Source organism: Haliotis rubra, unplaced genomic scaffold (genome assembly GCF_003918875.1).
Source record: "Haliotis rubra isolate DU_JTF1 unplaced genomic scaffold, ASM391887v1 Scf465, whole genome shotgun sequence".
Classification (NCBI taxonomy): Eukaryota; Metazoa; Mollusca; class Gastropoda; order Lepetellida; family Haliotidae; genus Haliotis; species Haliotis rubra.
Window position 1 is genome coordinate 489,785 of NW_025767152.1, and position 60,948 is coordinate 550,732.

At 40.4% G+C, this 60,948-nt stretch overlaps 1 protein-coding gene across 1 annotated transcript; it reads right to left on the reverse strand.

Moving 5' to 3' along the window:
• Positions 1 to 35,284: 35,284 nt before the first annotated feature.
• LOC124290427 (cyclic nucleotide-binding domain-containing protein 2-like) lies at positions 35,285 to 60,235 on the reverse strand. The gene is made up of 13 exons (XM_046727127.1): positions 59,866 to 60,235; positions 59,257 to 59,648; positions 58,639 to 58,824; positions 57,539 to 57,708; positions 56,029 to 56,188; positions 55,081 to 55,229; positions 54,373 to 54,451; positions 52,850 to 52,915; positions 47,984 to 48,122; positions 47,030 to 47,130; positions 44,357 to 44,524; positions 40,470 to 40,630; positions 35,285 to 35,780 (listed from the first exon to the last, which is right to left on the reverse strand). The coding sequence occupies exons 1-13, from the start codon at positions 60,233 to 60,235 to the stop codon at positions 35,285 to 35,287; spliced, it is 2,637 nt and encodes an 878-aa protein (XP_046583083.1).
• Between the last annotated feature and the right edge of the window lie 713 nt (positions 60,236 to 60,948).

The window sequence follows — 60,948 nt, forward strand, 5'->3', positions numbered from 1 at the left end:
GATTAGTCCATAACAATTCGTCATAGTTGGCGAAGGTTACTCCCTAAAACAGTACACGTTTTATTCTGATTTCAGACATGACCTAAGAACACGTCATCGTGTACAATCATCGTATTTTGTGGAAATGATTAGTATATTTCCACGGGCAATTCTGTGATCTCTGCAAAGCCCTGGGGGCAGTGGGGTAGCCTGGTGGTTAAAGCGTTCGCTCGTCACGCCGAAGACCCAAGTTCGAGTCCCCACATGGGTACAATCTGTGAAGCCCATTTGTAGTGTTCGGCGTAAAACTAAACTTCCTCACTGTTAAGCTCTGAATGTTTCCGTTATGCTATATACCCAAAAGATTTGAAAGTGCGCTTTTAGCTTCCCCGTTGATTTAAGTAACATTAGACTGACTGCAAAATCAACACAGCTGATTTCGTTATGATCTGGACTGCACTTGAAATAAAAGAGACCAGCGAGACCTACTTATCTCTTTCATATTTAGATCGATGCAGTGTGACAGACGCTCTCCACTTTGTATGACACTAGGGAGGACTTCACCTTTCCAGAAGTCAACCTTCCCTTTATGTAGATCAATCTTTAAGCAGTTCCAGCCTTTGCTGTCGACATTTTAAACCTTTGATGCAATTGATCATGCTCTTTCAACGACGATTTCAAAGAGCGTCATACGAGTCTTGCTCAAGGCTGTTTCAGTAAAGCTTTCAACACGTTTTGTTGTAAACATGCAGTGGGCATTTCCAACTTTTGACACATCAGTAACCAAAACAAAACGATGTTCGAAGAAGTTCCCCATTTGTGTCTCATGTACCCATGTTGTTTTTCAGCTGTATATGTGACCTTTTAGTGATTCATGAACACCTTCATTGTATCGTCGAACAATGGAATCTGTTTTAGCAGATCTTTCTTATAGTTAGCGAAAGGTTCTCCGCTCAGATTATGTACCACATTAGACGCCGCTACTTTCATACGTATACATATAGTCCTTATGTACAATGTAAACGTTATTATTTACTAATAACTACAGCGTACCCAGGTTATAATGCCACCCTGGATATTATGCCGTGTTTTTGCCAGAACGGATTTCCTGCCTTTATAATTGCCTTGGTTATAATGCCAAACTGGATATAATGCCTCGGATAAAGCAAAGAGGTTCGAGTAATGCTGGCACACACATGCTTGTTAGTATCATGATCAGATCGGGGCCACACCCCCAATCCCACCCCAACCCCAATTCCAAGCAGCACGGCCAGTGAATGTGACGTCGTTCTACGGGTTTTGTCCAGCGAATTGTATTGTTTCCCATGACACCCGTATTCTTGGTGCCTGTATTTGCCATGATTCTTCTGAATATTGTGTGACGTTAAACTTTAACTCACTCACTCACTGAATATTGTAAACCACATTTGTGTCAAACGGGACTGAAAATTCAGTAATATAAGGATTCCATTGGATTTATCGAACAGGACGCCCTCTACTTCCTCTGGGTCGTTACCATGGATACACCTCATCGTCAAAAGCACAAGCATGGCGAAGAGAGTAAGGATTGAGCCACGCCTTCGGGTCATTTAATAACATGTGTTTGTGTTACTGACAGGGTCATGGAAAGTCTCATTAAAGTCACAGGGTAATCTACTTTTTACTTTTGAATTACATTTTGATCTAAATTCAAACTGACGGTTTCGAGTGGCTAAATACTGCTTTATTTTTGGCATCCTGACTCCTCAAAATTGCTCAAGATCAAGAATCTATGTTTGATTATATCTAGAAGGGTTGTGGTCAAGAACGGGTTTTCAGTGATCAGATACATAAACGAGATTCAGGGTGCAAGTTTGTTGTACATGAATATGTGTAAAAAACAGTCTCCTGTCTATCAGATCCACGTGTTTGTTATGATGTACTATGTACAAATGCCACTGTCACCACCATGCTGAGATATATAGCTCGTTCCACATAAACTTGGTTGGTTGGTCAGGTGAACTGGCAGTGGTTGGTTGTTGTTTACCACCTCATTCAGCAGTATTCCAGCAATAGTCCAGCAATATTCCAGCTATATGGCGGCAGTTGCTGGAATGGCCTATTGGCTAAAGCGTCTGTTCGTCGCAATGATGACCCGGGCTCGATTTCCCGCATGGGTACAATGTGTGAAGCCCATTTCTGGTGTCCCAAGCCGTGATGTTGCTGGAATATTACTAAAAGCGGCGTTAAATGATACTCACTCACCCATTCTTTATGTGCACATGCTGGAATTGTCAGTAAAAGGTTACGTCGCTTATAGCTGCAAGTCTGTTGAGGGTGTAAAGTATCGCCACTCACTCACTCGTTGAAAAGTTTATACTGCATAACAGGGACAACAATATTTTGCTTGCTGCACTCCAGCTATATGGTGGCGGTCTGTAAATAATCGAGTCTGGACCAGACAATCCAGTGAGCAACAGCATGAGCAGTTCTACGCAATTGGGATACGATGACATGTGTCATCCAAGTCAGCAGCCTGACTAGCGAGCCTTTTACGACAAGCATGGGTTGCTGAAGACCAGCTCTTACCCAGATCTTTACAGGTTGCTCGACATAAAACATATTATGTTGCCATTACAGTAACATTACAAACATAGAACAATAACATAAAAGCGATAATAATAAAAATAAGAAAGTGACATGTACTGCATTACAACTTCAGTTGAAGGTATGGTGTACACTGAAACATCGTCCTATTAATGCAATCCTTTCCTTAAATATGGAGTACCTCTTGAATGTTCTGTTATGTATTTAGAACTTAACGTAACACAGTGTTATGGTTTCAGCATTGAAACATCGTCCTATTAATGCAATCCTTTCCTTAAATATGGAGTACCTCTTGAATGTTCTGTTATGTATTTAAAACTTAACGTAACACAGTGTTATGGTTTCAGCATTGGAGACAGCTTCTGTTATGTATATCAAACTTAGAGGAGAGAGAACAGAAGGCTACAACCGGAAGCAAGGGCGTCTCCCTGATTATCGCACTCCCCGACAAATAGCCTCTGGGCTTGTGTTTGATCTCATCTCAACACGTGTTAACCTGCATCTTGGAATAAAAATATAGTTGCCATAATTTCATCCTGATTATAGTCTTTGCTTTCGATTTTGGATGTGAATGTACATCAAACTGTCACTTAAAGTGACATTGTTCACAGTGAAGCGTGTTTTCACGTGTCAAGAATCGTTTCAATACGCAAGCCGTGGTGACGCTTCTAACCCCCCTGTCGATAGCTGTCGGCGGTAGTAATTGACATGGTGATGTAGGGGAAGACTTCAAATGTCATCAAGATCAACATTTTGGAGACAAAGAAAACTGTGACCCGAGAAATCCCGGTATATACGGCATTATCTCGTAATACCAGTCTTTATTGTAAAAACGTATTGTTGAAACGCCTTGTCCTCAATCTCCGTGAAACGTCACTGTTATTAAGGCTTCAGGGTCTCTAACCCTACGTGTTTCAAATCAGCCACTGTTAGCTGAATGGCTTGGGAGCATTCTCATCGTTAACACACCTGTGCCTCAAGGTGAACTATTGAGCGATTACGCAAATGTGCCGTTAAAATAACAGGTACATAGAGAAGAACCGTTTACATGGCTAAGAACGTAATCTCATATAAAATATATTTTAATTCAACTAGTCTTCAACTCGTTTGTTGACTTCTGTCTGGTAAAAAGCGTATTGAATTTCTTTTAAATTCATTACTATTTCATAGCCCGAATATTTTGTTTCACTGTAGCCTAAACAGGGATTTCATCGTCCGAAACTGTTTTGGTTTGTATTGGGCGAAACCTTTTAACAATTGACGAACCTAACAGAAATGTGTCTGCGCATGACGAAGTTTTCTGGCACAGATCTGACGATTTCCGGTCGCTGGTCCTGACTCCACACCCTCTCCTCGGCTGAAGTTTCCTTCTGCTCAGCAAACAGTTTCCTTCTGATCAAACTTTATTCTTTTCTGGAAGCTCTTCAGCTCAATGACTCTGTTGTCAACTAGGAACGTCCAGGTCACTAATTTTGCCGCCTTTGGTAAAAGTGCCTTCTGTCAGGAAGCATCACGTGTGTTCTCATAACGACGCGACTCTTAATAGCTTCCCAATGTGGGGAATCGAACTCTGCTCTTTGTGTGACCCAATGAGTACATCGTCGGTGAGGTATATACTAGCCAAAGTGTTTTGGTTTTACGGCTTTTAGCAATATTCCAGCAACATCGGCAGGGGACACCAGAAATGAACGCATTGTTCGAACCAGGGTCTTCGGCGTGACAAGCGAACGCTTTAACCACTAGGCTACCCCACCGCCCCATACTAGTTAGGAAATGTAAATATATTGGGAATAATAAACACATGCCAGAAAGAATCTGTCTGTATTACAGCGGACTGGAATGATAAACCAGTGGATGATATGAAGGCAGGGTATGATGACACCAAGCTATGATGGCTGACCAACGGATTTATCATGCATTCCAAATGGCATTTTCAGCTTCCGCAGTGGACGTACAGGTACATGTATTGTGAGTATCTACTCGTCTGTGCTCCGTTTCACTCCTTCCTTAAACACACACAAAACACAATGCACACACAGCAATAACACAAGCTAAACCATATAGAGCACACACGAAACTTTCAACACACGCGCGCACTCGCACACGCATGTACACAAACAACGCCCGTAGAGGCCCTTTACGTTATGTTAGTTGCCAGCCGTTGTTAGGGAAAACCCTATTTCGTGGCGACCTCGTGTTTCCGGTGGTTCCTCTCCCCGGCGATTGTTGTGTTGACGAGCACAGATTAAAGTGTGTTCACCTACGCTAGATTTCGGTCGTTGTCACTTACAGGGACAAAGCAAAAACAATTGAAACTTTGACGGCCACCTGTATGTTTTTTTACAATTGCCGAAATGAACAGATGTTATCAATCATTGTCAAACTGATCCAGTCACACCCAGGGGTTGTTGTGTCACATGTACTTACTTTAATAGCAGCGACAAAACCCTTTCCACATTCATAAGAAATATCTTGCAAAAGCCAAGTCGATTGTACACTTGTGACTATATGAAGATCAGATATTTACAGTATTACAGCTGTATGGTGTTGCTTGTAAACAAATTGGGTCTGAATCAGACAATCCAGTGATTGTTACCATGCGATACGATAACAGAGCTGAAGCACACTCATTTCGTTCCTAATTCTGTCTACCTTCTCTCACAGAAAGACTCTCACTTGGACTGGCACTATTCAACAACAAGTGCGAGCGTTGCAGCAACAATTAAATTATTGATGTTTCCATTTTCCCATCGTTCACTGTTCCCAAACCAAATCGAGGCATTTGTAATATGAGGATATCAGTGGCTAGACCGTAACAGCTAGGGTATGTGCATTGAAATGAAATTCTAAACATCTAGACCATTATTCTCACAAAAACACAACATCTTTGCCAGAGTTAAATAAACCTTATTGCTACAATTACTAAAAGCCTAATGCCACATGACATTCATTCGACCTGCACAACAGATTTTCCCAGGAACTCGATAGCTGTAGATGGCGAAAAACTGAATGACATAGTTTTTCTGCAGAACCCGACATTATTCGAACCCAGACATTTTAGGACGTATTAGTTGGAGCCTTTATTAATGAAGCCTTTCAACAGACTCTTTTCACGTATTCCCTCTGATAAAAAGTCATTGCTTTCATATTGATTCCATCGAGCTTCTTTGCTGGTCGTTCGCATTTACACGCATACGGAAATTTTGAATGAACTAAACGTGACATATGCTGGAAAGACGATAATGAACAAGCCCTTCAATATTCACGGTTGTCTAAGGTCGTCGATTGAAAGGTAGTTGTTTTCTTCTTGACTGTGACGGAAGAAACCCTAGTACAACCTAGCTGGCCTCAGCAGTTGGATTCAAATTATAATATCAAAATTAAACGTTAAACGTTTTCAGTTAGTCGTCTCAAACTGGACTTCGCGTGTTTGACGGCTGGCACTAGTACAGCAGGTTACATACATCTTTTCACGAACTCCTAGCATCACCACGAGTTGATGGTGGTTTATAAACGCTGTCAAGCGAAAACGTCGTCATAATCGATCCTTTACAAAAAATAAGCACTCAAACGGTTAAAAGGGTAGCATCCAAATTGATGCAGGTCTACAGGAGACCATGTGAAAACAGTCTCCATTCTACTCTAGGAGGAGAGAGGTAGGATTGTGTAACATGCCCAAATGATCGTGAAACATCTCGGTTCTCCTTCAGAGATCATTGCAATCTAAAGGGAACCTATCTGGAACACACTGACCGGATACTAACAGCTACTGTATGTAAAGAGTTGTGTATTAGAAGCGAGTGAGTTAATATTTAACGTCACATCGGCAAAGTTTCAGCCATATCGTGACGAGAGTAATTCTGACGTTTAAAGAATATGGATATATTAGGAAACCTGTCGTCAAAGGACAGTAAAAGAACTAGTCTATCACAGTTCGAATTAAAACTAGCATGTGACGTTAAAACTAATAGCACTATTTTGACAGTACATTCTATAAAACAGGCTATAGATGCGCAGCAACTAGATGCCCATACTAAGGACAAAACTGAATGGTAGATCACTATTCTAAGGACATAATTTAAGGGGACAAATTTATAGTGAGCTAAATCATCCTCGATAATCTCCAGGGTATACGTTACAATAAATCCACCGGACCCTGGATGCTTGGATAATTATTTACCTCACCATCCCCTCACAGCCGCTAGCGATGGCTTGCCAGGAAATTTTAGGCATAATTTAAAATAACAAATCGATAAATAGCATGGTTGAGCTAAATTGACTTTGAAAGTTTTGGGACTTACGTACCATTATGAAATGTAAGTTTATGAGACAAAGTATGGAATCCACAGCAAATATTACAAAGTGTATTACCTTAACAATGCACTGGATTTGCACAGACGCACTGGCTTTCCGTATTGCAACACTATTTATCGACGCTGATCAATTCAACTAGATTAATTTTGACCAAAATGCCTGACATTTCCTTTGTTTATTAGGTCGTTTCTATCGAACGCAAATTCATTTGCAAAACGTCTCAGTTTTATTAAATTTGCTGTTAATAATGGGGATAATATCTTTTGACCAAAATGCCTGACATTTCCATTGTTTATTAGGTCGTTTCTATCGAACGCAAATTCATTTGCAAAACGTTTCAGTTTTATCAAATTTGGAGGGATCATATCTATTGCAAAATAGAATAAATTCAAACAAATTCAGCCTAACAAGGATAAATATACTGATGTTCAAAACAAATATACAAAACTATCGTAACAGAAGGTAGCATGATGTATCGAGTCATATTTCGAGATTTCATTCGCTAAACGTATCACGTATTTTCTTCGCTGTGAATAATAGAAGCATCATGAGTATGTGACATTCAAACATTTCAACTTAGTTACGATAACTGCCAACATTATTTCAGAAAAAAACACCTTTCCGCGACATTGAGTAATTGAAATCATTACCCTAAACTTACCTTGTTGATGTTAGAATGAAAGTAAGCAGTTCATGTTTTAATAAACCCAGCAAAGACCTGGATCTCTAATTGAGGTGAACAGTTCTGCTGTATTAGCCTCAAATTCCAATGAGCTGGTTATTCTAGCACTCTTGGGCGCATTGGGTAACTGCCATGTCACGCTCTCATCGGCTGCGTTGCCAAAGATGCAACTCGTATCGTTATACTTAAAAGCATCCTGTCAAATATAATGATGTTTATCGTTGGCGCCATCAGCAGCAAACACATACAGATGCAACCTCTTTAAAACACGTGTATGGCTTAGTTTATGTAAAGGCTGGGCAGGTGTTGTAGTTATAGGAGGAAGAGATAACATACAGATAAAAGCATCCTCGAAAATCTCCAGGGTATACGTTCCGATAAATCTCCACTATACCCTGGATGCATCTACGGCTCGAGCCGATGATTTAATTACCTCCCTTGGTTGGCTGTTCATCCCATCAGGTGTCTACGCTGGGAAGTTGAGCGTACCAATCACAACTCACTTTCGCTTTTTAAATTATCTAACCGATTAAACTTGGCAACATAATAATATATTGTTGCAGAGGTACTCTGAAAGAGGTAGAAGGAGTTCTTGCATATATGTTTTTTAAGATTTCAGACCTGTCATATTTGTCTGTATGTTTCCCAAAAAAATCTGAGTCGCACTGCCAACCAACTTTCGCGGCTGCGACCGCTATCTTTGTTGACACTGGCAAGCTCGGTTGTAACAGCGGCTTATCTGATTGGCTACTGATAGAATGTGGAGCCAACAATGGGAGGTAACAAAATCATCGGCTCGAGCCGCAGATGCATCCAGGGTATAGTGGAGATTTATCGGAACGTATACCCTGGAGATTATCCAGGATGAGATAGGGACTTTACTGTTGCCATGCAGTTCAAGGATTCTCCTGTATCGATTCTCCAAATATCTGTAACGCGAGTGCCCAGTGCTGATGTCTCCCGTCCAATATTGCAGGAATATCGCTAACTGAGGCGTAAAACGATACTCAATCAATCAGTAACTCAATCACAAATAACGATATCTAGAAGAGATGACATACAGATAACTGGGCTTTTCTGTTGTCGTGTAGTTGCCTGTATTGATTCTCCAATTGCTGGTTTCCCCAGTCCAATATTGCTGTAACATTGTGTCAGCTGAACTTTCTCATTAGCGATGGACATCTTTATTTTATTTGTTTTATTTTCATTTTGGGGTTGTTGTTTTTTGTTTTTGTTGTTGTTTATTTGTTAATTAGTTTTTAAATAATGTTTGGTAAAACATGTTGAATATGAAGCCGATTCTGATAGCGAAAAAAAATGATATCAAACTGGATAATAAAAGACCCCTGTCTTCACATCATCAGGTTAGTCAATCTGATCAACGAAAACATCATTTGGTAAAAGATCTTGACTGCATATGACCTATTCTAATTTATTCAGTTGTTTCTTCTGCAAGGAGACCCGTGAAGATCCGGGGTAGAATAGGTCTTCAGCAACCCATGTGCTTGCCATAAAAGGCGACTATGCTTGTCGTAAGAGGCGACTATCGGGATCGGGTGGTCAGTTTCGCTGACTTGGTTGACACATGTCATCGGTTCCCAATTGCGCGGATCGATGCTCATGCTGTTGATCAATGGATTGTCTTGTCCAGACTCGATTATTTACAGACCGCCGCCATATAGCTGGGATATTGCTGAGTGCGGCGTAAAACTAAACTCACTCACTCACTCACTTCTGCAAGGAAGGTTGGTTCATATTTGCTGGAATGAGACACTTTACAGTCTCGTCAACTTGGTATACAGCCTCCCTAGTCCATTGAATTTCACGACATGTTTCCATTTTTGCACAGTATTGTTTTGACATTTTCACCACATACGATCGCTATATAATGATGGGGATGTAGGATTCATCCTTTCAGTCAAAGATGCAAGTCACGGACAAACCCCATTAGACATAAAAGGCCAAATAGTGGTGACAATTAATTGAATGGATCACCCAAAACAAGCGATGATACCATAGGCGCGCGACAGGGGCACACGTAACCCGCTTTGTGATCCTTCAGCAGTTTATCTCAATCAAATTAACGGGTACTGGACGTCCATATGCATTTTTCGGTTTACTTAAATTACATTCCATTTCACTTAAAGTGAGTTACGGTTTAAACAAACTAAATTCATCACAACACCACGCAAACACGAACTAACTGGTATCGATCTCGTACAAACAATTCTGCAACACACCTATTTGATTCTCCGATGGCAAGATCGTGTTTCCATTAGCCTGACATATTTTCATGGAATCCATTTTCGGAGAATCAGATTATACGCTTGCAATGTCTGGGAAAAGAACGCGTGCTCTTTATGAATCAAGATTAAAAGAGAGCTTTGCTGAAACATTTAGCCCAAAGCGACAATGTGCTTGTAATCCTGTCGGTAGTGTGCGGTGCCTCTATTTACCAGTCAGCGGTTTCGGGGATTACTGTGTATGACAGTGTCTGCGAGCACTGATTTTTAAAAAATCTCGATTCATGTAATATGATAACGTTCGCGTCTAATGGAACTGACGATTAATATCTATCGATTTAAACGATCAATGAGTGAGTTTAGCTTGACGCCGCACTCAGCAGTATTCCAGCTATATTTTCGGGAGTCTGTAAAAAATCGAGTCTGGACCAGACAATCCAGTGATCAAGAGCTTGAGCATCGATCTACGCAACTGGAATACGATGACATATGTCAACGAGCCTGACCACCCGATCCCGGTAGTCGCCTCTTACGACAAGCATGGGTTACTGAAGATCAATTCTAAGCCGGATCTTCACGGGTCACAGTTATGTCCTTAAATACGGTGCTCCGTAACTTGTAACAGATTAACCGCCTTCACAGCGGTGATCCCGGATGTCCGAGGTGAATGTCCGCGAAGCTGACAATTATTCTGTTACACTGCGAGGCGAAAATTATCAACGAATTAGATTGATGGGAAACAGCGTTGATGAAACTTCACAAGATCAAGTAGTTGATTCAGTGTAATGCTATTGTAAACAGAATTCATTCAACTTTGTCTCTGCTAACATGTGAACACCTGCTCTGAAGCCAGTGCGTCACGTAATTCAGTTGTGAGATTATCTGGGATTATCTGTTCCCCCACAAACAATACTGGCTGCCTCGCAAAACGTTGTGAAATTCTGATCTCGTAACATCTCATAATAATGAATGTCTTTTTAAAATGATAGAATCGTATGACGATGCCCGAAGAAAAACGAGCAAACTGGGTCAAATCTAACGGACGCTGGGACATGGAACAACATCACATTTTGGCCATTTGTCGCCTTGTCGCACTGTCGCGCTTTTTATATTATGTTTACTTTAATCAAAGGGCGACAATACCAAAGGCAACATTCTTCAAGTAAACATTGCGTCACTCTGTCCACATGTCACCTCGTATAAAATGTGTAGCAAAGGGAGTGAAAGATGTAAGAGTTCGAAAATGTCCCTTCTATGACTCCATACGTTCTGATTCTAATTGATTAATCTCCCAATATTCTGATATGTTATTTCATAGAAGGCAACACCTCGTCACGAGTAGAGCTCCACGCCTATGGCCTTTGATATTTGAATAACACGAAAAAACCATAGGGAGATAGTCGCTCCTTGCTTCACACCCAATTAACTACATGTCTGCAACAGGATGATATTTGGCCTCAGAGAATTTGTCTATAAATACTTGCAGATTGTGTAAACATTATCGTGCATATTTCCTGGTGTGGATAACCTTGGGGACATATCAGGTTGGACAGGGACGAACTATATTTGTACTGTCGCGTCTAAAGCGCATGTGCTCAGAGGCTATATTTATGTGTGAACGTGAGGTGTCCAAATTTTCATATTTCACAAAATTATGTATTCCAAGGAGGGTCTAAAAATATATAAGTTAACCTGTCTTTCTCAAACGCGTATTCAGTTTTGTGGTTTTCCTTCCAGATGTATTGCGTCCATGTGTAACACAGTCTGTTGGGAGGAATAGATTGGGGAACTGCCTCTGTGGGTGGTCAATATTTTACGAAGAATGTTTGGGTTATGGGGAGCTAGTCGTTAAAGTTCTCATTAATGTTGTATCGTCGACATAGCAAAGCAGTCAGATAATCTTCAAAGCCATCATTACATCATGATCAACAATTATTTCATTCACCATTGAACACATTTTTCCAACACGGTAAAATAGTGATGATGATGATGATGATGATGATGATGATGGTGGTGGTGAATAATGACGTCAGTTTCTAAAGGAGCACGAAAAGGTTCAGTTACCATCGCATCCAAACGCATAGCTATTCACTACTGGGTAAGAGTATGGAAACTAACCGATGCAGTGATAAAGCTTAGCAGCGAGGCGAAATGGAAAGGGTGACCATGTTCGGTGAACTGGTTGACAACTTGTCATCATAGCCCGACGACGTCAATTGCCAACTTGGAATACTTTAAGAAAATGTAGGAAAAAAACGATTGAATGCCTAAGTGACGCGAGACCGTCAGAATATAATTTTCAGAACATACCAATATTTCGTTACCACTGATTTCATTATGATAAGTCATATCAAAACGATGTAGTCAGCACAGAGTAATGCATTAATACGGTCCAGAATGAACTAAATCAAAACGACATGACATGTATGTGATTGCTTCATATCGGAATCTTTAAGTTCATGAGGAAGGGAGAACATTGAATTATTTCTGATCATTGTGGTCACGCTACAGAGTGCGAGAACGTCAGCTCGACTGGTACACATATATTTCTTTTGATTCAGTTAATATGATTATCGGAAGGGCTGCATCCAACAAAGCAGACTAGTGAGTGAGTGAGGTTTTACGACGCTTTAAGCAATATTCCAGCAATATCACGGCGGGGGGACACCATAAATGGGCTTCACACATTGTGTCCATGTGGGGAATCGAACCCGGGTCTTCGGCGTGACGAGTGGACGCTTTAACCACTGTGCTACCCCACTGCCCAACAAAGCAGACTATGCATTACGACTTTAATACGTGTAATTGAGATGCTACAAGTAGTATCTACTCTATTGTAACACTATTTTACCTATACCACAAACTGTTATAATTGTAAGCCATCGAACAAAAGACAATAGTGGATGCGATATATGATATATAACAGGTTAAATCATCAGGCCCCGATTTCTCGAAACAAACTTAAGACTGAGTATTCACTTGAGTTACAGTTTTAACTCAAATTTTGGGAAACGCAGGAAAATGCATTTCCCAGAAAAAACTGAAATCGATATTAAACTCAAACATAGAAATTTTAAGTTTGGTAGACAGGTTAATTGAGTTGTTTAGTCTTTTTGGTTTTAGAAATGCGACTGAGTTAGAAACCCAGCTGTTTCTAATTGTAAAACTATGACATTTGAGTAAAAACTTAAGTCTGTTTCGAGAAATCGGGGCCAGAGCATTTAAAATAGACCATATGATCAACATCTAACCGATAGGCTTTGTGAGATAAAGCGACATGGCCCAAAACACTAAGTGAAGTGAATCACTAGACTCTACATCTAGAGGATACACTAGACAACTTTTCACAGTCCCTTTGTGTAGCCTCTCACATGCTTCGATTAGACTTTTGTAACACTATTTTCTCCTATGTCACAAACTGTTCTAATTGGAAGGAAAACACAATCATGGATGACACCTATGTTTATCTCTTAAAAGAGCCAACAAACTAGTAACTGACAGAGGATCTCACTGTGTACTTCAAACCGGATAATAAAGAAAGAGAAGTATGTGTAACAATTCAGATTTCAGATTTCTTTATTACAGTATAAAGGCCAAAGGCCCAGAATACATGCTGTTGTTAACTTATGCTGCGCATACAGGTAATATAGAGGCATAAGTACAGTCAGTCATATGCAAGAAAGTGTGGTACATGTTTCAGATGTTACTAAGAGAACAATATGTTTAAATGAACTGTAAATATCACTCATCATTTAAGAGTGCTGTTCTATGTTTATAAACTTTATGTAAATTCTGACAAGTATCATGAATAACATATTGATTATCTGATGACATAATACATATAAGCGCCTGTAATGACGCGGATCTAAAGCCCTAGGCAATGTAAATACTTCTTAAGGTATCATACTGTTTACACACTGGTAAACATGATGTTCTTCGTCAATAGATGAACTACCTTCCTTGAAACAAAAGGGACACAATCGCATTAAGTATTCATTATCGTTATAACGTCCTGTTTCTATTGCAAGTCCATAATTACCAATTCTAAACTTTGACATCGTTGTCCTTCTATATAAAGGTAGATCTTCATATAGATAAGATAAGATAATGCTTTATTGCCCGAAAGGGAATTTTGTGTACATCAGAGTTAACATAAGAAAACAACATTTAAGGCATGGGCAGCAACAATGACATTGAATGCATAGTAAACAACATTATTTATAAGACAAACATCTAACAGTAAATATTCTGAGAGAATAATGTTTAAGACTGGTTTAAAACGGATATGCTAACTGATATAAAAGAGTGTTTCATTTGTTAAAAGATACCTACGGCCGGATGGTAAAAATGTATAACAAGGGTTTAAAACATGTGTTGGGTCTTGTAAAATTCTGACAGAAAGATTTAAAACAGATGACATGTGAAGAGTGTCTAAACTATCAAAATGACAACAAGCAAGTTTACCTGCAACTTTACAATCCTCTTTAATGTGTTCTTATTTTGAAGCGACAGAGGTCCATACCAACACTGCATCGAAAATGTTAAAATTGATTGGATACATTATTTGTAAAACAAAGAAATATTAAAGTGGAATCAACGTTGAATGAGCGTACCTTTCTCAGGAGTGGAGGCGAGACTGACATTTGTTGAAGACTGCATTGGTACTTTCAATGGAAGTCAGTTTGTTATCAATGATTGTCCCTAGGTACTTGTACTCCTCTACAACCTCAACTGTTTGATTGTTGATGATGACGGATGCAATAGTCTTCTCCCTTTAATTTATTATTTATATAAACATTTCTCGTCTCTGCGAAAGTCAATAATGAGTTCTTTGGTCTTCTTCACATTTAGTGACATTTCTTGTTTGTAGGAGTCCTCGTTGTCGAAAAGTAGGCTGCCGAGGGCTGTATCGTCGGCAAACTTCCTTTTAACCACTGGTGTGTTGGCACTGAATCTGACAGATTTGTGTCTGCTCATGGGATGTTTTCCGGCACAGAGTTGACAACTTCCGATCCGTGGTCCTGACTCCACACCCTCTCCGAAGTTTCCTTCTGCTCAAACAATTTCCTTCTCTGGAAGCTCTTCAGCTCAGCTCCTGGTGTCCACCAGAATCGTCTGGACCTGGTTTCTTTTATCCTTGACTTTTGGCACCTGTGCATAACTTCGCCTTCCATCAGAAAGGATCACGTGTGATGCACGTTTACTAGACTACTTTTGAAAGCGTCCCGATCTGTCTGCTCTTTCTACTACCTAATAAGTAGGTCGTTATTTAGGTATCTTCTAGAAAGAATGTCACAAACAAACACACAAACAAACACACACACACACACACACACACAAGCTAATCGCTAAAAAATACACACTTGAAACTTTCATGAATTCCACATGCTGCTTGAAATGTGAACAAATGAAGAAGTACTATGCATGATATTTAACAGATCCAAACACTCTCATGAGTCATCTTCACTTCCAGAAAGGAGTTTGACAGCATTGGCGCTATTTAGAAATAGCCGAGCCTTGCAGCAGCAATTAAATTATTGATGTTCTCTATTTTCACATGAGGATATTAGTGGAAAGAACTCTAGGTGAATTGAAATTAAGTCTAAATTCATTGACCATTGTTTTGGGGGTTTTTTTTACAGAAACATAACATCCTTGACAGAGTTCATTAAACCTAATTACTACAATTGCTATTCGACTAATGCAGCCTGACACTCCGACTTGTGTAGCACACAAGTTTTATTTATCCCAGGAACTCGACAGCAATAGCTGTGGAAATAAAATCATTCTCATCGATTTGTTACATAAGAGTCTTCAGTTTTTCTTGAGAGTCCGGCAATATCCGACTGCAGTCTTTTTCGGACGTATTAGTTTAATGAATCCTTTTAACAGACTCTTTTGACGCATTTCCTCGAATAAGTACAACTGCCTTCCTATTGATTCCATCAATGCTTCTTTACTGATCTTTCGCTATCACTGGCGGTCGGTAATTGTGAATGCACTAGAAGTGACATGCGGTGGAAAGACGATAATGAATTATCAAGACTTTCCTTATTTTCGATTTTCTGAGGCGGTCGATTAACAGGTTGTCCTGGTTCTGGTCTTGGTTGTGATGGAAGAAACATTAGGACAACCATTCTGGCTTCAGCAGCTTGGTTCCACTTGTGATGCCACAATGTAACCTTAAAAGTTTTCTGTCCTCTCAAATTGGTGTTTGGTCTGTACGTGTTTGTAACATCGAGGCAGGATGCTCTCACCTGTTCACAAGCTTCTTGTACCCTCACTATTACATAGTGATTCATAAACACTGTCGCGAGTAGAACTTCAAGGTACGTACTTGACATATTTGATCCTTTGCAAACAATATGAACCGTAAAAGCAATAATAAGTTGATCGGACAGTTGCATACACGATCGCCTGTACGGAAGCTCACTCAGGTCATAGTATAAACGTGGCCTCCCTGCTGCTAATAACAACTATAAATGGGTAATGAGTAAACTAACTGACTGAGCTTGGTTTTACGCCGCTTTTAGCAATATTCCAACAACATCACGGCGGGGGACACCAGAAATGGGCTTCACTAAAAGTGTGCCCATGTGGGGATTCGAACCCGGGTCTTCGGCGTGACGAGCCAAGGCTTTAACCATTAGGCTACCCACCGCACCGTAATGAGTAACGTAGGGAGGAGTTGACTGAATACTCGCATGAGAGAAGGTTCGGGATAATTGATTGTTTGTAACATGGAAGGTGTGTTCTGCGAATAATTTGATCAATAAGTCTGTGTTGTTGGGTATCCCTTATGTATTCCTTTAAAGAGAGGTTTTGGATGATATTTACCCCATGTATTTATTCTTAATAATAGATATTTATCATCCCGAAGCACACATACGCTGCCGAACAACACCTTCAACGAAGAGGAATAGTCGACTCATTGACCTGAAGTAGAGTATTATGGTAGCATTTTCGTCTATTTTCTGTATTAGTTTAGTAGAGTATTATGGTAGCATTTTCGACTATTTTCTGTATTAGTTTAGTACAGTATTATGGTAGCATTTTCGTCTATTTTCTATCGCGCTAACGCCTATTGTTCTGAAGTGGTAACCTATTAGAACACCCATTTTTCTCACATTTCCAGTTTAAAGGGTTTATGATGAGTTTTCAAACTAATTTGCTGATCAGTTCCAGTATCTTATGAACTAAATTTGCTGATTATCACACCAATTTGACTGAAATGGCCGTTGTTTAACGAGATCCGATACCCTATAGAGGGTAGATTTATTTCAATTGCTATGAATCAGGAAGGGATTATGGCCATTTCAAAATCAAATGATATCAACCATACAAGAGTAAACCTCTAAAACCTGCAGGTCCGCCTCCTTATTGAAATGAATAGTGTAACTGTTAGATGTTGAGTTAGCTTGAATCCCCAACGAAGACCCATGGGGTATCTGCCATGCCTGCTGCGTTTCCAAGATGCAACTCGTATCTTTTTACTTGAAGGCATTGTGTCAATAATAATGATATTTATCGCTCGCGGCATCAGGAGCAGAAAACATAGCCATGCAACCTCTTTGAGCCACTTGTATGGTTTAGTTCAGGCAAAGGCTAAGGAGTGTTGTAGTTAAAGAGAGGAAGAGATGCTACATAAATAACAGGGGCGTTACTGTAGCCTTGCAGTTAAAAGACCTCTGGATCGATTCTCTAAATGTAATGTGAGAGCCAATTGCTGGTGTCCCCTGTTCAATATTACTGGAATATTGCTAATTGAGGCGTAAAGCGATACTCAAGCAATCAGTCATTCAATCACCGATAACGATATCTGTAATCCCTCATGTGTAAATGTATATGGTTGAAAAATCCGATCTCAAATATCTCAAAGGGTTGATGTTCGTTGATAAGGACAGACTAGGTGAAACAATTGAAACAATGTGAGTGAGTGAGTTAAAATTTAGCGTCACATCGGCAATATTTCAGCCATATGGAGACGAGAATTTGAATCTTAAGACTTAATACATAAGGAATAACAATCTGTCATCGATGGACAGTAGCATAACTAGATTACGACAGTTGTAAGTTACAACTAGTTGATAGCATTTAAAAGAATAGATAAAAAACAACAACACATCGTAAACACGGGCTACATAGATCGTCAGCAAATGAAGATCACAATGCTAGGAACCATGGGGACTTACAGTACTTTTGCTACATGCATGGACTCCAGATGAATTTATACCATCCCTGGGCGGTAGGGTAGCACAACCATTTAGCATGTAGTTAAAGCGTTGAATACAGATCCTCTTAATATAGATGTGTCACGCCGAAGACCTCCCGGAATACAAGTTCGATTTACCATATGGGTGCATACTTATGTTGAAGCCCATTCCTGATGTCCCCCATGAAATGATTCTACATCCACATCCCTCCATGGAATGATCATACATCTACATCCCTCCATGGCATGATTATACATCCTCATCCCTCCAGGGAATGATTATACATCCACATCCCTCCATGGAATGATCATACATCCACATCCCTCCATGGAATGATTATACATCCAAATCCCTCCATGGAATGATCATACATCCACATCCCTCCATGGAATGATCATACATCCACATCCCTCCATTAGGTGAATATATGTCCATATTATTGAGTAGAAATACAAATAATTATTCGTGCCACCTGGAGCTGCTACCTGGGCGCTGGCGCGACAAATCATGGTCATCATTATCATCGTCATCAATGTTCTAACTCTACATGTGTGTCCGCATCGCTTCAATAATGATCCCATATTTTATCTTCTTTTTTTTTTCGTTTTGACAAAACGAGCAAAATGTGTCGAAACTAACCGACGTATGGTTGAGAAATGGTACAACACCACATTTTGGACATTTGTCTCCTTGTCCCATTATCGTGTTGTCGCATTGTCGCGTTTATATTATATCATCGTTTACTTTTACTAAAGGGCGACAATGCCAAAAGCAACATTAGAATGTGTGGCTCTGTATACATATGTCCACGTATAAAATGTGTAACTGAAAGCTCTTCTATAATTCCATACTTTTCTGATAACCAATCTTATTATGTTTCCATCTCTAAATATTCTGATATGTTGGTTCATATAAAGCAACTCCTCGTCACGAGTAGAGATCCACGCCTATGCCCTTTGATTTTTCAATAACACGATAAAACCATAGGCGAGATAGTCGCTCCTTGCGTCAGACCCAATTACCACATGTCTGCAAGAAGATGGAATTTGCCCTCAGAGAAATTTTCTGTAAATACTTGCAGATTGTGAAAACATTATCCTCATGTCGTGAACCTTGGGGACATATCAGGTTTAAAAGAAACGAACTTTACTTATACTGTCGATCTCTGTTCTTAATCATGCTTAAAAGTGCCCAGAGCCTATATGTGTGTAAAATTGACGTGGCGAGAATTAGATATTTCACAAAATTCTGTATTCCAAGGAGATTCTATAAATACAGGGGGACAAGTTAACCTGTTTATCTCGAACGCTAATTCTGCCTTGTGGGTTTCTTTCCAGACATATTGATTCCACATGTTAAATCTTCTGTTGGAAGGAATAGATTTATGGCCTGACTCTGTGGGTGGTCAATAATTTACAAAGAATTTACAAAGTGTTGTGGGGACCTAGAAGTCCCGGGTTCGATTCTCCACATGGGTACAGTGTGTGAAGACCATTTCTGATGTCAACCGACGTGGTATTGCTGGAACATCGCTAAAAGCGGAATCAAAACCATACTCACTCACTCGTTCGTTATCGTCGACATAACAAAACAGTCGGATAATGTTTGAAGCCATCATTTACACCACGATCAACAATGGGTTCAGTCACTAGTGCACATGGAATTGAGACTTGTATAAACAGATTACACGATTAGAGCAGTGAAAATACGCCACAAGAGAAGCAGCTAACCGATCTAAACACGATCCTTTGGGAGGTAAAGCGACCATCCCCAGGACAATACCTTGGGGTGAATTACTATACTCCATAACTACAAGACTACACATGTTTTTACGCGTGCAGCTTCTCACATGCTACGATTACTCTTTTGTAACGCTACTTTCTCCTATGTCACAAACTTTTATAATTTTTATAAGTCACTGGACAAACCATGGATGATAAAGGTGTTTATCTCTCAAAAGGGCCAACTAACCGGTAATTGACAAATGATACTCGTGCTCGACAATAAAAGATGGTTTGTCTGCTTCAAATTAGAAAATTAAAATTTAAAAAGGCATAAAAACTAACATAAGTAAAATGCAACTGTGGATGACAACCCAAGTTGAAGCAACCATGTACATTGACATTTACAATCTCGGCTCACTTGGGAATATCTCAACATACTGTTCACGCAATCCCTTCGAGATGAAGGGATTGAAATCCTGTTGTATTCTCTGATTTATGTATCAGTGCTGTATATATCAACATTTTGGCAACTTAGCGTTATTAAGAGACAGACCCGTTCTCGTCGAGAGCACTGAAGGCTACAACCGGAAGCAATGATTGTATCTACAACGTCTTCTCCCTGATTATGACATTCCCGACAACATGGCCTCCAGCGTTGTCTTTGAAGTCATCCCCCCACATGTTCAATTTCCGCCTGGGATAAAACAAATCGTAGTATGGCATGTGCTTGTGAATCACTATCAAATACAGAATGATGATACCAAGTATTCGTGAAATGGTGACAACGCGTGTGCTGCATACATGCATTCATTATGATTGTTTATTGAGTATGCATGAGTGAGACTTAATGCATTTAAGGCCTGTCGAACTGAAGCTTTTATTGATAGTTGATGACATACTTGGACAAAGTGTCTTCAATTTCCCCTTCTGTTTCAAAACTCGTGACATTATTTTGCATTAGGATAATTTGGGTAACCTTGTATCCTATTCCTATTCATATTTCACATCATCCAAAATTTGGAAACCCAAATGTGCTGTCGTACCTGAACATTCATTTCTCGTTTTCCCTAAAATGTCTTCGTCATTTTGGTACGTAGGTCTGTCAATGTTTACATTCAATATTTCGATTTTCCAATAACTTCGGTCCATCTGAACTTCAAGTTGAAGGAAATGGAAAGAAACATGAAATGTATCATTGCTGTCGGTCACAAGATGAATGGAAAACAACTGTTACACTGAAAGTTTGCGACTGGAAGCGACATTAACACAGACAGTTATCAGCCTTATTTGTTGTTGGGAAATATTTTTCCTTGTAAGTCAGTGATCAGAACATAACTATTTGCCATACACACCACTTAAAATTATTTTACACACTGTACCGGTCACAAGTCTTCCTGTCTGTATACTTTCCAGTCACAGTATATTCTGGTAGGATGTTTGATAAATGCTCAATGCATTTTCGAAGAGTAAAGGAGATCTTTCGGTGTCGTATATGAAGATTGCTTATAGGTAAAGCATTAAAGCAGTTACAATGTTTGATCTGATGTGTCTCAGAAATCAGTGATTGTGGACTCGAATTCAGATTCGCCTTCATGTTTCATAGCATCTCCATACCAAGAATTTCGGTTTGAAAAGTGTTGTAACCGTCCAAGACCAGCATCGCTTCAAGTAATCCTCCCACATCAGGCATATACACCGTCACGGAAGTAAAATTCTTTCCAAAACAGCACTCAACACAAAGCAAACCTCTGACTAAGTAACGTTCCGTTAACATCACATTCCATCAGTCATGTAACTGAAATTGTTTTCAAAATGGTGTTCAAAGCAAACTTCTGACAAGGCTAGTCCATTCTAACTGGCTACGACCTGGTGATGCTCTAATCTTCCTCCCTTTATTAAGTACTGGGACTTGATCTTCCGAAACAGTTACTCTTTATCGTTCGAAACCCTTTATCCACTGACGTGTTGGCATTGAATCTTATAGAACACTGTCTGCACATTACAAAGTTTTCCGGCACAGATCTGAAAACTTCCGGCCGATGGTCCTGACTCCACACACTCTCCTCAGCTGAGTTTCTTTCTGCTCAAATAGTTTCCTTCACTTGAGGCTCAATGACTCTCTTGTCAATCAGGAACGTCCAAACTTGGCTATTTTTGTGTTTGGCCTTTGGAGCCATTTCGTAAAAGGAAGCATCATGTGTGTGTTTCTAACATCTCTGACACTCTTGAGAGCGAACCAATCTTTGTATGACCCAAAAAGAGGGATATCTGTTAGGAAAGAAACAGGTATTATTACTATTTTCGTAATGATGAAGAGAAGAAGAAGAAAATAAAGAAGAGGAATTGTCAGTGGGTGAATCTTGCTGTTCAATGTTCAAGCTACATGTATATCATTCAGGTAGGGGCTGCTACTAATCCATCCTGTCCAGACCAGATAATAAGAACAACCTAACATAATGACAGGCTACGTCGGCACCAAATTACAGTGGCCGAACAATGGATAAGCATGCATTTAAATGCCACTTTCACGCACAAATACACTCAAAAACACACTAACACACACAAACAGACGCGGAAAAAGGATACCCATTTATAACCTTGTTCTCCTCCGCACGCTGGGATGGCAGAAATTACCGAACATAGTGCAAAGTTTTTAAACAGATTAAATCAAGTATTGTGTCTGTACTTACTTAAGCGACATTATCTTCATATTTTCTAATGATAATATCGCCTGATACACACTTATGTTTTGTACCTTCTCTCACAGAAAGACTCTCGGTTGTTTTCAGTAATGATCCCGAGCATTGCAGCTGTGATTAAATTATTGATATTTTAATTTCCCTATCGTCCTCTTTCCAAAACTGAATCAAGGCGTTTCTCACGTGAGAAGTCAGTCGATAGAACGTAACAGATATGGCTGGGGGGGATTGAAATGAAAATCCCTGACAATTGTTCTAAAGAGACACGACATCCTGTCCAGAGTTCAATAAACCAAAATACTACAATTGCAAAATGACTAATGCATCATGACACTGCGCCGACGTGCGTGACAGTTTTACACAGAAACTCCACAGCAATAGCAGTGACAACCAAAATGTTATCGATCTGTTACAGAAGGGAATACTTAGGGTTTTTAAAGTACCCTACATTATTCGACCGAATCATTTTAGGTTGTATTAGTTTAATGAAGCCTTCAAACAAACTCTTTGACGTATCCCCTGAATAAGTACCACTGCCTTCCTATTGATTCCATCAAAGCTTCTTTGCAGATCTGTCACGTTTAACGGCGTGCTGTAATTGTGAATGAACTAAAAGGGACGTGCTGGAAATTAATGAATTAACAAGACCTTCCTTATTTTCGGTTTCCTGAGGCAATTGATTAAGCGTTAGTCGTGGTTCTAATTTTGATAGTGATGGAAGAAACATCAGGACAACTTTACTGGCTTCAGCAGCTGGGTTTCATTTGTAACGTCAAAATTTAACCTTAGAGAAGTTTGGTCTGTCCGTGTTTGTGACTATTAACAACAGTGAGGCCCAATACATTCACTGTAGTTCAAAGAATCACTTTAATTCATTTCTCCCAAGTTCATATTGAAACGCCAATATTTCTAGTTCAAGGCAGATTCGGGTCAATTCAATGCAAGTGCCCTTGCTATAGATTGACTGCAATAAAGACTGACTGACTGACTGAGTTTGGTTTTACGCCGCTTTTAGCAATATTCCAGCAATATCACGGCGGGGGATACCAGGAATGGGCTTCACTCATTGTACCCTTGTGGGGATTCGAACCCGGGTCTTCGGCGTGACGAGCCAACGCTTTAACCACTAGACTACCCCACCGCCCCCTGCAATAAAGAAATAAGGGAGTATATAGTGCCATATAATGTTATCAGTATCACAACATAAACATTCTCAACTTCATCTATAAAGATACACTTTTGACAAAGTTCTACATGTCTAACTACCTGCAGAGATGAATAATGTTACAGTCAACTTACATGGCTACTATTTCAGTAAATATCCCTTATAACTTGTTAAGTAATGACTTTAAAAGCCCTAACGGACGAAGACCTGAGAAATTCTATTTTTAGAACTCGTGCTACAGCGAGCGAGTTTTGAATGCAGCAACCAGTTTTGAGAACGTGGGATACCTACAAATATCAGTACTGAATTTTGCAGAAATGCTGCTGGTAGATTATTACATATCACACAAAGCGTTGACTAGCAAAAAAACGTCAAAGTAATTCACACTGTTTGTAGACATCTGAACCGTAAAATATATCACTGCCAGAAGTTATCTCCCTTTGACACCACTAAGTGCAACCCGCTAAAATTTAATGATAAACCAATGTTTAGGCGCTTTTGTCAACCATAACAATTTTCAGACAAACCGTGAAACAAATACATTCAAAATAAAGTTTTGGCCGTAACATTCACCTTTTCACGAAAGCCATTAGAACCATATGACAGCGACTCATAAAGACTGTAAGAATAAAATTGTCAAGTCTTGCACTGAACATAATCGATCCACTTTAATTCGGAAGAGGTGTTGGTGGTCGGTTGAGAGTTCGGTTTGCCATGACATATTTATTCACGAAATTCTAAAATCTTCCATGTTGTGTTTAACCATTGCGATAGGCTTTCTTTCCCTTGCGAATTTCCTCCTATAGTGGACTGACGCACGTAATTATACTGACTGACTGACTGAGTTTGATTTTACGCCGCTTTTAGCAATATTCCAGCAACATCACGGCGGGGGACACCAGAAATGGGCTTCACACATTGTACCCATGTGGGGATTCTCACCCGGGTCTTCGGCGTGACGAGCCAACGCTTTAACCATTAGGCTACCCCACCGCCCCGCACGTAATTATAACTGAAATAGACTTCAGATAGGCTTTATGCTTAAATCACTATCTCGGGACTTTGTACTTAATGTTTCTATCTATCTTATATTGTATGACCATCTTTACCACTGTTTACAAAGACAGACCTGCACCCATTTCTTCCTCTAGTTTTGCTATGTTTTGGAGAAACACATGGTGTCGTCCCTGTTTGTTTAATGTCCATGTACCTTGCATCGCTGTTGCCTCAGTTTTTTATTATAAGAGATTATATTATAAATGTTTATAATGTTATAAACTTCGTTTTGACGGCGGTCTGTAAACAATCGAGTCTATACCAAATGATCCAGAGATTGAGATCATGAGGATCGATCCTCCGCAATTAGGATACGATGACATGCATCAACCAAGTGAGTGAGTAGACCACCCGATCCCATTAGTCGCCTCTTACGACAAGCAGGGGCTGCTGAAGACCAATCCCGGATCTTCACGGATCACTATTTAGTATTTTGCTTAGTGCATCGGTTTCGGCAGATAACTGAGAATGATAATTCTCTCACGTTGACGTGTTGTAATGACAGGCTGGAATAGGGTATGTGATGTTCAAAATCCTTCGTCCTGTGACTGGAGCGCGCTGATAAGCTAAAAATGCAGCATCTTCAGAACATTATCCTTCTCCAGTTCATGATGTCCGTATCAAACCAAGGATTTTGGCAACTCAAACAGGAAACTGACAACCTGTGCCGTTTCAGAAACGAACAGCATTAAGGATTGTTAAGTTGACCAGCATACAAGATCAGCGTACCTGAGCCTTACATTGACGAACGAAGGTTATTTACAGCTATGTGGAAAATTGCGGGGGATTTGATAAAACAGCGGCATGGCGCAAGGATCAGGATAGTTGTTTATTTAAAGAGTGAGATGAGAATAATCAAACAGATGAGTCTTGGGTGTTCCTGGTCTTTTCCTTTGAAGAGAGTTTGGCACGCGAGTGCATTGGCGATGGTAAATACCCAATACGTAAACAGTAAGTATATTTTGTTAGTAGTGGATATTTACCAACATGAAACACACATGCACTGCCGAAATCCAAAGTACATTTATTATATACACTAAAGTTAAATCTCACTCAAAGAGTGTACTAATTAAATCGTAATAACTGTATTTCATCGCACACATTTCCACTAAAACATACAGCAGTTGACCAAAATAGCATTAAACACGTTTGTACTAAAGAAGTAGTCAATCTGAAATTCCACATTTGCTTCACATCCTGTTGTTTTTTTCAAATCTTAAGAAAAGTCGATCACATGGCTTATGAACCCAAACATTGATGTACTTTTGGAACACCTGTTACTTATTTTTAATTCGCTAGATTCATTAATACCAGGAACGTAAAGGTTTACAGTGAAGATTCCTGCTCTTTGTACTGCTCATATCTTCTGTATTTAAAAACGTGGTTTTGACCAGATTTCCTGTCTCATTCTAAAATATTTTGATTTTATAAATACTAACAGCTACTCAAGTGTAGAAGTATGTATTATGACAAGGAATATGATAATTTATAAAACAAATGTTTTACAATGTGTCTTGCCATCACAACGTGCAATGGGTACAATGTGTGAAGCCCATTTCTGGTGTCCCCCGCCGTGATATTACTGGAATATTGCTAAAAGCTGCTTAAAACCAAACTCACTCACTCACTCACTGGAACGTATTACTATTCTCACAGTAGTGACCTACCATATATGGTGTTTCCTGTTGATCGATGTCGATCAGTTTCAATCTCATAACAACTACATTTGTTGATGATCACATCAATTCCACAAAACTAACCTACCTGGAAAGGTTGTTGTGTATTAGGTCGTTTCTGTCGAGGGTAAATTACATTTGCAAAACGTTCAAGTTTTATCAAATTTGCTACGGATCAGGGAGAGGCCATGTCTATTGCAAAAATAATACATCATTTTAAATCAGCCTAATTAGAATGAATATGCTGATGTCCAAAACAATTAGACAAATATTTCGAAACAAAAGGGAGTATAGTGTACCGAGTTGAAATTTCGGAGGATCAGATTTCATTCGGAACGTTTCAAATTAATTGATTTTATACCATTTGAGAAAGCATTGTGGGCATTTGAAAAAAAACCCACTTCGTTTTATTTTAAGTTAGCAGCAATAATTGCAAAAATTTATTTGGAAAGAACTTGTTTACGTCATTGAGTTACTGAAATGATGTCTCTTATCTTCATCCTGTTCAAGTTAAGGTGAAGGCATGAAGAAGTTTAATGAACTCAGCTATTACCAGCACCTTCTTTTTCCATCATAAGGGATACATATTTCAGTGTCAAAACACTTAAGAATCTTTTTTATACTGTAAATTATCATTTAATACTTGTTTTTTCAAAAGAAATAAAATTATTTGATAAATTTTGAAAAATACGTTTTGTAAATAGGTAAATGTCATCTTATCAATGGTAGTATAAATTAGCATCTGCGATTGTTAGTGGCTGTATCCTACAAAGGGGGTTAAATTATCGTAAAATTATTGTCCTTCTGAGAGGGTACGTAAGTCCCAAAACTTTCAAAGTAAAATTTAAACTTACCAATGTTTTTAAAACGTAGTATTTTTGGTATATTAAATTTCGGTTAAATGTGAATACAATCACCAGCGGCGGAAGGGATAGTGTAAATCCAACTAGGGTCCATGCAGGTAGCCAAAGTAAGGTAAGTCCCCATGGTCCCTAGTATGGTGATCTACCTTCAGTTGTTGGCGACCTATAGCCCGTTTGTAATTCATTGTATTGTCCTACTTAGAAATCCAGTTTTAGAGATAGATACTAGTTCTATTTTTTGAGTCTGTGATAGTCTAGTTGTTGTACTGTCCTTTGAGGACGGATTTTATAATAAATAAATGTTTATACATGTCCAATTTATTCTCGTCACGATGTGGTTGAAATATTGCCGATGTGCCGTTAAATCTTAACTCACTCACTCACCAGCACCTTCTGCTGCTTATTGAGATGAACAGTTGTGATGTATTGGGTTCATGCTGGTTATTCTAGCATGAAGCATCAGCAGTGCCTTGCTCTCTGCCGCCGCGTTGTGAAGGATGCAGCTGGTATCTTCAACCGAAGAGCATTGGGTCAATAACAATGGTGCTCATCATTGACCGCATCGGAAGAGGAAACACACCCATACAACCTCCTTGAACAACTTGTATGGTTCTTTAATGTGAAGGCTGGATAGTGTTGTAGTTAAAAACAGGAAGAGATAGCACATAGATAATGGGGGCTTTGCTTTAGCTTTGTATTTGAAGAGATCTCTTGGATCGATTCTCCAAATATCTGTAATTTGAGAGCCCATTGCTGGTGTCCCGTGTCCAATATTGCTGGAGTAATGCTAACTGAGGCGTGAAACTCAAGCAATAATTCATTCAATCACCGATGATGATATCTGTGATTCCTCATGCGTAATGTATATGGTGGAAATATACGATCTCAAATAACTCAAAGCATTTCTTTGAGTGGCAGTTTAGAAGTTGGGAAGTACAACGCTGACCAAACTGCTTGACAAAGGTACAAGAACCTGTATCGAAAAGTCGCACTCACGAAATAAAATAAGTTGTTATCCATAGTTTGGTCAATATTTGTCGTAAATGAAGGTTTCGACCCATTCCTCTGCGTCTTTGAAAAACAATGCAAACAATGTGAGAGACACAGGATGCTAGTGACACAAGAGTTCAATGTTATTAAAATCAGATCTGGTACCTCCATACAAGACCTCTCTGAAGATCGGACGACAACCCTATAGAGGATCACAGGAGAACTTTCTCGTGAGCGTGCCTGAAGCTGAGGAAACCTAGACTTGCCACATTTTCTAGACCTGCGTTTGCTTTCTTGGATATATTTGCTTCAGGGTATGTACGACAGACTAAGCATCTAAGTTCGAGGTATGATATGGCGAAGCAATCAGACCAGCATATCTGATTTCCCTATCTCGAGCTCCAATCGACCACATCCATGAGTAGATACACCCTGTGTTTGAGCGCCATGACATGGTACTCATGATCATTAAGTTTAGTTTGTTAGTTGTTTAACGCCGCACTCAGCAATATTCCAGCAATGTGGCGGCGGTCTGTAAATAATCGAATCTGGACCCGACAATCCAGTGATCAACAGCATGAGCATCGTTCTGCACAAGTGCGATACGATGACATGTGTCAACCAAGTCATCGAGCCTGACAACTCGATCCCGTCAGTCGCCTCTTACGACAAGCATGGGTTGCTGAAGACCAGTTCTATATATAGTACCTGGAATTTTACTGAATGCCGCGTAAAACTAAACTCGTCTCATCTCTCTTCTCCCCCGATGGTTAACATTTCACGACATGTTTCCATTTTTTAAAGCATTGATTTTGACAATTACACCACACACGATCGCTATAATGATGGGGTTGTATGATTCATCCTTTCAGTCAAAGATGCAAGTCACAGACAAACCCCATCATACATAAAAGGCCAAATAGTGGTGATTCTGCAACACACTATTTGATCCCCAAATGGCAAGATCTTGTTTCCATCAGCCTGACATATTTTCAGGCCATCCATTTTTATGTTGGTGAGCTATAGCCTGTTTATATATTGCAAGGGCCTAAATAGTACAGAATATCATGCACACATGCAAGTTTTAAACCTCTAACTGTGATGTTCTAGTTTTTTGTCACTGCCCTTCGCAGACAGATTTTAAGATTTTACATTCTGAACTATTTAAATATGACCCTTTTTAGTCGCGATATAGCTGAAATATTGCGAAAGTGACTGTAAATGTTTTCTCACTCATCCATTAATACAGAATCATATAATACGCTTGCAACATTTGGGGAACAGAACGCGTGCTCTCTATAAAATATGATTAAAATAGAGAAACTATTTAACCCAAATAGACAATGCACTAATAATCCTGTCGTTAGCGCTCGGTGTCTCCATTTACCTGTCAGCGCATCTCAGATTGCTGTCTGAGAGAATCTGTAAGAATCGAGGGTTTTTTAGATTTCGACTAATGTAATATTTAATGATGACTGGTTGTAGTTCCGCGTCCAAAGGTACTGACAACATACCGATGTTCACCACGCTTGAGGATTACTGTCCTTTGACTGTCAACGTCTGGGAAGCGTTTGCGGATTTTCTCAAAGCTGGCAATTTACTCTGTTACTCTGCCAGGTGAAAAACTAGAGGCACTTAGATAAATGGCAAACAGCGTTGACGAGACTTACGAAGTCAGATAGTTTATTCAGTGTGATATCATTGAAAGCAGAATTCGATTATTTTTGTCTCTGCTAACATGAGACATGACTCTGAAGCTGACATGTTAGTACATGTAATTACGTTTTGGGGGTATCTTCTCCACACAAACAATAACGGCTGTGTCGTAATTTCACACTTTGGAATTTTAGTATTTTCCTGTGGTACATGCAGCCTTGTCAACGGTGCCTGATATCTGAGGGAAAGTAAATCGTTTACAGTTATGTTATAAAAGGGTTATTGACAGTCGTAATAAGGGAACCATTGTCTTGGGTTGAATGATTGTGATTTATCTGTTTTAAATCTGAATCAATTTTAAATAGGACATCTCGCTAGTCAGGTAACCTCAACAGCCAGGAAACCTCGTTGTTCAAGATACGTCATTGTTCTGGAAACCTGTCTTCCGTCACAACTCTTGATATCTTACTTTCGGATCGCGCAAATATATATTCCTATGAAGAATATGTATCCCTATACATGGTTGAAATATGTTAGTTCGGAGACGATTTCACAGGGACCAGTATTGCCGGGGTGTAAATTTACACGTTTAACTTCAATTTTTCGAGGTGATGGGTATGGTAACATGTTTAAGACAATTGCACCTCCCAGTTGCTGGTAGGGATTTAGCACACGCGATAAGTGCTGGGAGTAGGGGCTCAGAACAAGTAGACATCATTTTTATCTCTTTGAATAACCGTCATCATCGATCAATCAATTAACATCGACCATAAATTAATCAATCATCATCAATCTCTTCATCAGGTGAATATTGATTCGTACACATCGCCTCCGTGGTGTAGTGGTTAGAGCGTTTCGCCCGGAGAGCGGAAGGTCGCGGGTTCGATCCCTGACCGCGTCATACCAAATGACGTTAAACAATGGTACTTGTTGGTCCCTTCCTGGCGCTCGGCATTAATGGGTACAACAAGGGCTGGTCGGCTCAGAGTCAGTATCTGAGTGGGGTATTCATGCTTTACTGCGGCAGTATCTCAGTGGGCTAGCGCTGTAAAACCAGCTTAAGTCTGGGCTAGTACAAGCAGCCGCACATACACATACACACGCATGCACGTCGTCATATGAGCGAAATATTCTCAAGCACGACGTTAAACCCAATTTCACATCACATAACATCACATCCATCGCGAGAACATTGGTACATACACATATACATCAATCGCAGGGATATTGATCCATATACCTCCTCTAGGGCAATATTGTCTGTGTACCTCACACAAGAAAACATAGATCTATATCCATGAACTGTCTGAGTATAGATCCATATCCCTTTATCGACTAATCTAAATAGTAATTCCTTCATAAGAGGAATATAAAACTGTTTTCCTCCATTTGGGGAATACAGAGCCTAATCACCCCATTAGATGAATACAAATAACACATCACAAAATAATTCCGGAAACTCATTTGTCTTGGGCCCCGTTTCACAAAGGTGCTACAACTGTCGTACCTCCTATACTGTAACATAGACTTACGACAGTCGTAGCGCTACGATAGCTTTGTGAAACGGGTCCCAGAAGTGCTCAACAAAGTAGACGATTTCTGACACAAAATGTTACTAATTTCAAAATTAAAACTACGTGGTACATGTGTATACTTATCCCTGCTTCGGATAAATATATACCTCCACATGTCTTTATCAGGTACATCTATTTTTAACACTGCTTCAGAGTAAAAGTAATTACCTTTGGCGACTACATGATGCGAAAACAAACACTTTCCGCCCTCGGCCCTGGGGTGGACATTCTCTTCCCATAGAGGATACTTGTCATATCTTCCTTCGAACCTCTGTTCTAATACGGCCCTTTCATGGTGCGAGTGTTCAGGATTCGTGATTGGTTGCAATCAGATTTAGTTGTGCAATCAGCGACGTTGTTTCAAATGTGATCACTCGCAAGGCCTCGTTAATTTCCGTATGCTTCGGGAGAACTAGAACCTCTTCCCCTGTGCGATGCGCAAACGTTTCTTCTAGACAAAACTCGGTCGTGTAATGGCCAGCGGATCAATGGCGGCCCTTTTGACAACGGACAAGCTAGCCATTAAATGTCTTGTGGGTCACATCAACACAAGTCCCCGGCAGAGGAGGGATATTTGTGGCCCCATATTTGATTGTATTAGTCAAGTTGGATCTAAGTCGATGTAACACGTGTTCTGATTGGATAGAAAGAATGCATTTGTGTTGCGATTTTTTGCCGCTAGGGGAGTTTACGAGAACCGGATAATATGGCCGTATTAGAACAGAGGTTCGTAGGAAGATATGACAAGTAACCTCTGTGGGAAGAGAATGTGGGGTGGACTGACCGAACTGTGACTGAAGGCCAGTGAAGAAGTCAGGGCCCCGTTTCACAAAGCTATCGTAGCGCTACGACTGTCGTACCTCCTATACTGTAACATAGACTTTCGACAGTCGTAGCCCTGCGATAGCTTAGTGAAACGGGTCCCTGGTCCCTGGACCATGCTTTTGTACAATGACCATGCCAAGTGCCATCGTACAGAGGCATTCATTTATAAAGTAATATACATTCGACACTTGCTGTTACTGCTGTCTCTACCCGTGAAGATCCGGGTTAGAATTCTTCAGTAACCCATGCTTGTCGTAAGATTCGACTAACCGGATCAGGTGGTCAGGCTCGCTGACTTGGTTGACACGTGACACATGTCATCGGTTCCCAATTGTGTAGATCGATGCTCATCCTGTTGATCACTGGATTGTCTGGCCCAGAGTCGATTATTTACAGACCGCCGCGATATACCTGGAATATTGCTGTGTGCAACAAACAAAATACTGCTGTCCCTGTTATCCAGTATTTCATCGAGTGAGAGAATGAGTGAGTGAGTGAGTGGTGCTACTTTCCGCCCATCAGCAGACTTGCAGGTATTGGCGGCGATAACCTTTTACTGAGAATTCCAGCATGTTCACATAAAGAGTGGGTGAGTGAGTATGATTTAACGCCGCTTTGAGCAATATTCCAGCAATATCACGGCTTGAGATACCAGAAATAGGTTTCAAATATCCCAAATATAACATGTAACAGGTAAGTGGTGGTTTGTTTGTCGTAATGCGATTGCCAATATTGAATACCATGCCTATTAACTGGCTTACGATCGGTATACTAAAGTTATATGCATGCAAATGACACAGAAAAATCATAGTAGAAGTAGAACAAAGAGCCAAACATGAAGAAAAGTTAGGAAGCAGTCCTTATGTCAATTTGCGCTTACACAACTGTTTGCAATACGGATATGAAAAATATTGTGGTGGATACAAAAACATTCCAAAACCATTAATCGAAACGTTTCCATTTTTTACCTGTGTATTTGACAGGAAATTGACAATAGCACTTATATTGCACTATATCCACGCCATGAAGGTATGCTCAAAGCGCATTGCCTCAAACGATGGAAACAGAGGCAGTTGAGTTCTACACAATGGTATGAGTTGTGTGGGGATTCTTTTAGGTATAGTGCTTGAAAAGGTGGGTTTTACGACTGGATTTTAAACATTCTAGAGATGGAATCAACTTCAGTGATTCGGGTAGAGAGTTCCACAGAGTAGCGGCTGAGACAGAGAAGGATCTGGAGCCGAAAGTTTTAAGTTTGGTGACAGGTACTCGAAGGAGCTGTTGTTAGCTAGAGCGCAGAGCTCTTGAAGGGAGGTATGGGACAGTCAGATCACTCAGATAGGCAGGTCCAGTACCATGGACAGCTTGGTAAGTGAGTGCGAGTATTTTGAAAATAAATTCGCTCATGAATGCGAAGCCAGTGAAGCGAGTTTAGCACTGGTGTGATGTGTGCCTTTATGCTCGTCCGAGTGACCAATCTGGCAACATAGTTTTGGATGTGCTGCAGACGCCTGATCTGTTGATTGGTGATTCCATAGAGCCAACTGTTGCAATAGTCTAATCGAGAGAATATCAGAGATCTCACGAGGGAGGCAGCTGCGTCTCTCGTCAGCAAATGTCTTATGGCACTGATGTTCCTCAGGTGGTAATGACTGACCTTGCAGCAGTGGCTCACATGATCTTCCATGGATACAAGGTACTTAGTACTTTTCGCGCTGCGTGTCACCGGGGAATAGATAACAGTAAAGTGCACATTTATGCAATATCAGAAGTGACATTCTTGAGCCGGAAAAACAAGCAACATGTGTGAAACTAACAGACGTGCGGGCTTGGAACAACGTCACATTTGACCGCTTATCTCGTTGTCGAGATATGTCGCTCTGTCGGCAGAGTCACCCAATGTGCAGGAAAAGGCACGAAAATGTCCCTTTTAGGAATCAATACTTTTTGGATATTGAATCTAATTATGTTCCCATTTCCCCCATAATCTGATAATTCTGTTTCATATAAAGCAGCTTATAACAAGAGCTCCACGCCTATGGCCGTTTGAACAACGTTATAAAACCACAGGCGAGATAGTCGCTCCTTGCGTCACACCCAGTTACCATGTCTGCAACCGGATGATACTTGGCCTCAGAGACTTTGCTGGAAATACTTGTAGATTGTGTAAACATTATCGCACGTGGTTCCTCGTTTGGAGGACCGGAGATATATAACCTTGGACAAGGAAGGACATTATTTTTAATGTCGCGTCTGTGTAATTGAATCTAAAACAATGTGAAAAGGTGGCCAATGCAACTTAAAAGACACATTTTACAAACTTGTGTTACTCGTCTAACGATTGTTTGTGGCCAACACAAAAAAGCGTTTTTAATTTACCTTATTATTGAAAATTAATTACTGGTTCATAACAGGATATTTTGCTGCAATACATCCTGTTGCAGATTTCACATTTCACGTCATTCAACATTTTGGTCTGACAAAGTAGCTGTAACATCTCCAAATATATGTTTCATCTTTTTTTTCATATGAGCAGGTAGGCCAGTCACATGTTTACTTGTTAATGGTTCGATTTTCCTTTCATTGCTCCAGAACGTGACTTAACTATTTGAACTCAAGTCTTCCTAAGTCGTGTTTGAATAATGTTCAGTCACAATATATTCTCAATGTATGTTCCTAAAGTCTTCTGGAGTTGTGTTGATCAATGTTCAGTCAGACTGCAAAGTGAATGTTCAATCCTCTTTGAATCTTACAGTTTCGTTTTTAACACTGCTTATCCACAAGTATTCAATCCATTTGGCAAGCTGCATGAAAGGAACCTATAGTCGTGGGTTCGATTTTCCCTGATAAAGTTTCTTGATTGGCATCACCATACCAGTGCTCATCGGTTTCAAAAGAGTCACAATAATCTGACTCACCTCGGGCATTCAAACTGACGCACATATAACCATATAACTGAAATACTGTTCAAGGCAACGTTCAACCCAAGTGATTCAAACTAAACCACAAACTTCTGATAGGCTAATCCCTGGTGATGCTTTAATCTTCCGGTTCCTCCTCCTCCTCTATTGGAAGTTTAATGGAAACTGAACGCCTCTTCCCTTTGTTAAATACAGGCACTTCGTCTTCATCTTTCGAAACAGGTTTGCTCTCAATCGGGCGAAACCTTCTAACCAGTGACGTGTTGGCACTGAATCTGACAGACCGGTGTCTGCGCATGACGAAGTTTTCCGGCACTGACCTGACAACTTCCGGTCGATGGTCCTGACTCCACACCCTCTCAGCGGCTGAAGTTTCCTTTTGTTCAAAAAGTTTCCGTTTCTGAAGGCTCTTCAGCTCAACGACTCTGTTGTCCACAAGGAATGTCCAGACCTGGCTCTTTTTGTCTTTGACCTTTGGTGCCTTTTTGTAAAAGCGCCTTCTGTCAGGAAGGATCACTTGTTTGCTCTTCACATCTCTGACGACGCTACCCTTAAAAGCGTCCCAGTCAGTCTGCTCTTTGTATGACCTAATAAGCACGTCGTCAGTGGGGTACCTGTTTGGAAAGAAAAATATATTATGAATATGCTGAAAATGATAATGGGATGTTAGCATACAGCTTCTATTATGTATGGTGCTGGATTGTATTGTCATCTTTGTAATTGTACAATGGCTCGGTGGCCCCTGTACGAAAATAAACTCTCAAGGTGAGGAAACATATGCTCACCTTTACGCAAATAACCAGGTATCATCACTGTTTGACGGTGATTTATGAACACTGTAAGAGTGAAAGTGTCAAGTTTTCACTAAAACTAATCGAGCCCTTTTAAGAAGCCGATCCCTTGGAAAATTGGTTGGGGAGGGATCAAGCACCATTGGTGTGCCAGAATTCAATGGTTGTGAATTCGAATCCCGGTTTGCCTTGAACCTATTTATTAAAAAAACTTTGATTCTCAAGGGTTCCAATGTTGCGTTTGACCATTGCATAGACCAAGCTTCCTCCCTCGTTGAGCTGACGCTCCTGCCTATAACTGAAATACTCCCCCGGAGTAGACATGTACCCATCCCTAGCTTCAGAGTCGAGATTTCTTGTTGTGTTCTTCCCAGAAAGAAGTGGTGTCATCACTGGTTTTTCACTGGTCAGTTGGTATAACTTCCCTAACCGCTTCTTTTTCTCCCAGTGGCAACTGTTTCTGCACATAATTGAGACGTATTATTCTCTACCGGTTGACGTTTTTGTTTTCTCTTTTTTAAAAGGTTGGTGGAGAGAAGGCGATATTTATCTTCACGTCACAGGAGCGCGACGATAAGCTAACACACATCGTCTTCTCAACATAATCCTTCTACATAACAAAGCAAGGCGACTTAAACAGAAACTGACAGAATACGCCGTTTCAGTACCGTACATCTTTAAGCAATATAAGTTGATCGGGGAGTAGCATACAGGATCAGCAGTCATGCATACAGAAACTCAAGTGAATAGTGCATGTTATGGACAACGGCATGATGTGGTATGGATTGTGCTGGCGTATTTGAGTTAAGACCATTAACATACAATGCAATAGTCGGTGCTCGACTCTGAGAGTGTGGGTTCGAGTCCTGGGGGGGTATCCGAACTGTACTGGTTAAGTGTAATCCCATATATAACGTATGTTATATTTGACCATTTTTTAAATGGTGATGTGTATAGATAGCTTTCATCCGTGACTATAAACCATCAGGAATCCACAAAACTACTCCTATCAATACAGATACCACCTTTGAACGAGCAGGAGCATTGTGTGTCGAGTCGTATATCCCTAATGTCATTCTCATTCACTAATTCTATACAGGAAGCATTGTGGGTATCTGAACATATAATATGTCATCATATTTTAAATTAGCAAAAATAACTACTAAAATTATTTCAGAAAGAACCTTTTACGACATTGATGCCCCGAGACTCCATCCTTTTTAAGTTAAGAGAAAGTTAAGTTAAGAGAAGATGTTCATGTTTAGTGACGCCATCTGAAACATGAGCTCTTGCTGCGAGGTGAGAAGAAATTGTATTAACCTTAAATTCTAATGAAACTGGTAAATTTAGCACCACTGGGTTAATGGGATCTCTGCCATGTCATGTTCATTTCCGTCGCGTTGCCAGGATGCAGCTCGTCTCCTCCAACTTGCAGGCAGGGCGTCAGTGATAATGATGTTAATCGGTGGTTGCCTCAGCAGCAGAAAACATGCAACACCGTTAAACTACACATGTGGCTTTCTTAACGAAAAGGCTGGAGAGGAGTTGGAGTTACAAGTTGGATGAGATCAAATTTAGTACTAAGGCCAGACCAATTTTATTTCTTGCTTTACGGATTTTTGTCCTCAGAAAACCTAAAGGCAGGAGGGAAAAAATCACCAGTCAAAGCAAAACCCACATGAGTTTCCATGTTAACTCTTTTGATTTGTTTATATTAAGTAAACATAAGTTGAGTGATTTAGGTTTCACACTTATTTCAAGAGTATTTAACTTAAGTCACATTTAACAATAAGATTTTTTTTGAGCGGGCTAAGTTAATTTTTGTTATTTTTCTTATCCTTGAAAAACTATTACCTGCGGATCCGTAAAACAAGAAATAAAATTGGTCTTGCCTAATATATAAATGAATAATGTCTCTTGTTGTTTTTTTATAATCTATAGGGACGCAGTGCGAGATATGACAACCACATTTCACTTTGCGGGTCTTGTGTGTGAGCTAGTTAGTTGGTTTGTTGCTTAACACCGCAGCAATATTCCAGCTATATGGCGGCGGTCTATAAATAATCGAGTCTGGACCAGACAATCCAGGTATCAACAGCATAAGCATCGATCTACACAAGTGGGATACGAATGACATGTGTCAACCCAGTCGGCGAACCTGACCACCCGATCGCGTTAGTCGCCTCTAACGACAAGCATGGGTTACTGAAGATCAATTCTAACCCGGACCTTCACGGGTTAATAAAAAACAGACGTCTCCTATGTTTTCACCTGTAAGTCAAACTACGCTGATGGTTCATTTAACTGACTTGTTTCTTATGCAAGGACGTAAAATCTCAGTTACTGTTTGTTAATCACTAATTAAGTTTGGTTCTTGTTTGTAGGAACCAGAAGCTTTGCAGACTCTTCTATTTCGTCTACTGATCAATATATCACATAGCCAGTTCTTTGAATTTTCCAAAGAATTGATTTTAACAATTTCACCACATACGGTCGCTATACTGGTGGTGATGTATGATCCATCTTTTAAGTCGGAGACAGACTACATTCTGGGGAAAATGTCCAGAATGGTAAGCGATCGATCTCTCTACGCGCGATGAGGGCAAGAACATCCTGCCCTGTGATCATTGACCAGTCCATCCAGACCCATTAATTGGCGACTGGACGCCCACATGCAAATTTGTATTTTGACTTAAATTACTCCCGAATCCACTTAAATTGAGGTATGGATTAAAATATATGCACCATCAGAGCAGCATCCATGTAATCACAAGCTAAGGGTTATCGATATCGATCTTCCACAGATCACCGTGCGTGGAGAGAATTCTACAATACAGGTACTTGATCCTCCGATGACAACATCGTGTTTCCATTAGCCTGACATATGTTCATGTAATCCATTTTCGGACAATCAGATTATACGATTGCAATGTCTGGTGAAAAGAACGCGTGCTCTTTATAAATCAAGATTAAAAGAGACCTTTGCTGAAACAGTTATCACAAAGAGACAATCCACTTGTAATCCTGTCGGTTGTGTGCGGTGTCTCTATTTACCAATCAGCGCTTTCTGAGATTACTGTGCATGACAGTGTCTGCAAGCATTGATTTCTTTAAGAACAGAATTTCGACTCCTGTATTACCTAATAGCAAGATGCTATTGCACCGCGTACAGCGGTACTGACAACCTTCCCAAAATTTGCAGAGCTCACGGATTTGCGCGAAGCTGACAATTACTCTGTTATGCGGCCAGGCGCAAAAATTATGCGAAACTGCGTTGACGAGATTTCACGAGATCAGTTAGTTAGTTCAGTGTGATGCCATTGCAAACAAAATTAATTTATCATAGTCTCTGTTAACAGGAGATTTGACTCCGAAGCCATTATGTTAGTAATTCAGTTGGGGGGTTATCTTCTTCACGCAAACATTAACGGCTGCGTCGCAATTTCACGCATTGGAACTTTAGTCATTTCCTTTCGTTTATGGACTTTGTCAACAGTCCCTGATATCAGGGGGATGGCAAATCGTTTACGTAGATAATGCTATGGTGGTAGGAATACGTATAAACGTACAATTACCAAGGCGAGGAAAGATTAATTTAGGTGTTATCCTTTTGGAAACTCGAATCGACATTAAACATAGAACTCGATAATCACCAAACCTGGCTAGTCAGGAAACCATGTTAGTCAGGACACCTCACTACTCAGGAATTCTCGCTGGTCGTATTTCACCAAAAATGATACCTGTCGCAAGTCATGAAATCTCACTTGAAAACATATTCGTGGTGAATCTTGTGAGGAAACCCACTAGTGACTAAAGCTAGCCAGTCTCCAGAGCGATCAGCTTTGGGAAAGAGCAAATATGTAATCCTAAAACGAATAATTATCCCGTCTTCATCATTCGTGTAGGCCGAAACATGTCAATACTGAAGAAAATTTTTCAAAGGCATTTAGAAGTTGGTGTAGTAATACAAGACAAATCATGGATAACAACTTCTCGATGTATTTTTTTACGTTTCTGGGCTAATTCTTGCCCCATTTTCAGGTGGATGAAGAAGGGGCAAGAACTAGCCCAGAAACGTTGTGAAAAATAAATCAAGAAGTTGTTATCCATAAGATTTGTCTTGGATTAATACAGAAGGAACACTAAGTTTCAAGGATTGTCAACTTCTTCATTGCAATGAATCTGACGTTTCGGTGTAGGTACTAACACCGTTATCAAACAAGTGTTAGTAGCTACATCGAAACGTCGCACTCATTGCAATAAAGAAGTTGAATATCCATAGAATTTGGTTTTCCTTCATCGTTACAACTTCTAAAATGCCTCTCAAAGAAGACATGCCAGTACAAATCGGATTTACATGCGTTACAACCATTTTTGGAAAAGCTGGGTGAGGTGGAATTTGTTCATTGCCCATATTCAGCGACGTGTGAGCGGGATTGGTGGTGGAACAGTTGATACGCGGACTGATACGTGTATCCCCCTGTGACGGATGTAACTACACCCTCAACTCACCGTTGTTTGAAGGCCTGGGTGCGGGTGTACTCGAGGGCGGCGGGAGGGGCGAATTGTTGGAAGTGGTCCCTCCTGATCCGTAATATCCTGGCACCCCCACTAACGAGCATGAAAGAGCTGCTTCCCAGGCGCTGATATGGGTTGAGCACGCACGTGAGGTCCTGGAAATAACACAAAACAAGCAGAATTAGAGCATATTCGTATCTTTTAATCAGCACCATCATCATCTTTATCATAGTGTGTTCGATAATTGGTACCATGGTTAATTGGCCCATTGTTATTCGAGAAGAAGTGAGTGAGATGGTTTTATGCTGCCTTTAGCCATATTTCCAGCAATACAACGACGGGGGACACCAGAAACAGGCTTCATACATTGTGCCCATGTGGGGATTCGAACCGGGTCTTCGGCGTCGAGCGAACGCTTTTACCACTAGGCTACCCCTCCGCCGGATCGAGGCAACTTTGTCTGGTCAAGAATTCAATAATGACGATCTAACGCTGCAAACACTAGGTCCCCACAACACAAAATTCTTCGTAAATTATAGACCAACCACACAGTCAGGCCACCAATCTGTTCCTTCCAACAGCAGTGTCACTTGAAGAATCAATACACCTGCACATTTTACCACAAGAAAGCATTAGCATTCGAGATAATCAGGTAAAAACTTTCCCCCTATAATTATAGACCTTCTTTGGAATGTTCATTTTGTTAAATGTGTCTGCAAAGTTGCACCAGCCACGTTTTCTCATATAAATAGCCTCTGAGCACTTTCAAGCATGATTAAGGACAGACGCGACAGAACAAATATAGTTCGTCCCTGTCCAACCTGATATGTCCCCAAGGTTCTCCACACGAGGAAATATGCACGATAATGTTTTCACAATCTGCATGTATTTACAGACAAATTCTCTGAGGCCAAATATCATCCTGTTGCAGACATGTGGTAATTGGGTGTGACGCAAGGAGCGACTATCTCGCCTATGGTTTTATCAAGTTATTCAAACATCAAGGCCATATGCGTGGAGCTCTACTCATAACGAGGATTTGCTTTCTATGAAATAACATAATTTGATGGGAACATAATTAGATTGATTATCCAAAAAGTATGGAATCCCAGACGGAACATTATCGCGGTTTCACGCGTCTGATTGTACATGTTTTGGACGAGGAGACAATGCAGCAATGAGATAATATTTAACCTTGAACGAAGTCACATTGTCGCCCGTTGGTGAAAGAAAAACAATGGATTCAGTCGCGCCAATGAGAAAAACGGGCAACATATCACGTTGTCGCATTGTGGTTAAATTTGACATTTTTTGCTTGCTTTAGTTTGCTTGAAAAGAGTGAGGACATTAATGTACTGTGCACCATGTTAAAATACAAAGGCCAAACACAATCCATTGGCGGATCCAGGGTCGGAACACACACACACACACACCTTGAAAATGAAAAGACCACATTGAAGATTTTTTTGCGTTGGCGGAGCCAATGGGGAAAAAACACTCCCCCCTTACAAAATTCCTGGATCCGCCCATGCAATCAAAGAAGGGGCCTTGAGAATTTTAAACTCGAATTTCTGTTGCTTTTCTAGAAGGAATCTTCGAATTGCCCAGGTTATTAACGTCACGTGACCATTATTGACTTCGGTGAATAGAAAAGAAATGGCGTTTACAAGTGGCAATGAGCAGTTCACCGATCATTCTGAAGAAGATCTCGTTGAAACCAATGTTAAAGAATTACAGGAACAGCAAAAGGTGAAATTATATACGTTATAAATGAATTTCTTTTGACCAAACCCACTGATGGCCCATGGCGAGGTCACTGAGCGTATTAAAAACGAAGCCCCCGGACTCCTTCGTGGGTCAGACCACTTCAAGGCACGGCTCCGGAAGTCATAATTGTTTCGTATAATGACCTCGCCGAGAGTAATTGTTTGTATAGTGTTGCCAAATACTGGGATATGGATAAATATTCACAAACTAGAGATATGTGGATATATATTTACCCGATGGAGGGAAGGAGATCTATATTTACCCGATGGAGGGAAGGAGATAAATATTTACCCGATGGAGGGAAGGCGATATATATTTACCCGATGGAGGGAAGGAAATAAATATTCACTCAATGGAATGATGAGGACATATTCACCTGATGCATGGATAAGAAAATAATTCTCAGTAAATTAACACCTGATCGAGGAATTATGTATATTTCTTTCCAAAATAGAAGTACAATAACTGACAGGACAGATAGGCCTTGAGGTTAATATCATGAACACGGCCACAGGATACGATGACACAGAGTGCGAAACGTTACAAACGGATTATCACGCAAAAGTCTTTGGTAGTATATACAGGTAGACTGAGGGGGTTCGAGGAAAGAAACGATAGCAGGCATAAACGCCTACAACTGGATAGGGTGGACAGGTTCGGTGAAATTGCTGACCGGTTGCCATCGTTACCCGACAGCATTGATCGTTGATCATACTTTCAATCACTGGATTGTATGGTCCAGATTCCATTATTTAAAGGCAGTTGTCATATAACTGTTTGTAGTATTACTTACTTCGGTATTAGACAATAAACTATTAAAAACCAAGAGAGTACACGCTATGTGCAGTGTTACAGAGAAGGACACGATAGGTCACCTCGAAAAACTTCAGACACAGTAGCAAAGAAATATGATGCCTCGAGACCGTCTGAGTGAAATATGGGAATATGCCAATTTCGTTTACATCGATTTAATTATGATCTGCCGTGTATACAACTAATATATCAGCTGATTGTGGTCACCGCTGACCACAGGTTACCAACAAAGCCAGAGTAACTGGCATGTAATCTTGACCAGTATGACATCAAAAGTCAGAACAGCGTGACATGTAGTTTGATTGGATGAGATAGCAACGTGTAAACTGATATGAATGGAGGAAACTGAACGATTTCAGATCAAATTGGGGTTAGTTTATTTATGACTCATTGCTGCAGTGTAGCTCTCCGGAAGACGTATATTTCAACTGAGTGAATTCGTATGATCATATTTAGTAGGGGTGGGTATTGCAGAGAATTTTCATATTGCGATATATTTTAGGATGCGAAAGTATATATTGCGATATGTATTGCAATATATTGCAAGAATTAGTTTTTTAACAAAATACTACTTATAATCGATTTACAAAGCAAAACCACAACAAAATCACTATGCTTGATTAAGCTTTAAAAACACCTTTTAATCAGGAAAAAAAATGAAAAAAAAATGTGAATAATATTTGGCACAAATGAAACAAGGAATATATCCGAAGATTTCCGAGTGTTACGAAGTTTTCCGAATGCATGTCAAAATACCGGAGTTCGATCAGGGTATCGCAATACGTATCGTTTTAACGTCTGAACCGGTAAATACCGGTAAACCGGTTATATTGCGCAGCCCTAATATTTAGTAAGCGGAAACGCTGCGTCCAGTGATCCAAACTACGTGCTACGACTGCTATAGCCCCGGTAGCAATCGACTCCGAATGGCGTACCTCCATACTTGACCTCCGGTCGACGATTGTCGTAAGTATCAAACCACAATTACCTTCATATTTCGGAACTTTTATACGTAGTCTATATCACTTACCCCCATCTTATCCCGCAACACTGACCTGAGATTGTCTTAAATCAGATACATATGAAGTCTTACGACTTTGAATCTTGTTCATCCTTCATCCTTCCGTCATAACAATCACCTACGACATGTCGTAGCTCTCATACTTTAACAATGGCTGACGATAAGGTTTGCCATAGCAGAATACTCGGACAAGAGGTGCTTTGTAACACAGACTGCCGTGGCGAAAGAATGTTTCCTGGGACTGGCGTTACTGCTTATCAAATACCTGTATTGTACTTACAAATATGTCGTGAGGGTCCAGCACGGCAACATGTAGGAATACAAGGTCCGATGTCGTCTTCTCCAGTTTGTCCTTCATGAAGGAGGTCAAGGTCATGTGACCTCTCACAGCTGATAACGCTTTCTTCTTCTCCACCTGTTCCATGGCCTCGATAAAGGCCTTCTGTCTCTGGAATCGGAGCATGGTTCATTTGCATCATCATCAATGTTGAAAATGGACAAGACACAAAGAAGAGCCCATTGTGCCACAATTATCCAGTGTAATGTATCTAAATTATGGATAAGACCCGTGAAAATTCGGGTTAGAATTGGTCTTCAGCAACGCATGCTTGCCGTAAGAGGCGACTAACGGGATCGGGTCTGTGACTTTGTTGACACAAGTCATCGTATCCCATCGATGCTCATGCTGTTGATCACTGGTTTGTCTGATCCAGACTCCATTATTTACAGACCGTGGCCATTTAGCTGGAGTATTGCTGAGAGCGACGTTAAACGGGATAAATAGAATGTTTAACCCCAGACCAATATGAAGTTGGATTTTCCTCTGGTCACATGATATGAAGAATAGACATCCAATCAAATCCCTTTCATGAATGAGATAAATTTTGTTCAAAGTTACAGAGAGAAGCGAAGGATGTTCTGATGTTTCTGAAACGAAGCTGTCATGGTAAATAGGTCTATTTACAGAACAGGGATATAATATGACGGATAAACAAAGGTGACTGAACTTGATAATTTAATGATTTAACAAATTAAACTTTCAGAAATCGTAACGAAAGTTGTCAGATCTAGTCACGCGAATGACAATTATTATTGCATCACTTGAATGGCAGTAATTCGTTTATTGTACGACTTGAACATTTTGGACAAGTGACAACCGTGTGTACGTCTTAGAACCATGCTGATACAAAAGTTAATAGACAAGAAAATACATTGTTTGGATACATTTTGAGTGAGTGAGTGAGTTTAGTTTTACGCTGCACTCAGCAATATTCCAGCTATATGGCGGCGGTCTGTAAATAATCGAGTCTGGACCAGAACATCCAGTGATCAACAGCATGAGCATCGACCTGCGCACCGATGACATGTGTCAACCAAGCCAGCGAGCCTGACCACCCATCCCGGTCATGGGTTACTGAAGATTCATTCTAACCCATTCTACATTTTGAAATGGTAGCAGTAAGTACATGGTCTGTGTGCTGGATGCCAAGAGGTGTGCTCTTCATCAGAGAACATGGAGTAACTGGTACTAACTATTTAGAACAAAAGCCGAAATCGACGCCGAGATTGTGATCTATTAGGGAGTAAGTAGGGTGTGTTTTACGCCGCAGTCCAGCAACATCACGGCGGGAAACAGAAAGAATTAGCTCCATACAGGGAGTGAGTGAGTATGGCTTTATGCTGCTTTTAGCAATATTCCAGCAATATCACGGCGGGGGACACCGGAAATGGGCTTCACATATTGTACCCATGTGGGAATCGAACCCGGGTCTTCGGCGTGACGAGCGGACGCTTTCACCACTAGGCTACCCCACCGCCATAACTTCATACATTGTTTATAGGTTGGGAAGGGACCCGGGCCTGCGGTGTGACGGGCAAACGCTTTAACCACTACGCTGCCCCACCGCCCTAGGTTTTTATCAAAAAGTAAATAGGCTGTCCGTGAGACCATTGATGTCATGGTGCTGTTCTAATATCCTGGGTGCCGTTGTACAAAGCAAGCGTAGCGCTAAGGTGATCGTAACTCCCATACCTTAACATAGACTTACGACTGGCGTAGCGCTAAGGTGATCGTAACTCCCATACCTTAACATAGACTTACGACTGGCGTAGCGCTAAGGTTGCTTTGCACAACGTCACTCAGGTATTTTTGTTTGAGATACCATTAAAATCTTCCTCAGATAGCTGAAGAAAGGTAACTGAATTTGCGATCAATACCGATACAATAATATGGTGTGTGGTGTTAGGTTCAAGATCCGTGTCCGTGAATGAACCAACAAACAGGAAATATTTATGTGGCGCTTCTAACACTTCCAACGCTGCTGTGGTGGCCTGAGGAAACATCACGTCGACTGGGGCTTTCTTTTTTCCAGAGCTTTGAGTGAGTGAGTGAGTGAGTGAGTTGAGTTTTACGCAGCTTTTAGCAATATTCCAACAATATCACGGCGGGGGACACCGGAAATGGGCTTCACACATTGTACCCATGTGGGAATCGAACCCGGGTCTTCGGCGTGACGAGCGAACGCTTTAACCACTAGGCTACCCATCCCCTGCAGAGATTTTGAAACATTAGCATTTGTTTGTAGTTTGTTTGTTTTTTGAAAGAATGATATATAGTTAAAACACAAAAGCCTATCCTTATCCACTTAGATGATGTGAATATAATCCAACAATGACAGAGTTATATGCTTTCAACATTATATTCTTGATCAACCTCTGGTTCTAAAATTGGGGAAATAACGACGGACGTTAATTGGTCTGTCCTTGACTACACGTTTGTTGTCTTTTTAAACATTTTATTGACATAAATGGCAAAACGTGTCCAACTTTGATGCCCTCTCCTTAATACATGAATACAGATATCGATGCACTCATGTTTTAGATTGCGAAGCAGGAAACAGAAGTATAGTTCTATGAAGCAGTTATATGTTTCTCATCGAAGAAAAATATTTACCCTCCCTGTGTCGACATAGTCGAGACCGAGCGAGCCCAGCAGTTTCTCCTTCGTCGAGCTTGGTCCCTGCATTTTAGACTGGCGCCTTGTCTTCTCTTGAACTGGCGGAAAATACCAAATAAAAGTCAGTGAGAGAATATTGAGCGTCGCATTGGCAATATTCCAGCTCTATCGATGATAACACAACGATGATAACACACTGCCACGCTATAGAATGTATAAACTCGAAAATTTTATTTCACCCAGAAAATTGAAACGGTATCAAAACGTCACAAGGCCAAACTTCTGCGAGCTTATGATATAATATCATACCCGCAGTCTGGTTCCGTGTCTTTGCAGAGCCAGCGCTACAGTGTGAAATAGACATTAAAGTGTTTACTTCTTTTGGCCGGACAGTCAATACGAAAACCCGCAAATTCGGTACACATCACCTCTCTCCCTCCGGAACGATTCCGTGAGTAACGGGAACATAAGATTACTGAATTAGGAAATATTTCAATTCTTGCGATTTCATTGAGAATGGTTCTGTACGGATTAACAAGGTGTCCCTATTGAAACGTAAGTTGTTAGGACGAGCCTTTGTGACATTGGCAGTGTTGACAGAGCGTAAATTGATGTACAATAAACTACGTTTATAACGAACTCGTTTATAACGACCTGACGGATATAACGAAGTAAATTTAGTGATCCCCAGAAGTTCGTTATAACCGTACGGGGCGGTGGGGTACCCTAATGGTTAAAGCGTTGGCTCGTCACGCCTTAGACCCGGGTTCGAATACCCATATGGGTACAATGTGTGAAGCCCATTTCTGGTGTCCCCCGCCTTTATGTTGCTGGAATATTGCTAAAAGCGGCGTAAAACCAAACTCAGTCAGTCAGTCAGTCAGTCGTTATAACCGTACGCGTAGTTCACCGTATCTAGATCAGAACTGCTATCTTCAGTCACACATTTACCTGATTTGGATTCCGGGAAACTGCCGAGCAGGTCCAAAATTTCGTCCGACAGCAAAACAGTCGATCGGCGTCTGATGGCAAGGGCAGATAACTCCTCTTTCTTGTCCATCTCGAGACATCGGATTACTTGACAATTCCCCTAGAGATGTTTAAAATAACACATTGTATAGTAATCCAGTCAGAGTTTCATTTGCTTAAACCCTACGTGTATAAGAGGAAATACATTTCACATCTCCGTTTTATAGCCGTATGAAGCATACCTACCAGCTCTCACGCCTTTGGCTTGCGTGGGACTCGATCTCACGACAAACTGATTAATCTCAAGCCAAGCTTTAGCATGCCGATTTTCAACACTAAAAATCAAACAAATATTTCGAATACATCGTTTTAAGTGAATGTTCTTCGGTTTCGCGCCCCTGAACCCACGACCAGGTTCCATCAAAAGCCCGGACAAGGCGGGCGGCCATTAGACCCCGCCATCTGAACCTTTTAGTCTCTTGGGCTTGGAAGCTCAAGAGAAGGGTATTTTATCATTATTACAGGTAATTTGTAAACTAGTTTCAGGGACATGAATAGTGAGATACGAAAACCGACATGCCTCCTCCGTTACCACTCGACCCTTTCCGTAACCAACAACAGGACTCGATTAGCTTCACATATATGTGCGAAATTATGTTAACCTAATCAGTGAGCGCTCATGAATTCAAGTACTGTGGTCATACAAATGCTGGTAGACTAACAACTAGTCTCTGAAATGAACATATTTTACTGAAAAAAGGCTCATAGTGGAAAAATCAAAATATAATAAAAAGGAGCCCTGAAACTTTATTTATTTTCAGAAAATCTAGACTTGCCACATTTTCTAGACGTGCGTGGGATTTCTTGGATATATTTGCTTCAGGGTTTGTATGACAGACTAAAATGCTGGAAGCAGTCCTTTACTTATAGCTATGTCCGTTTACACTTAGACGAAACCAAGTCACAGAAAGATCTACGAGTTGGTGCCGAATATGCTTGACCTGACCAAGCAAATGTTACTTTAGTCCAGGAGGAGAATCTCAAAAGGGGCCTAGAAATAGGATTTCGTAGCCTCCCCAGTACTGATTTTGTTTGACACTATTTTCAGTTAGTATGATGTCTTGGGCTCATGAAAAGGCCTGTAATACTCTCAGATTGTGGTATCAGGTCTTTTTTACAGGCCATTATATGTGGTGGGGGTCTGGGGGCATTTTCGTCACATTTGGTTTGCTGCCCGACAACACCTCAAAGTTAATCATTAATAGTTTTACTACTATCAATCTGATCGCTTTCATTTTGACTTCTGTGTACTGCTAAAGGATGTAGAAATTATTTGACATAATTTTGTATTGTAAAAAAAATCAAAATGGCCGCCATTATGGCCGCCATTTTGTTTTGTCGTGTTTTGCCTTCTCAAGCACTTAAATCTACATAAAATGAACACCGAATGTTTCCATTTACATCCAAAGTTGATACTTTTGATGTGTTTTGACACTTGTTTCTCCTAGAATGATGGCTTGGGCACAAAACAAGTCATTTTGTATGGTCATAGCATGGTAATTTAATGATCTACAGCTTATTCTTTGAGACAGGGGGTATTTTGGCATTTCTCAGACTTTTTCATGGAAATGTGTCAGAGTGATTTATTTAATGGCAGTTAACATTATTTTGTTACTAAAACAAGTTGTTTTGGTTTTTCTCTTTACTTCTAGAGTGACAGGCATGTTATTAGGAATGTTTACATATTACCCAGAATTCAAAATGGCCATAAAATGGCCGCCATTGTAGTTTAACTACATATACTTAGTGGAGGACTAAATTTGTACTGATATGAAATCCAAACAAATCATTTAGTGTCTAATGTTGAATACAGTATAGGAATAGAGCTAAATTTCAATGATAGGGTCAATCAAAGCTTCACACTCCTAAAATATTTGATGAAATAACATTATCCAAAAGTGTTTGAAAACTATGCTGCATGGCCGATAACTAAGTCTAAGCTTTGGTTTTAGGCATTCAAATTGTTCTATCAGATAACTCTTAATCACTTTTGATACATCCATAAGCTTGCAATTAACCCTCTTTTTCACTTTCTTTCATTTCATATGTTACTTCATGTCACAATCGGACCTGCAGAGATCCGGGTTAGAATTGATCTTCAATAACCCATGCTTGTCGTAAGAGGCAACTGACGGGATCTGGTAACGTTGTCAGGCTCGCTGACTGGGTTGACACATGTCATCGTATCTCAATTGCACAGATTGATGTTCATGCTGTTGATCCCTGGGTTGTCTGGTCCAGACACGATTATTTACAGACTGTCGCCATATAGATGGAATATTGCTGAATGCAGTGTAAAACTAAACTCACTCACTCAATCATGTCAGAATCGGAGTCATCTACTGGCAACAAGTCAAATGTGTTCGGGCAACAATCATCTGCCATACAAAAAGACATGCCTATGTGCACACTATATCATTCTTTCTGCTGGCATGCTGACTTTTTGCATTTACACGATGTCAGTTCAACCAATCCACGGGGAGCAGGATCTCTCGACATCAGAATAGGATAAGCTGACCATCACAAATGCTCCAACCATGTTAAACAGATTGGGGCAGAGCAAAGGGATAACATCATAGGTAGTCGATTGAACTCTTCCAGGACAAACTTGTGGTCACCTTTACAACGTCTGAACCTGAAAACCTTTTCTACATTGATTCCACAAAAGGCTGTAAAGCCCAGGGATGAGAAGCTTCACACAACAAATGGATGACAATTTGGATGTTCAAGAAACACTCATTATATCTTGTGGCCAGTTTCTGAGTTCTATGCATGTACCAAATAATCCAGTGATGTCTGTAGATGACACAAGATATTGAATGAAAACCTCCCACCAACATCCAACAGTCTAAAACATCACATTGAAAGAGTAAACTACCAAGTCCATGTTTGGAAACAGTCTCTGCAACCAATCATGAACATTCCTTCACCAGTTGACCATGGTTGGAGCATTTGTGATGGTCAGCTTATCCTATTCTGATGTCGAGAGATCCTGCTCCCCGTGGATTGGTTGAACTGACATCGTGTAAATGCAAAAAGTCAGCATGCCAGCAGAAAGAATGATATAGTGTGCACATAGGCATGTCTTTTTGTATGGCAGATGATTGTTGCCCGAACACATTTGACTTGTTGCCAGTAGATGACTCCGATTCTGACATGAGTGAGTGAGTGAGTTTAGTTTTACACTGCATTCAGCAATATTCCAGCTATATGGCGGCAGTCTGTAAATAATCGTGTCTGGACCAGACAATCCAGGGATCAACAGCATGAACATCAATCTGTGCAATTGAGATACGATGACATGTGTCAACCCAGTCAGCGAGCCTGACAACCAGATCCCGTTAGTCGCCTCTTACGACAAGCATGGGTTATTGAAGGTCAATTCTAACCCGGATCTTCACAGGTCCGATTCTGACATGAAGTAACATATGAAATGAAAGAAAGTGAAAAGGAGGGTTAATTGCAAGCTTATGGATGTATCAAAAGTGATTAAGAGTTATCTGATAGAACAATTTGAATACCTACAACCAAAGCTTAGACGTAGTTATCGGCCATGAAGCATAGTTTTCAAACACTTTTGGATAATGTTATTTCATCAAATATTTTAGGAGTGTGAAGCTTTGATTGACCCTATCATTGAAATTTAGCTCTATTCCTATACTGTATTAAACATTAGACACCAAATGAGTTGTTTGGATTTCATATCAGTACAAATTTAGTCCTCCACTAAGTATATGTAGTTAAACTACAATGGCGGCCATTTTGGCGGCCATTTTGAATTCTGGGTAATATGTAAACATTCCTAATAACATGCCGTCACTCTAGAAGTAAAAGAGAAAACAAAACAACTTGTTTTAGTAACAAAAAATAATGTTAACTGCCATTAAATAAATCACTCTCACACATTTCCATGAAAAGTCGGAGAAATGCTAAAAATACCCTGTCTCAAAGAATAAGCTGTAAAACATTAAATTACCATGCTATGACCATACAAAATGACTTGTTTTGTGCCCAAGCCATCACTCTAGGAGAAACAAGTGTCAAAACACATCAAAAGTATCAACTTTGGATGTAAATGGAAACATTCGGTGTTCATTTTTATGTAAATTTAAGTGCTGAGAAGGCAAAACACGACAAAACAAAATGGCAAAATAATGGCGGCCATTTTGATTTTTTCAAAACAAAATTATGTCAAATAATTTCTACATCCTTTAGCAGTACACAGAAGTCAAAATGAAAGTGATCAGATTGATAGTAGTAAAACTATTAATGATTAACTTTGAGGTGTTGTCGGGCAGCAAACCAAATGTGACGAAAATGCTCGCAGACCCCCACCACATATAATGGCCTGTAAAAAAACCTGATACCACAATCTGAGAGTATTACAGGCCTTTTCATGAGCCCAAGACATCATACTAACTGAAAATAGTGTCAAACAAAATCAGTACTGGGGAGGCTACGATTTGAAATTTTTCAGCTGCCTCCTCCTGGACTATTTCAAGCAAACCATCATCATCATTATAATAGTTTAAAACAGGTTAAAATATGTTAAAAGGAGAAACTGTCGAGTGCTTCAGTTGACGCTCATGATCACTGGATTGTTTGGTCAGACTCGGGACTTGGTCGAATATGCCATTGTATCCCAACTGTGTAGACAGTTGGACATGCTGTTGGTCTCTGGATTGTCTGGACCGGACTCGATTATTTACAGACTGCCGCCATTTAGCTTGAGTATTGCTGAGTGCGGCGTTAAACAACAAGCAAACAAAAAAAGAGGACTGTACTTACCTCAATACAGACGTAGATCCACTCTTCTCTCACACTGTCGGGTACAATGACTTTATTAGTCTTGTACTGAAAACACAATTAGATGTGGAGTTATATATACCACTAATACAAACATGGTCAATGATGGTGCGCTGTCACGTCAGCCCATTGAAGCGTAATATTCGATGACTTTCACTCTCTACATTCACCCTGAAAATATTATGCACAGCTAAACATATGTTTCTATAGGGAATGGCCATTTTTATATCGTACCTATATATATTTTCATTTCAGAAACGTTTGTTTTGTATAACATACATATATGTTATATATTGTACATATACAGCAAACGAATAATAATATTTAATTGAATGCTATGTTTCTGTTTCATGCAATAGTTATCTTAGATGTCTGAGCTTTCTTTGCTGCGTGAAAATATTTTCAAAGAGTATATGGACGTTGAGGTACATATGAAACAGCTAAGTAGAGTGAGGTGGTGCTTCTGCTTTCTGGAATATTCAGTCGAGTTGTACATCATATGAAGCAGCTATAAGGCATCAAAGGTGGATCGGAGTGATATGAGTTTAGTTTTATGCCGCTTTCTGGAATATTCCAGCAATATCTCGAGGACACCAGAAATGGGCTTCACACATTGTATCTATGTGGGGAATCGAACCCGGGTCTGCGGAGTGACGATCGAACGTTTTAACCTCTAGGCTAACCCGTCGCCCCTGTTTCCAAGTAATTACCGGACCCCTTGCTGGGAGCTGTCTCTGTTGTCACTGACAGGTATCAACAGATGGCGGACAGGTAAGCCAGGAGAAATTGATTGCATTAACAGATGTTGTACATTAACAGATACAAGCACATACATAAATGTTTTCTTCTAAAACGTATATATAAATGTTGAATTAAATGTTATAGTATGTATGTCTCCAAAGTCATATACTTTATACAATATATACATTGTGTGTATGTTTTTGAATGTGAATGTTTTTGTATCTGTTAATGCACATCTGATAATACAATGACGTTCGTCTATTTGTTAACGGGCGAGCAGTATTATTATATAGAAACTGGTAGATATATAAAGAAACCCCAAAACTCAAGATTGTGTGAAATGTGTTCCTGTAACTATGTAGAAAATGAGTACCACTTTTTACTGATTTGTACTGCCTATGATGATCTACGTAAACGTTTTAACCCTGTCGATGTTTTCACCCATCCAACCTTGTGTAAATTTAATCGACTGATGAGTAATGCTACTCCTCTTGTTTTAAGAAATCTTGCCATGTTCATCTTCCATGCTAACAATCGTCGTCGCTGCAGCTTGAAGGCTGCCAGTGTATAACGTTGTACCATGGGCCGATGGCCTACATTCACATGAATAAAGACTATACTGTGATGGGAATGGAACCCGGGTCTTCAGCGTGACGAGCGAACACTTTAACCACTGGGCTACCCAACCCACATTCGCTACCCCCATACTTAAACGTTTTGTGAAAACAAAGACACAAACGTAACAAGTATACGTCCCGACTCACGTCTTGTATCTGGGCAGTCAGGGCGAGGTTCCTCTTGGCACTTTCGCTCCACCACTTGGGGTTGAATAGATGCAGTTTCCTGGAAATACGAATGCAAAGGACGGTGAGTCTTCCACGAAGTATCAGACCAATAGCAGATAGTGCTTTGCCGCTTTAAGCAACGTTCTATAAATATATCATGTCATAGTATATATTATGTCATTGATCAATATTCTATCAATATCAAGATCAATAGTCTGGCAATATCATATTCAATATTCGATCAATACCAAGATCAATATTCCTACAATATCACGATCAACGTTCTATCAACATCATGATCTTCTATCAATATCGTGATCAATATTCCAACAATAGCACAATCGATATTTCTGTAATATCACGATCAATATCCCATTCGATGAGTGTCACGATGTATATTCTATGCAATATCGATGTTCCCGTGATTCCATAATCAATATTCTATAAATATATCTATCAATGTTATATCCGTATTACGATCAATGATTTGTCAATATTAAGATAACATTTTATCACCAAACGTGACATTAACAGTTCCCGAAAAAAATACCATTCAAATATACAATGAATATGTCAATGTGTCACGTGTTACGAAGAGACACGAACACCATGTCGGAAATTCGAGCCTTGACGGCGAATATCAACATGTCCACTGGAAGTCTGTTGTCATGTTTCGAGGTCACTCACTTCATAATCTGCTCTTTCTCTTCAAGCTCAATCTCGAAGATTCTCGGACACACGTGCGAGAAGACATTCTTCTCGACCACCAGCAGCTCACAGGTTTCCCTGACAACGATGGTTGCAGTACGCCGGATGTCTTGGAGGAGGGCCAGTTCCTGGAAGATACGAGCAAATGACACTTAAACACTCGCATAGTTTCAAAACAGGATACCGCCGTGAACTGACTAGGTTTAGTTTGCTTGTTGTTTAACCTCACACTCAGCAAATTGCTATTACAGCTATAAATATGGTGCCTGTGGACCAGACAATACAGTGATCAACAGCATGAGCATCGAGCTACGCAATTGGGTTACGATGACGTGCGTCAACCAGGTCATTGAACCTGACCACCCGATCCCGTTAGTCGCCTCATACGACAAGCATGGGTTGCTGAAGACCAATTCTAAGCCGGATCTTCACGGATCGGACTGAATAAGTACCTAGAATTTGTAACATGGCAACGGTATTAGATCCCGGTCGGTGTTGAGGTTGTCATCCCCTGGTTTTTGATGGTCAAGACCTGAATCAAGACATTTTCATGGTCAGTGCCGTAGTGGAATCATGAAGATTATGGATTCAGGATTATTCAAATACGCTGCATATCATTAGGAAATGTAGAGTTTTATTTATAGGACGACTGAGATATCATTGTGTGATTTAAACATAATGCTTAGACGGCGGTGGGGTATCCTAGTGGCTAAAGCGTTCGCTAGTCACGCTGAAGATCCTAGTTCGATGCTCCAAATGAGTACAATGTGTGAAGTCCATTTCTGTGTCTCCCGTCCTTATATTGCTGGAGTATCGTTAAAGGTGGTGTAAAACCATACTTGAAGATCTGTAAAATTATCTCTATTGCATGCACTATCGGGTTTGTCATTACGAATATACTTCCAAACGTTGACCCTAACTACTGACCCCAAATGAATCGCCTTTAGTCAACACGGCTTCGTTCTTGACGAACAACTTTCCATTAGTGCCCGTCTCCATGACGTTGACAAACACAGACCCGGAATAGATGAGGTAGAAGTTCTGTCCTACGTGACCTTGTCTGATTATCACACGGCCCTCCTGGAAACTAAATAAAAATATGCCTGAATATTTTGCGAGAAGTGAAAATATACTAAAGAAAATAAGTTAGCCTTTTATTTGTTAAGACATGTACAACTTATTGATTTCATTGGGCGGTGGGGTAGCCTATTGGTTAAAGCGTTGGCTCGTCACGCAGAAAACCCGGGTTCGAATCCCCACATGGGTACAATGAGTGAAGCCCATTTCTGGTGTCCCCGCCGTGATGTTGCTGGAATATTGCTCAAAGCGGCGTAAAACCAAACTCAGTCAGTCAGTCAGTATTGATTTCATTTGATCTACGAACAAGTAAGTAAATGATGTTAGCATGATAAAACTGAAGCACTTTGATCACAATGGTAAAAACAATGGGGGTTTGTAGCACTGTAACAACTATTTCTTCTATCCGAAGAGGGGCGGTGGGGTAGTCTAGTGGTTAAAGCGTTGGCTCTGTCACGCCGAAGACCCGGGTTCGAATCCCCACATGGGTACAATGAGTGAAGCCCATTTCTGGTGTCCCCCGCCGTGATGTTGCTGGAATATTGCTAAAAGCGGCGTAAAACCAAACTCAGTCAGTCAGTCTACCCGAAGAGACAGTCCTGTAGGGCTGACCATCGATATATATAATAGAGATCGATTATTAATCAATATCGGAGACGTAACTTTGAAAAAAATACCACATGCCTGAAAGAGATGAATAAATACGAGAGAAACAAATAAAGGAACACAGTATTCCTTTCATATTTTCCAGTTTTCATCACCAGCTTTGAATAGCGCCGTGGGAGGAAATCTGAGAATAAATAGAGGAACACTGCCATGAAGTGGTGATCCCTTATTTGTTTGCCTCGGTATATTTCACATCACTGGTGAGTGGTGACATGTTTTTCCATGGGTAATAACAAAACAGCGTCTGAACATAATTTAGAAGCAGACCACGAATAAAGTCCTAAATTTGTGTATTGTATGAGGAAATTAAATTTTTTTTACTACCACAAAAGTTGAAATACGATATTATCGGTTACACAATTTTTATATCAATAAACATGAATAATATTTCCGATTATCGATCATTAGATAGCCCTACAATCCTGTCTCCCCTTGGTCGTGTATGGTCAAAAGTGATAAAACAGAAAATATTTCCTCGAGAGAGATTCCAAGTTCGAATAGGCCTCGTGTAAGCAGACAGATTCGATCAGTCAGGTTCGATCACTTGGTTGATCGCGAGTCTTGTAATATGAGGACATATTTCTCATAACATCAAGTTTGGTCAGACCGAAGTCATGATCATATACCTGGAACATTCTTCGAACGGAATAATATAATACGAAAGAATATGAAACCATTCACTAATGTCACTTACCACATGTAGGAAAATGTCTTGCACAGAGAATTTTGGATTTTCTCCGTGAACTTGTCAAAGCTCCTCATTCCCTTTAACAGTGTGTGGAGCTTGCGACAGTCGATATCATCTCTCACTTCCGGGTTCTTCTGTAGGATGTCTATCGACCACATGGGTAGTTTCTCGATGGCCTGAACGTGTTGAAGAAAACCGGCTGACAATTGAGATACCTTTGCACATACTGACTCAAGACTATCGTGGGACTGATGCACATAATGCAGCAACCCAAATAGTTACTGGTGAACACGGTAGAGCTGACCGAGGTCACTGCCACTTTGAACAATATTTCGGTTCCATTATGACATATCGTTTGTTTGTTTATTGTTTAAACCCACACTCAACAATATTCCACCTGTATAGCGGCGGTCTGTAAATAATCGAGTCTGGGCCAGAATATCCAGTGATCAACCAAGTCAACCTGACCACCCGATCAGCGTTCGAAATAATCGCCGACAATGTTATTGTATCGGGCCGGCAGTTTCAAATATTTGCAGGCCCTTGTGGCCTTCACTAAATTATCTGGGGTTTTTTCAACTTTAATCTTTCCCATAATTTTTTCTTTATTAACGTTCCGGAATCATCCATTATCCACTATGTTACGATAGATTACAGTTTCACTTCCTGGTATTTCAGCGCTTTGCTCATGTGAATATCAGCACCAGTCTTCAACAAAAAAAACCTCTCTGCGCCATAGGCTTCGCTAATTGATTTTGCAGAAATACATGTAGTGTGAAACTGATTACACTGTAGTCTATTTTGGTTTGACTTCAACAAATTGTGCCTGCAGATTTTATTCAGGGCCTGTAGATTTTAACGCCTGCAGGCGACAGCAGGCCCTGATGGCCAACTGGCAAATTAAAGTATTGCAAACACCGCACCCGATCCCGTTAGTCGCCTCTTACGACAAGCATGGGTTGCTGGACACGTATTTTAACCCGGATCTTCACAGATTAGGTGCAGTTAGGACCTAATTAAGCAGCTTATTCATGATTTGAAACTGTTCCTAAGAGTGAGTTTTCTATAACCCCGGGTTGTACACTACTCCACAACATTGTGTTTACCCGCTCTCTTGTGAATACCGATACGTTGAAGGCCAGTTTATGTGGATCTTTGTCGCTGTACAGAGCCTGCCATTGTATTTCAGCTGCAGACTTCGTGGTGAGGCTATCGGTGTTGGCCGAGATAGCTTTGAGCATGTGCACAAGGGTCGTGACGATGCTTCCCACCATTCTGAACTTCCGGTAAGCCTATGTAAAGAAGGAAACAACCAATTGTAGAATGGATAACTGAAATGTAGTTGTCGCGGATTATTGTTACCAGAAGTGATTCTATATCCTTATATTCATCCAGTTTCAAATATATTTAAGGGCACATTTGCTTACGACATATTTGACTGATTAGTGTTTACGGCGCCATAAATACTTCTTCGCTAAAAACGTCAGTGTATCAGCACCCTCCTGTATAGAGAGTGAGTGAGTTGGTTTTACGCCGCTTTTAGCAATATTCCAGCAATATCACGGCGGGAATCACCAGAAATGGGCTTCACACACTGAACCCATATGGGGAATCGAACCCGGGTCTAAGGCGTGACGAGCGGCCAGGCTACTCACCGCCCTCCTAGTGTGTAAGCTCTGAAAAGCACATCAATGTCTTAACTAAAAAAGATATAGCACACTCACATCTGTTTTAGGCTTCTTCTCAAATGACTGTAAAACTCTTCGTTGTCTTATATAGTTGAGAACTCTCTTTCTGAACCTTCTACACTTTCTACCGGTCAGCAAGCCATCGCCTTCCTCCCCTTCGCCGTCGAGTAGATCTATAGGTGCAACGTCACCATCGCCCTGATACAACGGCAGGATCTCATTGGTCAGGACATTCGGGCAGATGGACGCTCTGGAGTCCAGAAGATACCTCATCCTGCGAGACACGTATGCAGATGTTGCGAGACTGCCCTTGCCGGTTGGTACATCCGGAGCCACAGTGTGTGGCCGTCGACCGTTAGATGACCGTCGTCTGGACTGGGCCCGTCTGACTCGTGTGGTGTGAGGTCGGTTGTCTGCAGCCCCAAACTCTGTCAGTAGCCATCATGACATCGTCCATTGAGTGGGGATGAAGATTAACCGGCGTCTTCGACGTCTCACATTCTGGCAACTTCACACCTGTTTCTGATGGGTTAGTTTCGTGGACCCTCCCGTCTTTTGAAAGAAAAGATAGTTTAAAACGAGGTGATTTTGCAGAGGAGGAACAGAAAGACCGTAGTTTTGGATCACATGATTTGGATCGTCTACCCTTGGCGCTGGTGGTCCATCTAATCCCGTCCGGACTATAGGTGTTCCTGAGATATTCTGAGGACGACAACAGGAGACAGTCTCCAATAGCCGTTACAAGGCCTCGGCTCGGTGTTTGGGTGGTTTGTGCCCTTGATGCTGTAAGTGACCGCTCAGGAATATGACTTGTTTCTTCGTCGTCATCAGAAAACGACAGATCCTCTTCGTCTGTGTCCTCAAACTGGTCGTCATAGTCACATGTTTCGATGTGTGCGCGGGATGGAGGGGGAGGTAACTCTATATTTATGTATTTGATGTTGTAGACTTTCTTTGGTTGGGGAATCAGATCCAGGCAGAAGCGGTTGTAATCCCAGACAGCAGTAGTTGCCATAGTGATCGTAGGTACTGCAATTACCAAAACATAGTAATAATGTAGTAGCACACGGCCTCTCTCTCTCGTTATCCATCTTATAATACCATATCTCTCTCCTCACATCTCACACGCTCCATCTTATAATGCCCTCTCGTTATATATACCATCTCTATCTCTCTCGTTATCCATCTTATAATACCATCTCTCTCTCTCGTTATCCATCTTATAATACCATCTTTGTCTCTCTCTCCTCTCCTCGTTATCCATCTTATAGTATAATACCATCTCTCTCTCTCTCTCTTTATCCATCTTATAATCCATCTTATAATACCATCTCTCTCTCTCGTTATCCATCTTATAATCTCTCTCTCTATCCATCTTATAATACCATCTCTCTCTCTCTCGTTATCCATCTTATAATACCATCTCTCTCTCTCTCGTTATCCATCTTATAATACCATCTCTCTCTCTCGTTATCCATCTTATAATACCATCTCTCTCTCTCGCTATCCATCTAATAATACCATCTCTCTCTCTCTTTCTCTCTCTCTCTCTCTCTCTCTCTCTCTCTCTCTCTCTCTCTCTTTCCATAAATTCATTATTTCTGAATGTGGCGTAAATCTAAACTCACTCCACTCACTCACTTTCTTAACGTGACCGATGGTTTGCTTTAAATTATATAAATTAAGAAACATCAAACATTAATACATGTATGTTCGTCAGAAAACAGG

What these genes read in the sequence shown, in the direction of transcription:
- LOC124290427 (XM_046727127.1), bottom strand. Translation starts at nt 60,235, where the DNA reads ATGGCAACTACTGCTGTCTGGGATTACAACCGCTTCTGCCTGGATCTG. An exon ending in AAGACATTTTCCTACATGTG is followed by an intron (nt 56,189 to 57,538) that starts GTAAGTGACATT and finishes ATTTTTATTTAG; the next exon opens with TTTCCAGGAGGGCCGTGTGA. An exon ending in TGACTGCCCAGATACAAGAC is followed by an intron (nt 52,916 to 54,372) that starts GTGAGTCGGGAC and finishes TTGTGTTTTCAG; the next exon opens with TACAAGACTAATAAAGTCAT.